General features: G+C 39.1%; 1 protein-coding gene and 1 pseudogene across 2 annotated transcripts; both read left to right on the top strand.

The window, feature by feature from the left end:
- The first annotated feature begins 15,572 nt into the window (after nucleotides 1-15,572).
- LOC149539194 (uncharacterized) lies at nucleotides 15,573-16,280 on the top strand. The gene is made up of 2 exons (XM_089802525.1): nucleotides 15,573-15,746; nucleotides 15,828-16,280. The coding sequence occupies exons 1-2, from the start codon at nucleotides 15,573-15,575 to the stop codon at nucleotides 16,278-16,280; spliced, it is 627 nt and encodes a 208-aa protein (XP_089658651.1).
- Nucleotides 16,281-22,085: 5,805 nt separating this feature from the next.
- Nucleotides 22,086-55,015, top strand: LOC149539193 (uncharacterized; annotated as a pseudogene). Its single transcript, XR_016356181.1, has 7 exons — nucleotides 22,086-22,370; nucleotides 22,479-22,592; nucleotides 52,962-53,000; nucleotides 53,097-53,691; nucleotides 53,904-54,002; nucleotides 54,103-54,531; nucleotides 54,621-55,015. The product of XR_016356181.1 is annotated as an uncharacterized LOC149539193 (transcript).
- The last annotated feature ends 17,074 nt before the right edge of the window (nucleotides 55,016-72,089 follow it).

Raw genomic sequence — 72,089 nt, 5'->3', positions numbered from 1 at the left:
GGATCCATAATACAATTACTCTTGACATTAGAAAGTGATGGAAGCTGTTAATCTTGATTTGAAGTAGCTGTAAGTCTTATTGACTGTTTTCAGGCTCTTCTTGCTTCCACTGTTTACCAAAATTAAGATAATTCAAATGGCAGGCTTGAAAGATATTTAGTCTATAGTACATTGATGACCTTTAATTTGTGAGATGGTTATGTCTCTTCCCGTGACATTTAGGAACTTTTGGTATGGACTTAAGTTCATAAAGGTTCAAAATGTATATAAAAACTTAATGTTAGTGTGGTAAGGTAACTTAGTTTAAATGCCCAATCAGTTTGAGATGCTATTTATACTAAGTTCAGAAAAATTGGTGAGCAGTTAAAGGGCCCATGTAAAGGCTGTATTTTAAAATGCGAAATTGTTTGATATTTATTTATTTTTGGTTAATTCTGTTGGTTTTGCTCTATCACTATATTAGTAAAAAATACGAGATTAATCTAATGTTCTAAACAGTTGTGACATGGAATGGCTTGTCAAATTACTAATGCACATTTTTTATGTTTTCTAGATGTAGGCATAGGTTTAGCTCCTACGGGTGAATAATATTTGTATATGTTGACATGTACTGGTATTTCATGCAACTCATCATAAAATGACATTAAATAGTATTTTATAGTTCTAATCTTTATATGGGCCTAATTATTTGGTAGCTGGATGTGCTTATTTTTCAGGTGTAACAAAATACGTTGGCATGTGGAAAATCCTGAAGGAATCATGGATGAGGCTGAGGATGAGGATGATAATAGTTGGATTCAAAGAATAAGATAATGGCATTTCCTTACCAGCACAACCCTTTGACCTCCTGTGCATGTGCTAGCTTATCAGGCTGCTTCTTTGGTTGTCTCAACTCACTTCTCGTTGTTGGAGGAGCTATACTTCAGCAATATTCAAATTTGCTCAAGGTTAGGATTTTTAAAATTTCCCTCTTTAAATTTTTCTGAGCGGATTCAAGAATATTTTATGCATCTAAATTTTCAATAAATTTAAGAGCTGGTTTTGCAATCAGATCAGAATTGTTTCTTGACAATGTTTTTGTGGGGCAATTTTGTGAGTATGTGAGTATATTGTTGATTAAAACATAATCCACTTAAATCCTCCCTAGAATTGAAGGACGGAGAAAACTTGTGAAACCCTTGAAACCCTGAAAATAAGAAAGTCCTGAACATCTAAGTGTTAAGACCTGTGTTTGAGAATAATTTACTGTGTGCGGGCTTGGACTTCTTGTCAACTTAAAAATAAGAGTTGGGGTGATGGAACCATAAAGCCAGTTAATCGACAATATTGGATCATTTTGTTGGTGCTCGATGGTAATTATTTTTTTTGTTGGGATTAAAACCCAGTACCATACTCTGGTGTATGTTTTTTCAAAAATGACAATACTAGGTCATTAATATCACATTGTCGTTGTAAGATCAATTTCAAGATTTCAGTGTAAAACCACCCTTTGATTGTTAAACTAGTGTCTCTGGATTGATGTTCACACATTGCTATTGAGGTCTAGGATACAGGGCTGGAAATGATGTTACACATTAGAAGCATTTGCAAGTGATCTTGATATGCGATATATTATTTCCTGTCTCCACTGATATCAGCTGGATTTTCTATGGTTCTGTAACCTTTTGTATGGCTTTACTATCCTATAATTTGCTTCCATGTGCAAGAGAGTGAAGAAAAAAGCTATGGTTCTGTTTGTTGGAACAAAATTGTTTGACACGTCTATTTTGATGCCATAGGATTATATCTAGCAAAATGAAAGGTCCCGTCTTTCCTTCTCCTTATTGCAATTGCAGCCTGATGTTTGTAGATTGTGTGTGTGTGCATAGATTCATGCCTGTACATATATATGTGTCTTTACCCACATGCTTGTCTTGGGCTGTGTTGTCTTTAATATTGGACAAGGGACCTTCCTTCCCCATAGTTCTTCTATTTCTTATATCTGTGGAAAGAGAAGATATTCAGTGAGTCATAGAAGGAAATTATAACTTGTTTTAAATTGAGGTAAAAACAGGTTTTGAGGGGACCTGAAACCCCTTACAGCTAGCAAAAAGATATATGAATAAAGTTCCCCAGGTTTTACAAGGACATGGAATCTAAAGTTCACAAAAGCATCAAAATATCAAGTTTTACAAGGATTTGGAACCTACAAATAAACATTCAAAGTTCAAAACTAGGTTTTACAAGGACCTGGAACCTAATAGTGAATCAGTAAAACAAAAGCTGGAAACGAAATAGAAACAAGAAAACCAGGACCGGCAACCCAACCAGAGACCAGAGCCTGCAATTAAACTAACTCTTTGATATACTTGGCTAAATCCTTACCAGCCACCACAGTACTTTGAAGGATGCCTTCCACAACAGAACCTAGAGCAAGAACCGCAATTTTCTGCATACTTTGCCTAGTTCTTTTACTAGGGCCACCCGAAAGCTTAACAACAAGGGAAATAATCTCCTTGTTACTTCTTTTACCAGTACTTGCAGTAGCAGCGCACAAGCTCAAAGTGACCCAGAAAATATAACTTGTTTTTCCTATGCTGATAAGTTCAATGATTGTCAAAATACTTAACCTCTTACAAAGATGATCACAATTAATGCAAGTGTAAATTAGTGAAAACACATAAAGCTATTGATCATACAAAAATGAGGTCTATGGTGCATAGACTGTAAAGAGGATGGCCATACAAAGGGCTCATGCCGGAAGAAACAGTTTTGTGACATTTGCCAGGTTGCGGGACATTTCCTAAAGGAGTGCCCATTTAACATGAAATCAAAAGGACACCAGCAGGTGTTACTAACGCAAGAAGTGTCCACTGGAAACAACACAAGCAACAATGCAACTTCCGGAGGATATCGCAACAATAATAGACGCGGAAGGGGTGGTAATAACAACAGTAACAATGGAGGCCGAAGTCAAATATAGTACAACGCGAGTGGACGGTCGATGATTTAGTGCCGTGCATGCAACCTCTGGGGCCACTTCGCTAGAGTTTGTACTACGAAGGAGATGCTGCAGCTACTATGCAAATGTTGTGGTCCGGGGGACTACGAAGATTCAAAATGCCCAAAGCAAGGCTTAAATCTATTAAGCATTGAAACATGTGATGAGAAGGTCCTGGCAGTCACACGGGAGCAGGCGAAGAAAGAAAAATACCTTGATGCAGAAGAAGAGAAGGAGAGGCTACAAAAAGCACGAACAGAGATAGAAAGGCAGATGAAGATAGGGAAATCACAAGTCAAAGACACTGCTGAAACTTTGAAAAGGAACTTGGTGGAACAGAACATGATGAGGCAGATAATGCAAACAGAAGTTCCTATTAAATTAAATGACCTTCTTACGATGCCACAATTGCGAACGGCTATTATGAATATGATGCCACCCCCGAGAGTGACGGAGGAAACAGGAAGGGAAAGTAATGAAACAACGGCAGCAAACCTGATGCTACTAGCACTTATGACAGGAAGGCATCCACCAGTAGTGGAGATGGGCATTTTGGGCACTGTGCTGATAGATACAATTGTAGATGAAGGATCGGGTGTGAACGTGCTACCAGAAGATATTTGGAAAAAGCTAGGACAACCCACGCCGTGGCCACCTACTTTCCAGTTACTCACGACAGATCAGCATGGGATAGAACCATTGAGAACTTTGATGGCACAACTAGTAATGATCGAGATGCAATCGTTTCTACTAGATTTTGTGGTCATTCTGTTGAAGAGAAAAGGGTACGATGCCATCCTCGGACGGGGGTGGTTGGTGCAAGCAAAGGTAAAACATGATTGGAAATGAAACACCCTATCCATGGAGTGCGGAGATAGAAGATTCATAATTGACTTGCATACACAAATGGTAGGGGAAGAGGCAGCGTCATCAGACTCAAAAGGTGAAGGCGAGAGTGATGATGAAGGAAAAAAGAGGATGGAACCAGATGAAGAAGGGGCGTTGAGATTGGAAGGAGGGTCGACTGACGACGACCTAGATTCGGTGAATGGACTGCTACACTAGCAGATGGAAGATTACAAGCTCTTTCTAAGCTACAATATGTTGGGTGTCGAGGAAGAAAAAGAAGGCAATGAGTTTCCAAAGGAGTATAGTGAATTGAAAGAGGGAGAAGCGCAGGTGGATGAAACACTAGCCCATACGTTCAGTGAAGATAAACCGATGAAGTATGAAGAGCCTACGGTGAAAACAATGAACTTGGGTGATGAGGAAAATCTGAAAAACATTCTTGTAGGAGATGATTGGAACCCAGTTTTGAAAGTGGCAGCATTCAAAATATTTATGGAGTACAAGGATGTTTTCGCTTGGACGTATAAAAGACTTAAAAGGAGTGCCATCGAAGCTATGTGTCCATCGGATACCATTGATCGAAAGTGCAGTACCCGTATGGAAACAGTTGTACCGAATGAATAAAAACTATGCAGCAAGGGTCACGAAAGAAATCGATAAGATGTTGGAGGTAGGAATCATTTTTAGAGTGTAGACGAGTGAATGGGTATCACCGATCGTGATATATTTGAAAAAGGACACAATGCAGATAAGAATATGCGTAGACTTCCGATGTCTAAACGCGATAACAATTAAAGACCCGTTCCCTATACCATTTACAGATAGCATCTGTTTACTGTATGGGTAAATAGATTAATGCATACAAACAATGAACAAGAACAACAATACTACTTTTATTATTCGCATATGCCAAGAGATTACATAATGCTTCCAATGATAATTACAATGATCCCGGAGGGTGTATATATACTTCCCTAAGAACCTTCTCGAAGGGCCGTCAGCTACATAACAAGAACCTTCCTGAAGGACCTGTTGACTACACAGTTTTTACCAACGACATACATCCCGTTGGCTACACAATATTTACCGATGACATCATCCCCTCCAAAAAGAAAAGTCGTCTCCGGACAACAATACAACAAAACTCAAAACAACCAATTACATTTATGCATAAAAACAACATAAACATCATGAACTAGAAGGCTGTCTCTGATTGTGTAGACCGGCTGCATCATAGCTGATACACCTGTTCTGTCCTGACCTTTAAATCAGCTCTGATTTGTGAGTTCTCCTCCACTACCTCCTTCAGCATCAATGTGACCTCGTGGCATTCCGCTTCTTTCTGATCATGTGCTTTCCTTGCTATTTCCTTCTCCTATAGTGCTGCTGCAAGTTGCTGATCGACCTCCTGCTTCCCTTGTTTAATTTCCTCGATTTGTGCTAATAGTGTTGTTTGCTCTATTTCCCATGCCAACTACTGGGTGGCAAGTTGGTCGGCCATCTTCTCCTGAGCCTTCTCTGTGGCCTCCCGAACTTCTTGCCCAGCCTCTGCCCGCCATCTCTTTGTGAGCACCAACTCTGCCAGGAACTTGCTTCCCTCGGCAGTGTCACTGAGGCATGAATGGATATCCTTATCCTTATCCTCTGCTACAGGTATAGGATGTTGCGTCTATACCCTCCTTTCTACTTTTTTTGGTGCCTTTGCACTCTGATCTCCTGCTTCTGATGATGTAGGGACCTCGACCACCCCGCTGTTCGACCAAATTGCCTCTAACTTAAGATCCTCTCGCATAGGAGACTGAATGGAGGGACCTCTGGCAATAGGGGCAAGTAGTTGTCGCCTCAGGGACTCACTCGTCCGACTCACTGAGCTAATCTGTTCCACTGCTGGCATCTGGGGTTTTGCTTCTGGCATGCTCAAATTAGCATCATGATCTGCTGCCTCATACAATAGGGTGTTGGCTATCGTGACTACTGCATCCATCCCAATTACCTCTAGACGGACCTACTCCCGTGCTCCTCCCTGACTGACTCCCTCCGTGGCTATTGACTTTGCTACATGAGATGGCTGTGGCAAACTTACTGCTACTGACTGAAGTGATCCCTGCTCCGGAGGTACGGGGGTCGGTTCCTGAACCGCTGGCTGAGGTTGTGTTCCCGTAGGTTGCGTACCGGTAGGTGTGTCTACTGATGATGCTGTCCTCCAGCTTACTGAAGGTTGGGCAGCCGTTGAATGTGAAACTGATCCTGCTATTGTTGCTATTGCTATCCGTGATCTGGGATTTAGAGTGACTGGGGTCATCACCACTGGATGCCGAAACTGCCTGAAACCTGGGATGTGAACATCTGCCATAGTGTGCATGTGCGGAGCTGAAAATGATGGCGTAGCTACTACTGGTGCAGCCGTCAACTGCTGCGGAAATCGAAGTGGGGTTGCTGAAATCACCCCAACTTTCTCATCTTGCTCCACCTCCATATCCTTTGAGTCGTCCTCCTCACAAGATGTATCCTAGCGGCCACTATCCATATTACCTGATTCCTCCATCTCCTTCTGGCCAATGCCTTTCTGCCCTCCAGGTGAGTCTAAATGCCTCCACTGCATTATTGGAGGCTCACCAGGTACTGTTAGACTTGGCTGTATATCCAACTTTTATTGGGGTATCGTCTTCGCAGTTGCCTCCAGGAAGAGTCCGATGGCATGGTGCAGCATGTAAAATGTTTTATGCTGCAGTGTCATGAACTCATCCATGCGTGTGGCCAATAGAGAAGCCCAGTCATAAACCCTCCCATTCATGAGTCCATTCATCATACTGACTAGCAGAAAGGAGATATCCGACACCATACTGGACCCTGTAAGTCTACTCTTTATCACATTCATGAGACGCCTCCAATGGCCTTCTCTAATGTCAGATTTCTGCAACCCTCTTCTCTTGGAGGTCTAGGTAAGGGCATCTTTCTGTTGCTGTACCTGATCCTAGCACACTAATTCCACCAGCTTCAATTTCCTCTCCTTGTCCATCTTTTGTGGCTTACTGTCGATTTTCTTGCCCCTTTGTGCCATTTCTAGTATGCGGAATACCTTGGTAAAGTCAGCTGGCCGGAATGATACCACTATGTCGTATCCCAAGTACGGAACTGTACTTTTACAAGAGTGCCTATCATATGCCTCAATCATGATATGCAAGACACCTTCAAAATCTCGGATACAAAAAATTGGCATCCGGATCGCCCACTCTACCTGCGCCTTCCGTATGCTTGCTTTGACGAGGTGGTCATCCGAATTTTCATTCCACCATTTCTTGCATTCTAGCCCATTCAGTCCTTCAAATGTTACATTTTGTGGTGTTAGTTGTACATTTGGCTAGTTTTGCACCTTAGCCCTTTGTTTCCCCTTGTCTTTTTCGGCTGGCCGTGCTCCTGAAGGTCCTGCTTGTGTATTTTGACTCATGGCTGAATCGTGATCAAGTTTCTTCCTCCAAGCCCTCTTCTTGGCTGATTGCATACCTTTGCTGATTTGTTGGATATAATACGGTTAGGGCCGTTACTCTTTTTGTACAGCTATCAACTGCAAAAATTCCCCTCCTGATTGTATGGACCCCTGACCACTTATATTTTTATTATCTTACCTTTGTTCCGTGCATGCCATACGATTGTACAGTTGCCCTTGCGTGTTTGCTAAAGAGAGCGTTGTACGGATGCCTAGCTTTGCTTGGTACGGTCTAATGTACGGCCTCACAACCCTCCTGTAGAATGAGTAAATGCCTCAGTTTTTTTTTAATGTGGCGGCAGATGGATACTTCCTTACCACGAATGCAAGTCTACTATTGGTTCCAAATCCGCCAAAAAATCCTCTATGTTCCCAATTTCAAGCAAGGTTTCAGCAACTTCCACAACCCTTGGAATTGATAAATTCTCCACCCCCTTCACTTGCCTTGCAATTGACTTGACGTTTATGGCGCTATCTTTACTGCATCCGCCTAGTATTTCCCTTTGCCTTGTTTGGCCACTTCATGGAGGCTAATTCTTCTAACATATGGCACGTGTACTTGGAGGCACTAGGTGAGCTTGTATGGAAACTATCAAACTGTGGATGCTGGAGTTGAATGTCGTACGGATGGTGCAGGAACTTATTTGAACTGACTTGTATGCACGATGGAAGCAATGTTACCGTACGGTGCCTCCAGAAAGCATGGTGCCTCCAGGAACTGTTTATGTGCCGTACCATGCATGAAGATTCCCATACATTGCCTCCAGAAAGTATGGTACCTCCAGGAACTATTTATGTGCCGTACCATGCATGAAGATTGCCGTACGGTGTGAAGAGTGTAAATGTCGTACGTTACAGGGAAGGTTAGAATGGTGTTTTGATTTGTGGAGGTCTGTCGATTAGAGGACCGTACAGTTGGTGTGCCTTCCTTTTTTTAATTTTTCGAATCACCCTTCATGTCGTACGGTGTTACACAAAGCCGTACAGTGAAGGCATATGTAATGACCACCGTACGGTACTTTTCCTTTATCAAAAATAAATAAATAAATTCTTTTTCATTTTTGTTGTTTTGTTATCTTACTATTGCTCCTTGATATTCATTGATGACGACTTAGGTTGTGCGTGATATATTTTTAACTTACAACCATTCATTGTTTCCGGAACTTCTTGTCCATCCAGTGTCCATAACGTGATTGCTCCATTATCGCCTACTTCTCGAATATGATATGGCCCGACCCACTTAACTTTAAACTTGACTGGTTTGATCTCATTTCGGCCATCGTACTTCAACACCCACTGTCTGGGTTGGAACTTGTTTAGTTTCAGGTGTTTATCGTGCCATGCTTTGCACCTGTTCTGTGTCACCTCTGTGGCCCATTGTGCCAATAGCCACTTTTCCTCAAGCTTGTTCAAATTATGCAACCTTTCTCTCAGGCTTTCCATTTCGCCCAACTTATTTTCCAACACAATCCTCAAGCTCGGTATCATGAATTCTGCTGGTACCACTGCCTCCTGTCCGAACATCAACTGGAACGGTGTGTCCCATTGTCACCTTGTATGCCATGTGGTACACCCAAAGGGCTGAGGGCAATTTTTCCTCTCAGTCTTCACCTTCAACCACACATGACTTGTAGATGATTGCTACTAGGGCCTTGTTCGTAGTCTCATCCTGTCCGTTTGCTCTTGGATAGTATGGGCTCGACAATGAATGATAGATCTTAAATTCAGTGGTGAGCAGTTGGATAACATGGTCAACAAAGTGTCCTCCCTTATCACTTGTCAACTGTAGTGGAATCCCGTACCTGGAAATTATTTGCTCATAAATAAACCTCGCTATGCTTATCGTCAAGTTATTTGGTAGTGCGCGTGCCTCCACCCACTTGGTCAGATATTTTGTTGCTACAACAATGTACTGACACCACCTAGTTTTGCTTGCCTTCAGAGGTCTGATGAAGTCCAATCCCCATCTTTCAAAAAGTTCGTGCGCATGTGAGGGGTTAAGCGGCATGAAGTCTCTCTTTAACGGTTTCACGGCCCTTTGGCAAGTGCACACCCGACAACCCATTTGCGCATGTCGTTTTACACTGTTGGCCACCATAGTCTTGCCAGGAGTATCTTTCGTGCAGTTGTGTCTGGTCCCATGTGTCCTTCCGGTCCTTCATGCGCTTCCTTTAGTACCTTTGGAATTTCCTACTCTAGGACGCATTGCCATAGGATCTGGTCAGGTCCCATTTTGTATAACAGGCCAGTGATTAATTGAAACGTTCGGCTCCTCAACACCAACTTCCTTCTCATTTGGTGGCATGTCACTCAAAAACTATCCCGTCGAAAGGTACTCTCCAATCTCATGTACCATTTTGGTAGTACTGCAATCTGAAATAACAGTGCATCAGGGAAATCGTTGTTCACTCCGTTCGCTAGTTCTCCTGTTTGAGACGCAACAGATGGTTTGCGCTGACATGTTTCTTCCCAAAGCGTACGATGATCTTGAAAGTAAACTCCTACAGCAAAAGTAACCTCCGACTGATTCTTCCTTGGATGATAGGTGTATTGACCAGATACAACAGAGCCTGATGGTCGACATAGAACACGAATGGTGTTGCCAGCAAGTAGTGTCAGAACTTTTGTATTGTGTAAACCATGACCAATGCTTCCCGTTCTATTGTACTGTAATTTTTCTCTACCTTAGATAGTAGTCGACTAGCGAAGTACACTGGGTGATCGAGTCCATGGTTGCTTGTCCGTGCCAAGGTTGCGCCTATTGCATAGTTGGATGCATCGACATGAACATGAAATTTCTTGTTCCAATCCAGATACGCCAAGATAGGTGCTATGGCCAAGCGTACCTTCAAGCCTTCAAATGATTCATCCTGTTCTTTTTTCCACTTGAACAATTCTCCTTTGCATGTTAATTTGTCCAACGGGTATGATACTTTAGCGAAGTTTTTGATGAACCTTCTATAATAGCCTATGTGTCCGAGGAAAGACTTCACCTCTGTGACATTCGTGGATGATTTCATTTCCAGTATCACCCTAACTTTGTCTGGATCTGTTTTCAATCCTTCCTTGCAAACTATATGTCTCAACAATTTTCCCTGCGGAACCATGAATTGACATTTTTTTTGGATTTAAAGCTAGTCGTGCCCTCCGACATCTCTCCATGCATTTGCCCAATGCCGTCAGATGTGTCCTTGATGCTGAATACAGACCAATCATCCAAGAATGCCTTGAAGTTGCCAATAGACATCTTGTCGAATATGTGCAGTATGATCCGCTCAAATGTAGTTGACGCATTGCACAAACCAAACGGCATTTGGTTGTACGCATACACCCCTCCTACCACAAATGTTGTTTTAAGCTTATCTTCTTCTGCTATGCAAATTTGATTGTATCCTGAGAACCCATCCATAAATGAGTAAATTTCATATCCGACTACCTCCTCCAATATGCTGTCTGTGAATGGTATCGGGAAGGGATCCTTGATTGTTACCACGTTGAGGCCTCTGAAATCGACACATATTTGCATCTGGGTGGTATCCTTCTTCAGTGAGATTACTATGGGCAACACCCATTCACTTGTCTGAACCTTGAAAATAATACTGGCCTCCAACATCCTGTTGATTTCTTCTGTAACCCGTGCCGCGTAGTTCTTGTTCATCTTGTAAGGTTGCTTCCGTACAGGGATTGCACCTTCAACCAACAGAATGCAGTGTACACACAACTCCGGCGGTACTCCTTTCAGATCCTTGTATGTCCAAGCGAATACATCTTTGTATTCCAGGAATATTTTAAATGTCGCTGCTTTTAGTACTAGATCCCAGTTATCTCCCACCAATATGTTCTTTGGTTCTGCTTCATCTCCCAAATTCATGGTTGTACCGTGGCTTTATCGTATTTTATTTGCTTCCCTTCACTGAATTCATGCGCAGGTGTTTCATCCAATGGTGCCTCTCCTTTTATTTCCGTGAACTCTTTTGGAAATCCGTCTCCACTGTGCCCTTCCTCTATCATGAGTATGTTGCAACTTTGGAATAGCTCATAATCCTCCATCTGCCAGTGAAATAATCCGTTCACCAAATCCAAATCATCATCCGTCGATCCGCCTTCCAATCGTAGGACTCTTTCCAGATTAGGGTCCATTCGCTGCTTTCCTTCATCCTCATCTTCGAAATCAGATGAGAGTGCTTCCTCGCCCACCATTTGCGTGTGTAGATCAATAATAAATTTCCTCCCTTTGCTTTCCAATGATAATGTATTTTTCTTCTAGTCATGCTTGACCTTTGCTTGCACGAGCCATCCATGGCCCAGAATAGCATCATATCCTCTCCTCTTCAGCAGGATGACAACGAAGTCGAGCAGGAATGGTTGTGTTCCAATCGTCACTGGTTGTGTCGAGAGGTTTAATGTTGTGTTGGTCCGCTGTTAGCAACTGGAATGTAGGTGGCCACAACGTCAGCTGTTCCATCCTTTTCCAAGTGTCCTCCGATAACACATTCACATCGGACCCTCCATCCACAATTATGTCTATCAGAACAATTCCCAAAATTCCCATCTCGACTATCGTCGGATGCCATTCGGATGTGAGGGCTAGTAGCATCAGGTCCTCCACACGTGCTCCACTTTCCTTCTCCCTTCCTTGTTCGCCTGATAATTTAGCAACAGGAGCAATGTTCGTGAGTGCCGATCGGAGTTGAGGCATTATGAGCAACAAATCATTTATCTTGACCGGTACTTCAATTTGTAATATTTGTCGTACGATGTTCTGTTCCGCACAGTTTCTTGCTGAGGTACCAATAGTGTCCTTCAAGTGTGCTTTCTCCGCCTGCGTCGCCTTCTCAATTTCTGCCCATGCTTCCTCTAATCTCTTCTTTTCCTTTGTCAAGTCAAGGTACAATTTTTTTTGCTTCCGTGTGATTGCCAGAACCTCCTCTTCATCTGTCTCGATGGTGATCAAATTCACTCTTGATTTCGGGCACTTGGCATCTTCATGATCTCTAGGACCGCACCATCTGCATAACAACTTTGGTGCGTTTGCTGTTGTACAGTCTCGGACAAAGTGGCCCCACAAATTGCATGCTCGACATTGTACCATCGGGTGGCCGTTCGCATCGTATTGAATTCGGCTATGACTCCCATTATTATTGTTGACATTGTTGTTGTTTTGCCCTCCTCTATTGTTTCTGTACCCTTTTGATGTGGCATCCTCATTACTGGTGTTTCCACTCCCTCTTGACGCGGAAGCCTCCTAGGTTAGGAGCACTTGTTGAGGTCCTCTTGTTTTCATATTGAAGGGGCATTCTTTTGTGGAGTGTCCCATGATCTAGCAGATCTCGCAGAACTGGTTCTTTGGACAGGATCCCTTCCTGTGACCTTCTATCTTACATTCTGTGCACCATAGCTTGTTCCCCTTCATCTCTTTCTGCATGTTCTTAAATTCCTTCATCATTCGAATCATATCCTTCTGGAGAGCTTGGACCTTCTTGCTGCCCTTTCCATTATAGCTGCTCTCTTCTTTCCAAGACGCTTTGTCATCTGACTCGGATGAGCTACTCTTTTTTTTTGTTTTCTGATCACTTTCTAAGTTCATCGCACGATTGTTTGCTTCAGTGTATGACGATGGCGGCATGATCCTCATCTTCTTTCGTAACTTTGGGCGTAATCCTTCAATGAACCATCTCTTTTGCAACCCATCTGCCGACTTACTTTTCATCTTGTTTATTAAGTTTTTTAATTTCCTGGCATATACTCGGACTGTTTCATTTTTCCCTTGCTTCGTGTTGTATATCTCTGCTACGGTCTCATTGTCATCACGTAGTAGTTGAAATTCAGTGGTAAACTCTTTTTTAACGTTGTCCCAATTGGTTAATTTTTGGGGATTTGTATCGACGAACCAATCAATTGCTACCCCCCTCAGGGTTGCCGGAAATTGTCGGACACATTCATTTGTATCTGTTATGCCATTCGCCCTCCAAATTTTTTCACATGTTTTACAGTGTCGGATTGGATCGGCCGTTCCATCGCCATCAAACTTTGGCAACTTCTCTTTTGGTCCTGCCATTATTACTTGATTTTGTGTATGGGCGTTGTTCAACACTACGACACTGGCACTATTCTGCACTCTGACCCCGACGCTTTGTATTCCGACACCAATGCTCTACTCTGCTCTCTGGTACCAATGCTTTGTATCTTGACACCAACGCTTTGTATTCCGACATCAATGCTTTGCTCTCCAGTACCAACGCTTTGTATCTCGACACCAACGCTTTGCTCTCCGGTACCAACGCTCTGCACTCCGACACTGACGCTATTTTGAGCAGACGTCTTATTCCCAATAGCTGCATTGTTTGGTGAAGAAGAGTCTTCCTTAAGTGAACTTGTTTGTTTTGGAAGTATATCGCGGAGGAAGAGTTCACTCCACGCTCGTGCTCCCTCGGCACTCCGAGCCATGCAAGTTAATTCTCTTTCGTCTAGATTCTCTTCCCTCGGTGAATATAGATTCAAAAATTCCTCCCTTGCTTCTTCCACCAATTCCACCTGCTGTCGAGTTTTCTCCAACAATTCCTCGGTGCTTCGGTGTCCATCGGTAATCTGCTGAAATCTCCGTTTGCGCTCGGCATGTTGTGCCAAAATTAAAAATTTTTGCACAGTTCGTATTCCATCTTTTCCCTTTATCTTATTTCGATCCTTGTTAAGCTGATTTGGCATTAATCTTCATTCCTCCTTCGTTCTAGGTTCATGGGGCAACGGCGCCAAATGTTTACCGTATGGGTAAATAGATTAATGCATACAAACAATGAACAAGAACAGCAGTACTCCTTTTATTATTCGCATATGCCAAGAGATTACATAATATTTCCAATGATAATTACAATGATCCCAGAGGGTGTATATATACTTCTCTAAGAACCTTACCAAAGGTCCATCGGCTACATAACAAGAACCTTCTTGAAGGGTCCGTCGGCTACATAGTTTTTACTGATGACATACATCCTGTCGGCTACACAATATTTACCAATGATAGCATCTTGGAGGAAGTAGCGGGGCATGAGATTAATTCATTCATGGACGGATTCTCGGGATACAATCAAATATCCATCTCTGAGGAAGATAAATTAAAAACAACATTCATTGTAGAAGATGGAGTATATGCATACAACAGGATGCCATTCGGATTGTGCAATGCCCGGACAACATTTCAAAGGATTATCTTACATATATTTGATAAAATGTTTGTTGGAAGTTTTAAAGCATTCCTAGATGACTGGTCAATCTTTAGTGAAGAGGATAAACACATAATGGCACTCAGAGAATGCATGGAGAGGTGCAGACGAGCAAGATTGGCATTGAACCTAAAGAAGTGCAGATTCATGGTGCCACAGGGAAAGCTACTTGGACACAGTTTGTAAAACAGGGTTGAAGACGGATCCGGATAAGGTCCGCGTAATCTTGGAGATGCGAGGGTAGATGCCACCCTCGACGGATGTATCGGAAGTGAAGTCATTTTTAGGGCACATCGGTTATTACAGAAAATTTATTAAGAACTTTGCGAAAGTTTCACACCCACTGGATAAACTCACCTACAAGGGTGAACCTTACAAATGGGAAGCTGAACAGAATGAAGCTTTCAAGGGATTAAAAACAAGATTGGCCATGACACTGATTCTAGCCTATCCGAATTGGGACAGAGAATTTCATGTTCATGTGGATGCATCGAATTATGCCATTGGAGCAACATTAGCATAGATAGGTGACCACAGATTGGACCATCCAGTGTATTTTGCAAGTAGATTGTTATTGAAGGCAAAGAAAAACTATAGTATGAAGGAGCGAGAGGCTTTAGGGATGGTGTATGCAGTGCAAAAGTTCAGACATTACTTGTTGGCGACACCATTTGTATTCTACGTAGATCATCAGGCACTACTATACTTGATGAATAAGCCGATTATTCAAGGAAGAATAAGTCGATGGTTGCTATTATTATAGGAGTTCACATTTAAGATCGTGGTGCGGCTAGGGAAAAGTCATGTAAGTGCAGATCACTTGTCGAGAATAAAGTCGAGAGAGCCACCAGAGGGAGTTAATGATGATTTTCCAGATGCACAGCATTTTCATGTTACAGTACTACCATCCTAGTACGCACGTATCGGAGAATATCTATCGACGAGACAGTTTCTGAGAGAAATGCCACCAAATGAGAGAAGGAAACTGGTGTTGAGAAGCCGAATGTTTTAGTTAATCAATGGGCTATTATACAAAATGGGACCTGATCAGATTCTAAGGCGGTGCGTCTTAGACGAGGAAATTCCAAAAGTACTAAAGGAAGTGCATGAAGGACTGACAGGAGGACACATGGGGCCAGACACAACTGAGCGGAAGATACTTCTAGTAGGATTATGGTGGCCAATCATACACAACGATGCTAGAGAGTGGGTCATTGCATGCGACACATGTTAGCGAGCCGAGAAACCATTAAAGAGAGACTTCATGCCTCTGAATCCCTCGCATGCACAGGAACTCTTTGAAAGATGGGGATTGGACTTCGTCGAACCTCTGAAGGTGAGCAAAACTAGAAGGTACCGATACATTATGGTAGCGACAGAGTACCTGACTAAGTGGGTAGAGGCATGTGCACCACCGGATAACTTGGCAGTAAGCACAGCAAGATTCATTTATGAGCAAATCATCACTAGGTACGGGATTCCACTACAGTTGACAAGTGATCGGGGAGGACACTTTGTTAACCATGTTATCCGACTGTTCACTACTGAATTTAAGATCTATCATTCATTGTCGAGCCCGTACTATCCGAGAGCCAACGGACAAGCCGAAGCAACGAACAAGATTCTAGTCGGAGTAATTTATAAATCTTGTGCAGTTGAGGGAGAAGATCGGGAAGAAAAGTTACCATTGGCCTTATGGGCGTACCGTACATATAAAGTAACTACAGGACATACTCTGTTTTAGTTGATGTACGGACAAGAGTTAGTGGTACCAACATAATTCATGGTACCGAGTTTAAGGATAGCGATCGAGAATAAGTTGGGCGATATGGAAAGCTTAAGGGAAAGATTGTATAACTTGAACAAACTCAATGAACGACGACTGCAGGCACAGTGGGCCATCGAAGTTACACAAAATAGGTGGAAGGCATGGCATGGTAAGCACTTAAAATTAAACAAGTTTCAACCGGGCTAGTTAGTGTTGAAGTATAACGAACGGAATGAAATCAGACCTGAAAGTTCAAAGTTAAATGGGTCGAACCGTACAAGATACGGGAAGTTAGCGATAATGGGGCAATTAAATTATGGACGTTGGACGGGAAAGAAATACTAGATGTAGTGAATGGGTTGAAGTTAAAAATCTATCATGAAAGAAATGTTTCCCCGCCGACAGACAATTGAGAAAGAAAAACGACTGTAAATAATGTATATATGTATAATAAGTAAATAAAATATAGAGTTGAACATGGTTTTTAAGTGCAAAGTAATAAAGTAATAAAAGATGAAGTATTAAAGGAGTACGAAGCAAATTTGGAATATGATTGTGAAATTAAACTATAGTCATTAAAAAGTAATGGAAAGTATGGCTTGCCGTACGGCCTTAAGGGTACACTGCATATCTATTAAAGCCACCATATGGCTAGAGGAAAACCAAAAAGATCAGTAAATTCTGTGGACCGTACGGTGTCGGCAGTATGGAAAAACAAAAAATTAAAGACCGTATGTACAGTGGCAAGACAACATAGGCATATTAAGGTAAGACCGTATGGTGTACGGTGAAAAGAAAGAAGGGCAAGGAAAGAGCGATATTTGTATGGTGTATGGGGACAAGGCGAGCAAGGCAAAATAGGTCGTACGGTGTACGACATAAGAAGAGTAAAGAAAACAAAAGCCGTATGGCATACAGGGACAAAGACCGTACCGTGCAGCATACTTGGGGAATATCCACAAGTTCCGTCCAGTGTACAGCAGCAAGGAGTTTATTATCGAAAGTCAATAGCAGAGACCATATGGTGTACGACAAAAGGAAATTGAAAGGGTGGGCTATACGGCGGTAGAGAGTTGAAGTAGGGCTCGTACGGAGAACAAAACAAAGAAGCTGTACGCAAGGAAAGACTAATGGAAAGGCTAACACCGTATGGTGACATTATAGGAATCAGACATTGAAAAGGTTGACCGTACAGTCGAAGAAAGGAGAACTAAAACACCAAAGGAATGTTAGTGGAACTCAATGGCCTTGGATTGCGAAAAATTGGAACATTATTGCATATTTTGTATAGCACAGAAAAGAAACACTGAGCACCATGTGGCCATACGGCAACAGACAATGAGAAGATCATTGATTGAAGACTACGATTGAAGAGAATTGCCTTGAGGGGCCGTACGGCAACATTGGAAGGAAAAGTACATACGGCCAATATAGAAAGGTCCAAACTAATATTGTAAGCCATATAGCAGAGGTTATTCATAGAAGCTTTGAAGGAGGGCCGTACGGATGCTAGAACAAGAGAGGATTTTGTGAAGCAAGTTTGTACGGAGAAACAATTGACCTAACAATTTGTGATCTATCCAGCAAAACGACAAAGAAGTGATAGTTATGCAGTCAGCTGGAAAAAGAGCTTGGAAAAAGAAACTAGACGAAGACGCAGCCATGAACAGGAATGTGAAGACACTGCCATCTGGAATCCGTGTAGCAGGAGGGACCAATGCAAGTTCAAGTAAGAAGAAAGTAAAGCAACCAAAACAACCGACAAATATTCCTACAGTACAGAGTGTTACATTCGAAGGGTTAAATGGTGCAGAATGTCGGAAGTGGTGGCAGGAGACTCCAGACAACCACCAGATGAAGGCTAGTATCCAAAAAGCACAGGTAGAATGGGTAGTGCAAATACTAGTATTTTGTATCAGAGACTACAAAGGGTTTCTACACATAATGATAGAAACGTATGATAGGTTCTCTTGAACCAATACGTTTGAATATCTTGGTTGCAATTTAGTAGTGTCATTCAAACTGACCGACTTCACACAAGTATTTGGGATACCTGGCCATGCTTAAAGTGGAAGGAAAATAGAAGTAAGCCTAAAAAGATGAGCCGGGAAGTGAAGATGCAGTTGATACAGCTCGTGTGCGGAGACCTGTCGCAGGCAAAGCAGGAGGCCCTTTCAGACACGTCAAAGGGCAAAGGGTTGAAGAAATCTAATATTCAGGAAGGCTACTGGTGGTTTGAGCCGCGCCTCGGATATTTCATTTCCACATGTAACGATGATGAACGGAATTTTGCATGGCAGGGTATATGATTGGGCAACATTGTTGGCCGAACGGATGTCGAAATTCATGACATTGCAACACAAGACCTTCTACATGCTGCATTATGCCATTGGCTTGTTCCTGGAGGCAACGATGCGGATGATCCTGAATGATGCACTGGAGGCCAAATCGGGACCACTCACGCTTAGCAAACCACTGATTATGCAGTGGAGGCATTTGGATACACTTGGCACCAAGACCATCGAACAAAAACGATTGAGGCCAGACGTTGGAAACACAAACAATGGTCGAGAGGAGACTTCTTCAGAGGAGAGTGGGACCGATGGGGAAGGGGAAGAGGATGAGGAGGTATAGGAGATCACAGCTATGCCATTGAGATTCCCATGGCTTGTACTCTCAGCTACAGTACATTTGGCTCCTATTGGCATACATGGTATTCCGGGTTTTGGATAGCTTAGGTAGCCAGTGGTGATGACACCAGTTTCAGCTACAATGCAGCCCACCGTAGAGACACAAGCTATTCCGGAGTCAGTAGCGGAGGCACATCCATTACCAACAGAGCTAATCGCTTCAGAGATAACAATGGAGCTGGCTTGTGAGTCTTTACCAGAGGTAGGAGATGAGACATTGGTACCTGATACTGAGATGGACATAGAGATAGGGGTATTGGAGGTACCGGCAGGCGAGGAGTCGAGGGCATTAGGTGTCTGATTGGATGTAGTGGGTTTTGATGCAATGGTTACGGTAGATACGACACTGATGGCATCACCTAAGCGAGACAGAGAGAGCCAAACCCAGAAGCTCAGTGCTTACTTGAGTACGCAATTCCACCGTACTTCGGCACCTCGAGTGACGTACTTGTCGACACCCATGCGGGAAGCAATTCTGGAGGAGAACCCATTGCAGACACATGATGTTGGGCAAACACAGGCTGAGGGACTACTGCATAGCATTGTGGAGCGTATGGCAGAAGCAGTGGAGAGGGCTATTGGTGTGCAACAGGAACATCTAATAGTGCAAGAGGTAGGGATGAGAGAGGCATTTCTTGCCGATGTAGTAGCTCTAGCAACTTGGGCTCGCGAGGTGTTAGCTTTTGCAGAGACAGGTGTTGGAATTCGTAGTGAAGGAGCTAGAGGGAGTGATATCCATTATGAGATTGGGATGCCCGGCTGCCTTTCCAGTCTATTTTGAGGAGCAGGGCTGGCTGGATGTGGAGACTGCAGAGATGCAACAGGACTGGGCCATGACGAGAGACCTTGGTATGGAGAGCTAAGTAGAGGCTTTGACTCATGAGGTAGTGAAGTTATAAAGGGAAGTGTATTACACCCTTCGGAGGAGGCAGGCAGATTAGGTAGCAGCTGAAAGGGCTCGGGAGGAGTCAGCTGCTAGGTTAGCCACGGAGAGGGCAACCTAGGAATTCGAGAGGGCAGCCCTGTTAGACAGACAGAGTCAGCTACAAAAGTTGGCAGCAAAAAAGGAAACATATGCATAGGGCCCGTACGGACGTACGCAATTAAGAGTATGGAAGGGAGGATATAAGGGACCATACGGCCTTGTACGAGTTAGTAGGTAATTATAGTCGATCCATCATATGGCTACAGAGGTGCACTAACACATCGTACAGAAAGGCAAATAGGAGGTTGGAGGCATCACCGTACAGACCATACAAAAAAGGAAAGCACAACATATGTGTCGTATAGACTCAAGGAATATAGGACACCGTACGGTGGTGATAGAGGACAGCAACGAGCACCGTATGGCAAAGTAGTGGCACAATATGGCATAGGCAGGAAATAGCACAAAGTAACATGTAACATATAGATCGTACGAAAGATACAAGAAGAAAATAAACTTGGCAAAGACACCGCATGGCCTAATGTATGCCAAGGGAGCGAAGTGTAGTTCCATACGGACATAGAAGAACACTACAGAAGCATTGCATCATGTAGTCGTACGTCGTATGGAGTGAAGCTGCGAAATAATAAGAGGGATTACCGTACTTGAAGGGAAGGAGATTGCAGTACACCAGTAAACATAGAAGAAGGATGATAGGAGGTTCAAAAATAAATTAAAAATTAAAAAAGACGACAAATCAAAATAGTTTAGAATGAATAAAGTATGATACTGAAGGGAAGGGAAAGACATAAAAGGTAATAAAATATAAGCGATTAGCAAAAAGAGTGTGGGAGCAGAAGAAAATGACAAAAATGGTGTGTTCCATGGATTTTTGTGTGGGTTTGAGAGTGCTAATTTGGTCTTGGCGGTGGACTCCGCCCTGTATCGCAACAGAGAGCGCGCCTGGGGCTCTGCCCTAGGACCCTGCGAGGGCGCTGCCCCTCGACCCCGTTGGGGGCAATGCCCCCTAGACCCCCAGTTAGTTCAGTTATCAGTTGTGGGAAGTGTGACCAATTGATGAGACCTGGAGCTGCTACAGGCATAGTGTCTGTGTGCTAGAGGTAGAGAGAGCACTAGAGCAACCCTTTCGAGAAGGGTGCTACACTTTGAGGCACTTGAAGTAGGTTTGGACGTTAGCCTGTCTTGGTGGATGCATTGAGAGCTCGGGAGGAGTTGATCATCCAGCTGGAGGCAGTAGAGTGACACTTGGCTTAGCATACCTAGGAGTTGAAGTAGAGAAGGCGACACAGGTGGCTATCAAGGTTAGCATGGCTAAGGTGACTGTATTGTGTTAGCGGAGGTTACAGATGCAATGTGTTTTGGAGACCAGTTTGGCGCGAGAAATGTGAATGTGATGTGACGGAAAAAGATCTATCCTTTTATAGTTAGTCACAATTAGTGCATTCTATTTTGTTAATCTGTCTCGGATATTATGAAATTGTCGTCTGAAGACGACTTTTCTTTTTGAGGGGGATGATGTTGTCAGTAAATTCTATATTGTAGCCAACAGGTAGAATTGCATCCAAACGGGCACGTGACAGTTGAGTCACCCCTTCGGGAAAGTATATGTACACCGTTCGAAATGGACTTTGGATCGTTGTAATCATTGTATTAGGATTGTAAGTAGTGAGTGCATATTGCATATATGAATAAAGTGTCTGTTCTGCATCATATCTTACTATACTACATGTGTTAATTATCCTTTTACCCTGTACGGTAAACAAGGTCGTCAAAACTTAATTTCATTTATTCATTAACACTAACAGCAAAAAGGGAGATAAAAATGACCCTTTGACAAAACTTTAGTATCACCTTATTGATTTTTTGTGGAATGTCATCTGTGAAATCTTATAAGAAATCAGGACACCAAGAAGTCCTTTATGACACAATGCTGACCTGGGTCTTGCTTGGCCCAGTATCATTCCGTGTTACGTATTCTTCTTATTTAGCTCAGTTTCACATTTACGCTTAAATACATTCTAACTAGTATAATACTATGTTCCAATTTTCAAGACATGACTAAGTGCAACTATAAAAATCTCCAGTTCATGTTTATCTTTTTTGCTTATGATATTCTGTAAAGACCAAAAACTTTTTAAGATTCATATCTATCATTGCTTATAGTAAGGAGCAAGTGAACAGTACTGGAAACTGTAGCATTAACTTAAAATTCACTAGAAAAAGACATTGGAGTGGACATAGTTCCTTGTGTTGGCGGGAGCATTTGGAGGGCCATACACATCTATGCCAGGCCAAACACAGAATGCTGGGCAGATAAATGGTCAATCAATTATTGGTGGGAATAGTGGTAGTGCAGCTGGCAATGCTTCTTTCTCTCACCTAGCTGGCATGTCGAAGAATCAGCTTTATGATGTCATGTCCCAAATGAAGGTACTATCATCTTTATTTCTATCCATGTTGCTTCATAACTTATAAGCATCTGCTTCTAGGGATGTCTTTTGCTAGGATGTCACTTCAAAATTTAATTTTGGTTTGTAGGTTCTCATTGAGCAAAATCAACAGCAAGCTCGTCAGATATTGGTCGCAAATCCAATGTTGACAAAATCTCAGATATTGGTCGCAAATCCAATGTTGACAAAATCTCTGTTTCAGGTTCTTTTCTACCACTATCATGAATTGATGTGCCAATTTCTTCATTTATCTTTTATTTATTTATTATATGATCCAATACCTGGTTTTGGAGCATAAATTTTTATATATTGCTTTTAAAGTTGAGGTATGGGTGTGGCTCGAAGGGTCTAAACAAGGTCAACGGCATGGTGTAGCAGAATTTTTAATATAATATTATAATCTAATCCGAAAACAATCTGAGAAACTACTAAAATACTATTCAAAATCTAAATAAACTGTTTGTCTTTTCATAGAGAAGGATAAAATTCGCTTTAGAACATAATCTATTTCTCTTTTTGAGAAGTTTGGAAAGGGATCAAATCTTTTATAACCAAATTTAGAAAAGTGACGTCAACAGTTTCCATGAATTCTTCATGCTACCTAATTGGATTTCTCAGAATAACCAAGTACGTACCTCCATGGGAGATCTTAATCTTAAGATATAATTGTGATTTTGAAAACAACAAACATTACAATTGTAGTGTAACAGTAAAAGCTGCCAAGTTCCAAGAAGCTAAGTTCTGACCAGATGATTACTGAGGTCATAAAGGGTATGATTAACATAACGAAAAACGAGGAAAACAAAGAGATATGAGGTATATTTCAAATAAGAAGGGCCATCTGTGAAACTCAGGTTACCATCCTCAGTCTCATTACATGTGAATGACTTTTCCCCTTTTTCTGCTACCAATAAATGACCTTGCTTCTGTGCTGAATTTGCCATGAGTATATTGGTTTCCAGATACAGATGGAAACTAGAGCGTTTCTCACATATGTGTCTAGCAGCTGTTAATGTTATGTTAGCATAGCAACAGAAAACTTGCTTGGGAATCCCTTGGAAAACCAAAAAGATAATATCAATATGTTTTTTTCCAATTTATTGGGATTGAATACTCACATTATTCTCAGTTGCACCATCTACCTGAAGCCCATTTTCTTCCCTTATTTTTGTAACTATATTCTTTCTTTTAAAATTTTGTTTTCTATATACCATTGTTTTAGTACTTCTGGACCATTTGCTTTCTTATTTCTCCTCTACACATCCAACCAATTCCTTAACTCTCACACTTTATTGTCTGTTGTCTTTTGGCAGACATACCCCTTCATCAATTCAAGTTCTTTCCCATTTTCATTCAACCATTACACTTGAACATGCTTCCCGAAATTATGTGTTGCTCTAATGCCCACCACTCAGAATTGCACACTATATCTGCCCAATGTGTGTACCCTTATATTCCTCTCATTTGTTTTCTAATGCTAATCCACCCTGTAATCTTACTGGAGCCACATTATTTTCTGTTTATATTATTTACCTCAATCATATTTTCATCCCTTACGTATTATCACTATCATATAACCTTTACAGTTTGGTTGTCTTCACAGTTGACACTTTGGTTCTATCATTCAAGATTGTGTTTAGCATTGATTTCCTTCCATCATTTTGACCTTGGAAGGGCGAGTACCTTGTCTTGGTGGTCATGATGTCGTCATCCTTTCAGAAAATTTATCCCCATAGAATAAATGATTTTGTTTTTCATGGCACTCTTCTCATTTTAGCTCTTGGAACAATACAAGATACAGGGTTGACCTGCTCTCAGCACTTAGACTCAGCTAAGACTTAGCAAATTGTAAAACCATGAAATATAGAGATTGTGTAAGGATTTATTTCTTTTATCCTTCATAATTCCCTAAATCAACTTTAAATCTAAGATGCTGGTGTTAAGGAATTATAGCTTAGTCAGATAAAATAAATTGAACACACACACACACACACACATTTCATTTATTATCTAACTATTAAATTAAATTGCATATCAATAATATTAAATCTGACTTTAAACTATTGGTATATTGACTGATTAATATAATTCCTGTTGACCGATTCAAAAGTGTGATCATTGGTGGTTATGGTCTTAAAGGGGTTGACATGAGAGTTACGACCCGATGGTCGTGACTATGCCGAGTCACTTCCATTGGGCGTGACTCTTCATCACCCTATATATAAAGGGTGAAAAGTCTGCAGTCTAAACCGTACAATGAACACAAAATATAAATGTCTTCATTGGTAATCAATTACAGATAAATTCGGTCCACTTGCTACAAATTCATTGGATATTTCCTAAGTTACTGATTCAGATGCGGATTCCGAAGCGGATACAGGATGCAAGGATTTTTTTTTTTTTTGGATGCGGATGCGGGAGGAAACGTATATATATATAGACACACACACACACACATATATATATATAAATTATAATATTAACATATGCAAAGAAATGCAAGAAATATACAAAAGCAAATCATAATATGACTATGAATCTATGATACTTAACAGTTAACTGGAACCCTTAAACAAAATTTCAAGATATTTTAAAATTCATATGATATTCATATATCAATATCAATATGTGCTTGTCCAACATTAGCATTTAGTCTTGACTCGTAAACAATAAGTTCAAATAGGTCATGTTCAAGATTCCAATAACATAAAATTAAAAAACATGGTAAATGATTGAAGTCTGAAGATTCAATCAATCAGAGTCTGACTCTGAATCATAGGGATTTGTAAAAAAATCCACATTCTCATTGTCATCTCTAACTGCTGAAAGATCATTTGAACCAAGCATGGTTCCACTTATGCTAGATGCACCACGTGCCACACTATCATCATCACCGTCTCCAACTGTAACAAGATCATGAAGTGTTGCATCCAAATCTGCACACGCAAGGGCTACATCCCAAAGCTTTGTTGCCCCTTCCTTGTAATGATCATTCTTACATGACAAAAGACGCAAGTTGGTGTGGACAAAGACCAAGTCCTCAGCTTTCTTGGAGCCTAACCGGTTGCGCTTCACCGAATGGATAAAGGAGTATGTACTCCAATTCCTTTCAGCAGCAGAAGAACTAGCAACCTATATAGTTGTCACAAAACATACAAATGAAAAGCAAATTAATTTTATAGAATGTGTGAAACACTAAATTCTACAATGCAAATGTAAACATAAAATTTTAAAACATTTTTACAAAACAAAATTTAAAACTTACTTGTGATAGGACTTTGATTGCAAGAGGTTGAAGATGCTTGAAAGGTTGACCATACATGCACCACCATGTGATAGCTCTCATTCTATTTTGGTCCTTTAGTGCAAATGGAGAATGCTTTAACCCCGAAGCAAACAACCCAAATTCTTCCCTCACTTTTTCATGCATTTCTTCCAGTGGGAAGAGTCTTGTAAGGGCTTTGTGGCACCCCTCAACAACCTCCTTATCCGCAAATGGTGCAACTCTACCCGGCATACCAGCTATCTCCTCACTATAGTACCTAGGAGATAAGGGATATGCAAGGAGGTGCAATGGGGTACTCATCTTATTCCAGCGATGTTTGATAATTGCTTGCACTTGTTTGCATAAGGCTTCACATTGTGTGGGGTCACTCTCATGTGCTTGTATAGAATGTTTTACCTGCTCAACCATGGTGTCCATGCCATCATACACATCCCTTAAGCAAGGTGTATCTGTATTAGCAAAACGGAGCATAGTCATGATGGGCTCGGTGAAATCCAATACATATGCCACACGAGCCCACCAACTCTCATTCAAGATCAAATCCCTAATCCTTTGTGCTCTTTTTGAATTTGAGATCTTCCATACACCCCATTGATGACCAATGACCATTTGCCTTAATGCATCTTTTACCTTGAGGAGTCGTCTCATAACGATTGTATGAGATGCAAAACCGGTCTTAGCAACCTAAGCAAGTTAACAATATGTCAATTGACAATATAATTATAAATTTTAATTTTAAACTAAATTACAAAACCATGAAACTTAGTAATTAAAAAAAATTAATTTACCTTCAGCAACTCAAATTTGGAGTATGTTCTAAAAATGGATTGTGACATGCAGTGGTTGGTCACAAACATTTGTATGTCCTCCCCCTCTTCATATATTTTCTTCACCCAATCTACTTCAGTGCCAATCCTCTGCATGATCAAGTTAAGGGAGTGAACAGTGCATGGAGTCCAAAAAATATGGTCATACCAACTCTCAACTAAAGCACCAGCGCCCCTGCAATTTTTGGCATTGTCAGTGACCACCTGTATCACATTCTCACTACCCACCATTTCGATGGCCTCAATGAGAATTCTAGAAATGAATTCTAAATCCTTCACTTGCCCCTCACAATCAATGGCCTTAAAAAACATTGCCCCTTTGGGGGAAATTGCAATCACATTAATCAGTGGCCAGTTTCTTGTATCCTTCTAACCATCTAACACAATAGTTAGACCCGAAGTTTTCCAAGATTTTTTGATTGGTTGAAGGTCTCTCTCTATATGTGCCCTCTCTTGTTGCAATAAAGTTGTACGCACCTTTTCATAGCCCGGGCTTGTGTAGTCAATTGGTGATTATTTGATTGCTGCCACCATTTCCTTCCAATATGGTGATCTCACCAAGTTGAAAGAAAGCCCATTCGCATAGAGGCAATTTACAATAGCTTCATCAGCGCGGTCTCTTGCCCCAATTTTAAATGTGGTGTCCAATGGGCCTCTTTTGCGGGTTGGAATTTCCACTTCTTCCTCATCCTCTCTTGGCACAGGTACCTGCAAGAATGGGTGTTGGGAGGATGCAATTGGTTCAGTGGGTGTCTGTGGCTAGCTCTTTGAGGAAGGACCTTGATAGCAGCTTTTTTTTGATTTATTGATCAATGCATCAGCAGCTTTTTGTTCTCTTATAAATGAAAGTATTTCCGCGCTAGTCATCCCAGTACCATTTTTGCCTTTGCACATTCCAAATCCTTTGTCAACAGGGCCCATAAAATGAAGTTTCACTCGGGAATGTGAGCTATTGAAAGGTTTTCCTTTGTTACTTTGACAATAATTGCACTTCCAATAGTATGAGCCACCTCCTGAAACCTGTGATATCCGTGTTGTATGTCTCCACAAAGGATAGCCTACATCAATTTTGAAATCATCAGTCCCTTCCCCTCCTTGGCCCCCCACGGAACTTTGACTAGCACTACCACTGGTATCCATTCTTGCCTAGTTTTTTGCAACCTATTTTATAAGAAAATAAATAAATTTTAATTAGTTTCTAACAACTATGAACATCAATGATCATGCATACAAGTGGAAAAAAGTGAGAAAAACTATTAAAATAGATACCCAAAGTTGCTTCTACATATCTTTCAAAAAAAAAATTTGAAAAAAAACTTTAAAAAAATCTTCAAGAACTTGAAAAAAATCATCAAAAACTCAAAAAAATTCATCTAAATACTCAAGAAAAGGATTGATCACTTAACTTGAATGGTTTAAACTTCTTTGAGAAAGCTATCTCTCCCTCTTCGGTCGATCCTCTTAGAAAATGCTGAACTTAGCTTTACAATGAAGGAGTGGCTGTAGGTGCAAACAAAATTCTAAAATGACTCTTGTGAATGCTTCCATGTTGACTTCTAGGGTCGTTTTAGGGTTCTATTGTGAAAAAACACTTTAAAAATGCTTTTCATCACATGTTGTTATGGAAGTTTAAGTTAAAATAAATGATATTTTATTGCTTTTTAGGGCTTAGCTGGCGCTGGGCCCGTGAATGCGCCCGGATGCCCTGCGGGTGCTGGCCAGAAGCCATCCGCAGGCATCCAGATGCGCGTGGAAGTTGTTCCACGCGCATCTGGATGCCTGCGGATGGCTTCTGGCCAGCACCCGCAGGGCATCCGGGCACTCCACGAATCTGTCCGCATCGGAAGCGGAAGCCAGGCCACTGAGAGACAAATCGGTATCTGAGGATATTTCTCTAAACTGTTTTCCATTAGATCCTCCTGAATTAACATGGTATCAGAGCAAGCCTTCCCAGGCCTATGAGGTTTCAGAGATATTCTATAAGTCTTTGATGGCACAAAGGTTGATAATGTTGCATTTGTCACTGTGCTACTATAGAATGCTCTAGGTTAGAGAGATGAAAATTATCATGCTGCATTACACATTTATAGAACAATCCTAATTGGAGATCAAATGAATCTCGTCAACATTATGCATTAATTGCATTTTCTCAATGAAGAGATCTGTGGATTAGAACAAAACATACATACTATTGGAATCCTGTGTGCTGGGTTTAAGCTTTCCCAATAATGGCCGTCGCATTTGGTGTTGAAGGAGATCTGTAAGATGTGCATAGTTTATGCAGGCAAGAACTGGAATATTGTTGCACTTTGGGCTGGATGTTGACTGAAGTCTCTAAGTGCTCACCTTTGGAGCAAGTTTTAGGGATCTGATGCTCTACCGTATGTATGTTGTATGATGTCAATAAGATCAAATCACTTTTAATGTCAGTTACGATGAGCCAATTTGAAAAATACAAACATGGTAGTTGGGGATTACTTGTGGGTGAGGGTCCTTTGTGAAGTCATCCTCACCCGCACTTGGGTTGTCAGCCATGAGAAACGGGCTCTGGTTTATTTCTTGAGATTCACACTTTATTAACATGCGCACTGTCATAAGCATGGAACAGAATTAGCTGCCCTTCGAAAGTCCCTATCTTCTATTGGTACTTCGTGCAAATCAAAACTTGAAGTGCCTTGACCATAAGAGCCACGTTGTTGGGTGTTTTTACCATATTTTCCAGCTTTGTAGGAAACACTGTTATTGGGCGAGATAGAGGTATGCGTACAATTTGGGAGTCCATGCCCAAATGTTTCTACGACAAGAACTTGCTTTGTGTTGTGGGAGGTCGATAAGTTGGAAGACTAAAAAAGCTATGCTCCAAAGAGTTTCTAGGACAGGGACGTTTTAGGGGACAAGGACGTGTTTCCAGTATGGGGACAGGTCAAAGCCAAAATTTAGGGGATGGGACCTTAGGGGACAACGATTAAAAACATATGGGATTTTTTATATAGAGAGACAAAATTCAAGTATGCATATCATAACATTGATAAGCCATTCACCATAGACATTTTAGAAGATCAATAAATGAAAAATTATCAAATGACAAATACTAAGTACCTCTATTATAACATATCACATACATACATAGTAAAGTCAAAATGCCTAAAGTCTCCAAGTATTATGCATGAAATCAGAATGGAATAAAGAGAAGTGTGTTGCCAAGTTTTAGTCTTACCCTTTCAAAACTTGAGGTCATTGGTTAAAGTGAGTGTCTTTCCAAGAGAGAAGTGTCTAAGTTTGTTTTAGGCGACTTCTCATCTTTCTTGAAGTACTCGGCTATCTTTGTTTTTCGGGTCTCCCTTTGCATTACCTTTACCTAGTCTTTCTAAGCGGGTTTCCTATTTTTCTCATGCGCATGGGGTTTAGGTGATTTAGGTATGGTTGGGGTGTGTTCTGGCGTTCTCCTGATGAGAAGTAAGTGTTCCGTCTTTCATTCTCACCATCTTGCCCTACTTTTCTAGATCTCACGGATTTTGAGCTTTCGAGCTGTTTTTTCCCTTGAGCAAACCACATCAAGTGCAAATTCGAAGTATAAAGCCGTGACAGTGGTTAATAGTTTGTGAACATAATTTTGTCAATGCTTAAAGACCTATGAAGATGTAGATTAAAGCTAGAGTGAGTCTCATTAAAGTTTGGGAAGATAAGATCAAGTACTACGAGGAAATACGGGTCTTGGGTATCACGACTGCATATTCATGGAGATGAAGCTCTTTTGTTCTGTTCCCGAGGCTGTGTGAACTTGAGCCAAATCTCAAGTCCAATGATCAGATAGTGCAAGCACAATGATGAAGAGAACCATTTAAAGGTTCATAACTAGTAGGGCATGCTCGAGTTTAGCATAAGAGCCATCAGATTGAAGTAAAAGGTTGCATGCTGTTTGCTATGCCTCAGTCCGGGAAATGTTATTAATAAAGGAGCTTTCCGCCCCAAGGCAATGAGAAAGGTCTTTTCTCCGGATGATTTGAGAATAGAAAGTCAAACCACTCTTGAACAGGAATATCCCTCAGAGATACTTAGAAGATACTTCCGGAGAAGTTAGTGATGGAAAGGCGAACCTGATATAAAACAAAAGCAGTATTAAAAGCCTTAGGCAGAAAGTGGAAGAGCAGAGTATGCAAGATAGCCAAAGAACTACTCCCCGTGTTGCGATTCCGAATAAAAGGAAAATGGGTTTGCGGAAAAGCTAAGCCTCTCTCTCTCTTCCGCATGTGTTAATGTTATCAAGTATCTCTGCTTTTCGGATCTCGAAGCGAATTAAGGCACTTCCCATAAAGCTAAAGTATTTGTACTATTAAGTGATTCTTAGTCATATCACTTTACTTTAAGTAAAGTGAGAGTGCTTTCGGGAACTTAGTATTTTATGTGCAAATGAATGAAAAGTTTAAATAGCCGTTACTCATGGAATTAAATGCAAATCTGGCCGTTATAATCATTGGCTGAACTTAATTTGGTTTGTGTGGGGCCAACGTTCTAATTCCTAAAGCTATTTCATCGGAATTGCATGCAATTGGTTTCTACAAGTATATTTAAACGACTATTTATTGAGAACCGCATCTTGAGCAATCATAGCAAATGGCAATCAGAGTTGCTGGTTATGATAGATTAATTAGCTTGGAGAGTAAGTTAAAAGATTTTACAGATACATCCTTCAATTTCTACGAGTTGGATGATCTTCATATGAGGCTAAATTCCCAACCCATTCACCCAATCACTAAGAAACTTAAAGAGAGCGGATTGGTAGAAGCATCCAGTTTTCCAATGGTAGTTCATGCACCTAAGTTGTTGAAGGAGTGTATAGAGAGATACAACTCGGAAACAAAACAAATTTTGTTCCCCGACCAATCCATTCTCATATCAATTAACAAGGCATTGATGCAATCTGCATTTGGAATCCCCGTAAAAGAGCAATATTGTGATATCGATTTCAGGTCCTCCGCATCCATGTTCAATGGGTAGAAGACCCTCAGACGGGAGGACATGCAGAGGACCTGGTTCCAAACTGCCTGCTCAAAGAAGAGCAAAATGCCAAAGACTTTGTTGACACAAATCTGAAGTGAGAGATTGTTGATATCCTCGCACTTCTCAGATTGAAAGGAAAAGAAGAGATTTTGGAGTTCATCGAGCACCACTTCTTACTAGTGCAAGCAATCTATATGGAAAATATGCAGATCGACTAGGCATAGATCATTTGTGAGGAGCTCGCCTCGTGGTTGCGGCCAGCCAAAGAATTCAAGCAATTCTACATGTCCTCTTATTTAATCTATGCTTTGGCAACCCACCATTTGTGGCTCGGACTCCATAGTATCCCAAATTATGATGAGCGCACCAAAGTCTATGAATTCTACCCACATCTGCAACTACAAAGGAGCTATGAGGAATATGTAGCTGTCAATGATGCTTTTACAATGAGGTTGTGCTGAGAATTGCAAGGATGCCCGGAAAGGAGATTCTCACCAAAGGCAATTTCGGCCATAAGCCAGTTTCGATGCTCATTCATCCAGTTTCCGAGTTTCTTCTATTTGCGAATAGGGGCTTATGATGGATTCCCTAAGAGGTTGCCGAGGTATCGTGAAGACAAGGCGGTCCTAGTTGAGCTGTGTCGACAGATACTTTACGTGAACACCCTGTGTTCCAATGTGAAGAAGATTGTCGGGATTCCATTCCCTATAGTGGTAGGCCCGTATTAATGTGCCTCCAGATCAGATGCTCAAAACTTGGTGAAGAGTTTTGAGAGCAAGATTAAGTTGTTAGACTATGAGGTGCTCAGGCCTCAATATGATCCAGTTAATTTTTTAAGGGATCATCTGAAGTTGGGATATGCCTACAGGCATGTCCTGGATATTGAAGATAAAAGGTCTAGGTGTCTCAACGAGTACCAAACTCGGGAGAGATTTTGGTCAAGACTCACTATTGATGAAATAAAATTATATAACGATTCTGTTGATGTTTCTGATTTTGCAGATGATGGAGCCTACATGTACCCCACTTCTTATGAGAAGATCCACACCAATTGTGTTTACCCCACCTGCGGAGCCAATCATTGACACCATGGAGGTTCTCATGCAGGGTATAATCAAAAGAACTAAAAAATGGGTGGAGTGGATCCGAGCAAGGAAGAAAAGGACCGGGAGCACTAGCTCTATGGGTGGAGTATTAGTTGGAGCCACCCAGTCAGCCGCAACTAGAACTACTACAGCCACTACATCAACATGTGCGAGGCCATTACAATCTATTGGCCAAGGCAGAGACCAACCTCTAGAAAAGAATGTGCCACTTACTCCTACTTGCGGAGCTGGCCCTCTTCCAAACATTGGGAAGACTGGAGAGAAGGAAGATGACAAGGATAAGGGGAAGGAACAAGAAAAATCAATGGCTAAGCCATCTTCCCCTGCTCAAGTCATCAATTTGGATGGCGATACTAACCCCATGGATGGCTAGGAACAGGAAGCATCTCAACAAGGGGATACTCTAGCCCTTTTGGCAACCAAGGTGGCTGCCTTCCCTATTGTCTCCCAAAGCAAGCCAACTCCATTAATCCCGAGGAAGCTGTTTGACCCCACAACACTACAATCTGTTATCAATGTGCTATCTACAAAGTCTTGGCTCGAGGAGACCATTGATAGGATGAAGAGGAGATACGAGAATGCAGCCCCATCAAAGGACTTGATCACACAAGTCACCTCCTCTCAGCCATCCAAGAAAACAAAGAAGCAGAAGACAATTGCTACACTAGCAACGGATTCAACAATTGGCCACATGCTAGTTGAGATTGTTGAGCCACAGAAAGAGGGCAGATTTCGTGAGCTCTCAATGAAGGATTTCCAAATCAGGATAGTTGATCTTGGCATCCTAGTTCACGACTCCGTGGTAAACATGTGGAAGTCAACTAATGAGAAGATCGAGGATAAGCTAGAAGAGCTTAGAGCGAAGAAGATATTGAAGGCCTCAAACAGAGAGCTAGTGGATTATATAAAGTCTGCACTCGGGAGCACTTCTTTAAGTTAATTTGACCCAAATGTAGAGGAGAATAAGAACTTACTCCCAAAGCTGCAACAAGAAAGACAATTCGGGCAACTAGGCCGAGCTTGGGTGGATCAGATAAAGGTTCAAGGTCCCCCACTGGTTGAGAATTTGGGAAGCCTAGTGTTGGATGCTCACAAGCTCAGGGAAGCGGCTTCAAATCATCGAACAACTATACAAAAGGTAGCGGACAAGCTGACAAAGAAATTGGCACTTCTACAAGAGGTGATAGACATGAAGACCAATGTGGCCATTGCTCGCGAGATTCTGAAGATTGGCAAGGAGTCACTATTCCATTGGAAGCAATCCTTGGAGTTTGTCATAGAAAGCTCTGTGAGATCTGCAAATGAACTCAAGGATTTCAGTATTTGAAGATCGTGCACACAGAGTCCTTCGTGTCTACTAATGGCAAGCTGGTGGACATCGAAAGAATGAAATCCAAGTTCTTGGCATTTGTTGACGAAGCCGATGACCCGCTCAACTTCCAAGTGTCCAAGATCTAGGAACTGTCAGCAGCGGATGCAATCATAAAGAGGGAAGCGAAAGAAATTCTAGTCAAGGGTGGCCAGAATTGATGAACCAATGGAAATGCATGACTACTGGATGGTCTAAGCCAACAATATCCTCATTCCAAGTGTCGAAGAGTTGGATAAAGTAACCGAAGCTATGAAAGCTTACAGAGCTAAATAAATTACTTCTAAGAAGACATGATGTTCTGATCCTTTTCCAGACATCTGTCATTCTTCCCCTCCTCTTTCTTTTGTCACCATTCATGGCATTTTGTCAGTCTTTGTAACGGACAATGATTCATGCTTGTCCTATTTTTAGATTATTTCGTTCAGAGATGCTCAGCAAAGGCAATCATCCAATGTAACCGGCCATTTTGAGAAGGCCTATAAATGTAATCTTTGATAAAGTTAATAAGATCGACAAAATTTACTTTGGGCAAATCCCTATAGCTAGGACTACTGTTTGTGACTCTGAGTGCATTATAAGTTTTGTTGTTCATTTAGTTTAGAATTGAGTGTATGTAATGGATGTGTTAATGTTGGAAGTTGAATGAATGTGAATGAACTTGGCTTTATTTCCTACGTTCAATAGATTGTATATCTTACTCTTTTCAACATAAGCATGCCTTTTGTTCTCTCTGCTGTTCGCCGTGGTTTGTGTGTTTAGTTTAGTTCATTGCATAAGGAAGCCGGAAACTGGTGTCTGGAGTAGCTGAGGGATAGACAATCCGGGTATTGTCAAAACATTAGCTAACTGTGTAATCCGGGAATTACTTATTTCATCATCTCTTTCTCTCTTCCTGTTGTTGTAGTTAGTTATGCATGTTTCCTTTCTTGCATCTAGATTGTAATAGATTGCATTTTGTGAGTTAATCCCCCTTCTTTGCCTAGGTTAGGTTGTTTAAAGTGTTGAGCAACTTGGTTTTTGCCTCTTCTGCTCTGTGGTTAAGAGCATACCCCCAAAACCTGAAAGACAAATTCATTGCACACCTTGCACTTATAAGGGAGTTGTACCTTTCAATTCAGGGGTCTTTGATAGATTGCTACTTTGACCCATTTCGTTGTTAACTTCTTTGTTTTCTATAGGCCATTGGGCAGTCAAAGAGTCAAGGTATAAACCAAAATATCAAGGAAGACAAACTATTAACCAACAAAGTGCAACTAAAATAGTAAGTAGTAAATAGAAATACTAAATGCAATCTTTCCTCACTGCTGCTACTGCTGTTCCTCTATGTTTTTTTTCCCTCTTAGCAAGTACATCATATCTTAAAATGAGTAGAAGCATTAGTGTTTTAGTGTTTCAATGGACAAATATGGTTTGCACATTTTTATTATGTCTTTAAGACAACTACGGACCCGCACAAAATGCAAAATTTATTGTTTTGTCTTTACCCAACTAGCTGTGAAAAAAGGAGATGGCTAGAAGTTTCGAGGGACGGTACTATTGGCTGTCCCCAAGTTTCCTGCTCAAATTTTTTTCCTATTTCGGGGACATTTCCGAATTTGACAAAAAGGAGAGCTTTGGGGACGGCAAAAATCCATCCCCGCGTCCCCATTTTGTCCTTGGGACGGGTACGAGCCTAAAAGCATAGGGAACGCGTCCCCATGGAACACTGCTATCGAATGATATAATAAAGACAAAACCAAGATTGAACAGGACTAACAAGGGTTATAGCGGTGTCAGGGATAATTCAGATATAACTAAAATAAGATCCAATGAATTAATCCATCGTGAACGAAGGAAAGCAACAATGCCATTATTGAAAACTTAGTGGCATCGAAGAATGTACAAAGAATATAAAATAGAGAAGAAAACTGATAGGTAGCGAGGAAGAGGGGCATTGGTGGAACAAAAAACCTACAAATAATAAGAGTCATCGAAGACTCCAAATGATCTTGGAAAGGGACCATAAAGCTTTTGTTGTATTGGATAAGGTAGAGGTGAGTATGTGGGCCATATAAAGGTGACGTGGTAATGCCACTACCATCATGGTAAGAATAGAGATCCAATACAGTAAGTATAAAGGTATGTGTTTATTTCATAAAATATTGATCCTGTTACGATAATAGATAAGCTTCTATTATTATTTAATGGTTATCTATTTGTAATCTATTGTAAATATTAGAATGTTTCTAATATTAGTTAGTTTGTAGTTATCTGTTAGCTTTTTTTAGCTTTCTTTTAGCTAGGATATAATGTTTCTATTCTTTACTATTATTTCCCAAGGAAACATCATTTTATTCTTTTGTATATATTGACCTCTTGATCTGTGTTAATAACAAGCAAATATTTACCAATTACTTCATAATATGGTATCAGAGCCAATTCTTTGATTTTTTCGAAACATGTTATAATTTCTTGTTCAAAATTATCAGAGCAATATTTTTCGAAATTATTCTGTGATATTTGCTTCTTACGGCCATTGTTTTGCAACTGTCGTCTATTTTTCTGCACATTTCCATGGTTGTTTTGCACCAGGGCTGTTTTTGTTTAAAACCCTAATTTTTTGTACTGGTTCAAAAAACTTTTTATAGATTCTTGGTGGATTTTTTGAGATCTCAACAGGGTTGTCTGTTTTTCTGAGTGCCTCAATTTTGGTGCCTCAATTTTCGAGCCAGCGGATCCAAAAAATGACAACATATTTTTTTTGGGTTTTCGAGCTCTCTTCTAGATACTTCAAATTTTTTGTCTTTCATTTTTTTGCCTCAAAGTACGTGCCTTCATAGATTTTCACATTTTTTATTGAAAAACATGCTATGGCATCTTTGACTAATATTCTTCTTGAGAGCAATTCAAAATTCAATGGTTAGAATTATGGCACTTGGAAGCAGCGGATAATAGCGATTTTTGAATATCAGAATACTAATTGGATTGTTCTAGGTGTTACACAGTGTCCTAATGTCCCTGGTACTGATTAGGATACATGAGATCTGAATAATCGGGAAGCGGTGATGCTTCTCAAATTATCCATAGCTAATGATCAACTCTATTAGATTCCATCCAGCAAGACAGTTGTCGAGATATGGGCACATCTTAAGAATCTTCACAAGACTCTTGACAAAATAAGAGCTTTCTTTTTTGAAGAACACTTTGTTTTCTATTATCATGAATGAGCGAACATCGCTCTAGGCTCACTAGAATAGGATTTAGGAAATCCATGATCAATTGCTTGCCATTGGTCGCAAGATGGAGGAAGAGGACATTGTGGTCATCACTCTCAAGAGTTTACTCAAGTCCTACGAGCATTTTATCAAGACTCTCAACATCACATCTTCTGGTGTTGGTTTGAAGTTCACAGATCTCTGCACATTTCTGCTTCAGCAAGATCGGTGGAAACAACAATTCGGTAGTAGTTCCAGCTCCACCTCCATAGAGAAAGCCTTTGCTGCTAAATCCTTTCAGAAGGATAAAGGCAAGTCTCAACAGTCTTCTTAGCAGAAGTCCTCTGCTCCAACTTTAGAAGGCTCCTAGAAGAAGAACATTCAATGCAACTATTGCCACAAGCTTGTTCACATGAAGGTTGAATGTTGAAAATGCTTAGCTGCCCAATCTAAGCAATCAGGTTCGCAGCCCAAAGCGAGCAGTGTAGAGCACATAGAGCAGACAAAATCTACCTTTTACGCCTTCATGGTCAAAAGACCTACAAATCATGTGAAGTCTACCTGGTACATTGATTCAGGTGCCTCTCGTCAATTCACCCACTGTAGTGACTGGTTCACTGACTACCAACCTTATTCAAATTTTGTTATTTTTGGTGGTGGAAAAGAGTACACTGTTGTCGGCAAAGGCAACATTCAAATTCAGTTCGCTGGGAGGAATCTCATTTTACTCGATGTGTACTACGTTTCCAAGGATGGAACTTAATCTACTCTCAGTTAGTCAATTGTTGCGACATTCTCCACACTTGGATGTCTCCTTCGGTTCACATCAGTGTATCATTCTTGATAGGGTGACTCAGTCTATTGTTGCAGTGGGTCTTGAGGATCATGGTCTTTTCTAGCTTACTGATTCTGGTGATTCTCGGGACTTAGCTATGGCTGCTCGGCGGTCTTTTATTAGCACACTTTGGCATCAGCGATATGGGCACTTAAATGTGCATGATCTCTCTTAGCTTGCTCGAAAAGAGCTTGTCCTTGGTTTGCCAAAGATTCAGAATCAACAACTTGGAGTTTTTGATGCATGCTAGGCTGGGAAGCAACATTGCACACTTTCACCAGTGGCAATTCATGGCGATCTTCCCTAGTTCTTCAGCTTGCTCATGCCGATATATGCAACCCTTTGGCAACTCATTTTGTTCTTGGGTCTAGGTATTTTTTGTTGCTCGTTGATGATTTCAATAGAAAAATGTGGGTATATTTTTGTCAAAAGGAATCGGATGCATTTATTGTCTTTCAAAAATTTAAACCTTTAGTTGAAAAAGAGTCTGAAAAATCTATTATTACTCTTAGGTCAGGCAATGGGTGGAATTTGGTGCTAATGAATTCTCTAGCTCCATGGATACTCATGGCATCAAACGCCAGTTAACCACACACCACAACATAATAGTGTAGTTGAATGTTGGAACAAAACAATCACCGAGATGGCTCGCTCCATGTTCAAACACAGACATGTTCTAAAGAAATTTTGGGCAGAGGTAGTTAACATTGCAATTTATCTTTTGAACCGGTCATCTCCAGTGGCAGTCAAAGGTAAGACTCCAAAAGAGGCTTGGTCAGGTCACAAGCTCAGAATCAGCCATTTGAAAGTTTTTTGCTCCCTTGCTTTTATTTGGATCCCTGATGCGACATACACCAAGTTGGATGCCAAGAGTCAGAAACTCATGCTTGTTGGGTACAGTAGTCTTCATAAAGCCTACCGGTTGATCGACACCGAGACATCTCGTCTCCTGTACAGTCGTGATGTAGTCTTTGATGAGCAGCGTGGACCATTCATGCCTGTTTCTCCTATTCCTGATCCAACAGACCAACCTATGGAGGCTCATGATTTGGGAGTTAGACTTCATGGGAGGGCTCTAGTAGCTCCTGCAGCTCCAATTATACCAGTGATCCCTGTATAGACACCTCTAGCTTCTCCTACAGGATCACCTAGATTTGTAAATGCTTTACCTGAGTTTGATCTAGATTCTTCAAATGAGTAACCTAATCATAGAGCATCTCCTGATACGAATGTTGGTCATTCTCCTCTCCGACCTAAGTGGTGGGCTAAGACACTTGCTGATCTTTGTGATGATGAGCTCATTGATGGGAGAACTACTCGAAAAATGAGCAAACCTACAGAGTCTGTTAACTTTGCTCTCAAGGCCAACCTTCACAATGTGTTTGAACCTCAAACATATTTTGAGGCTAAAGGAATTCTAGAGTAGGAATATGCCATGACATCTAAACACTAGAGTCTCTTGAAGAATAATGCCTGGGTCCTTTATGATCTTCCACGAGGGAAAAAACCCATCGACTGCAAATACGTTTAAAAAATCAAATACAAATCTGATGGTACTTTGGATAAGTACAAAGCTTGTTTAGTTGCAAAGGGCTTTTCTCAGCTTTAGGATATTGATTATAAGGAGACCTTTGCCCCTACTACAAAGATGAGCACAATCAGATTAGTTCTAGCCATGACAACATAGTTTGGTTGGAAGGTCCATCAAATGGACATCAAGAGTGCTTTCCTGAATGGTGATCTCTACAAAGAGGTCTACATGACGCAACCTCCTAGTTTCAAGGTTGCCAGTAAAGAACATCAGGTTCTCAGATTAGTGAAAGCTCTCTATGGCTTGAAGCGGGCCCCTAGGGCATGGTACATAAAAATTGCTAAGTACCTCAATGATCAAGGCTTCTAGAGGAGCTCTTTAGACTCAAAATTGTACATCAAGACTACTAATAGTGACATCATCCTTCTTGTTATTTATGTGGATGATTTGATCAACACTGACAATTCGACATCTTTGATTCAGGGAATCAAACATTATTTATGCTGATCTTTTGATATGACTGACCTTGGGCTCATGCATTATTGCCTAGGTGTTGAGGTTTGGCAACAGTCTTCTGATATATTCATCTCTCAATCCAAATATGTTAGGGCTCTATTAGATAAATTTTGTATGTAGAATTGCAAGCTTGCATCTACACCCATGGAGAAAGGTCTCAAGTTAGCAACCAAGTTTGATACTCCTCCCATTGATGACACTACATACATGCAACTAGTAGGCAACCTCATCTACCTCTCTGCTACTAGCCTTGATATCAGCTTCGTAGTCAACTACATCTCATATTTTATGACAGCACCTAAGGCTGGTCATTGGATGGCAGCAAAGCGTGTGCTTCATTATGTGAAGGGCACTACGGATTTTGGACTTATTTACTCTTGAAGTGTTAATCCTAGACTCAATGGGTTCATAGATTTAGATTGGGTAGGCTCTGTTGACGATAAAAAGTTAACTTCTAGATATGTGTTTAGTTTGGGATCCGGTGTTGTCACATGGACTAGTAAAAAGCAGCTTGCACTTTCTTTCTGCTCTATAGAGGGATAGTCAACGCTGGTTGTGAAGTTGTTTGGCTTCGTCAGATGCTTGGGGATATGTAGATGTGTAACAAACAGTTTTTCATAACAAAAACAAAGACAATTTATAAAGAGATTCATTGAATAGATAACTGAATTCCTTTTCATATGACATTAACTATTTTAACTATCAACAAGTGACTGAAATAACCATGTTTAACTGAGATAACCATATCAATGATCAACTGAAATAACTAGATTAAAGATTAACTGAAAATAACTATATCTATGATCAATTGAAAATAACTAGATTAATGATTAATCGAAAATAACTGTATCTATGTTCAACTGAAAATAACTAGATTAACGATTAACTATCATTTTTACATACAAGTAAGTTAATGCTTATCATAGAAAGAAGAAAAAAAACATACAAGTATCATCCAATGGGTCTTTAGCTAGATGTGCAAGCTTCGGCTTTTGGTAAGAGGAGAAGCATTGACTTAGGCTTAACCTCCCAACTTCGAAACATACTTATCCCCACACAATCGATTGAATTAGAAAGGCCCTCCTTACCCCAGGATCGGGCTTGGGATATTCTTAGTCTAGCCATTTGAGCATCCTGGTGTTTAAAATGTCCACACAGTTATGGATGGACATGTTTGCATAATTGGCACCACTGACATCAAGTGATCAATAGATAGCAAATATGCTTTCAAACTACCTTGGCCAAGGTTTTTTGATGGGTTCAACAACCCGATCACCACCGCTTGATTTGACAACAGGAAACATTATTAGGGACGAGCATGAGCTATTAAGTAAGATTTAATTAATTAAATTTAATTTATCAAGTCTGATTTCACCTTCTTTATCCTTGCAGATTTCATCTCACCTCTTCACCTTTTCCATGGCTAAACAGTCGATGAGTCCTAGGTGTTCGGAATTTCAGAGCAGTCGGCTCTTAATGATTCATGAAGATTATATACTTCCAGCATTTCACAATCTGTGATTACATGATTATGTTCTTTAAAAAAAATAATTGCAGAAATAACTATCATCTGATTCCAAGGTCTACTGCAAAGATAACTTATGATTCCATGTTATAGACACTTCACTATGCTTATTGGTAAGCAACTCCCTAAAGTTATCTAGTTATGAATGAGGATAATCTACAGTTGTAGCTATGGAAAATCTATTTGTAAAAGCATTGGAATAACATTCATTTGGAAATGATTATCACACGACCTAATATAAATTCGGTACTGTCTGAAGTCTTGCAAATCGATTGGTAATCAGGTCTTCTTCGGTTGCTTGTAGACGTAACCACAATGTGTAAATAGTTACTTAATCTTCAGTAAGGAGAGAGAGCTATATGACAGACTGTATCAGAATGGCACTGAAATGGAAAAAGGTTTTCAATGGTCTTGTAGATATTCAATGGATTATAGCAGTGTCAATTGTGAAGGAAGCCACATCAAGCAAGGAAGAATGCGATATTAAAAGGAAAACGGGAATGGGTGCTCTTGCGCCTTTGTCTCTCCCGACTCATGATATAAAAAGGTTTTAAAAAGACTCTTTGGCTTCTGTAACTTAAAGAATGTTTGTCAATAAAAACCACCAAGTGTTCAATCGGTTTCAAACAAGGAAAAGAATAAAAGATGGAAAAAGAGTTGGAAGGTTATAATTTAAAAATTATTATGATTTATATTTATATACGTACATGTAAATATATTGGTGAGTTGGCATCATTTTATTATAAGAAAATAATATGATGGTGTCACTTCATTTTTATATCTATGTGTACGTACGTAGATATATATTATAATAATAAGGTGAAAGATCATTTAAAATTCTTTGAGGTACGTATTATGCTTTAATTAAATTATTTTATGTTTCTTGAATTATTTATTTAATAACCGATGCGGGTCCGATAGATTATATCCTAAGTTCAAGTCGTTAGGTCCTTACCAAAGAAGTTTAAGGTCATACTTGTCAATCCTGTTGACTGGACTAAGCAAGTATCCCATTCCGTTGATTTCATTTAACAATGTTTCCCCCCTTCATCTTCTCCTGCAATCACCCGTGAAATACTTCCACCATAATAACAATTCCATAATAATTTTCATATAAACATTTAAAAGACTTTAAATTATTAACCATAATTCCAAAATCAAGCAACTGCTAAATATCATATAACAAATAATGGTTAACGACCATCTTCATTAACAGTTAATACAACGGATATAAATAATTACCTACTTCACATGATCATGGAAGAAAAATCCGTTAAATCCAATGGCTATGAGAAATTTTAAAACCAAGTCAAAATTTGAGATGTAACAAGATGTCACCCATAGGACCAACCACTTTGTTTGTTGCTACCGAAGGCGTTATCAAATTAGCATGGAATCCAATCTTCCATGAACGAACCAAGCGTGTGGATGTTCATTGTCACTACATATGACGGGAGAAGACTAAGCAATAGATTTGCAGTATGTTCCTACCATGGATCAGATTGCAAACATTCTCACCAAGCCTCTTAGTCCTAATAAGTTTGTTAAATTTCAGAGGACAGCTTAGTGTTGTGGATAGATTAACCATTAAGGGAGGGTATTACAATAATAGATAAGCTTCTATTATTAGTTAATGGCTATCTATTTACAATCTATTGTAAATATTAGAATGTTTCTAATATTAGTTAGTCTATAGTTATCGGTTAGCTTTCTTTAGCTTTCTTTTAGCTAGAATAGAATGTTTTTATTTTTTACAATTGTTTCCTAATGAAACATCCTTCTATTCCTTTGTATATATTGACCTCTTGGTCTCTGTTAATAACAAGCAAATATTACTAATTACTTTGTAATAGATCGTATGTTGAATGTTTTATTAGATATTATAATTGAATATATATATATATATATATATATAATTTGAAATATTTGTCAATACAAAGGGATAATACTTAATAAATATTCAAACTTGACAAAATGATTAGACATTTATTTTATCGATATTGGAATGATCTTATTATTATCCTTGAGTATTATGTTAGTCTCCCTCTTATTCTATTATTTCAATACGTACTATAAGAGCTATTTGTCTTGATTTTTTTGTTCGAGTATGTTCTTGCAAGAAACGTTAGATCGATATCAGATTCAGAGGGAGTTTGACACTTCTTCAAAGGCAACTTTGGAGGAGGAGCTCAGATGATTTATATTTAGAGGAAATTTGAAAGTTCGTATGTATGACTATGATTTTAATTTTTAACAAGCCTACCCCCTGTGTACATCATGAGGAATTGACAACTTCCAAATGATTATCACTCGTATTTGCAGAAGTTATTGGATGGTGATGATCTTACTATAACTTAAATCATGATATACATTTTATATAAATGTTGGAACAAATCATGATAAATTATATCTTGTAAACCAACAACTAAGTGTTAGATGTCACTCAATTGACGGTCTATGAGTTGTTTGTGTAGATATATGATAGGTATTTGGTGAATATCATGTGTTGATATTCTGCAAGCCATTACCTTATTGAGTACTTGGTGAATATCATATGTTGATATTTTGCAGACCGATACTCAGAGTATTTGGTGAATATAATATGTTGATGTTCCAGAGGCCAATGCTTGTGATATCAAAATGGTGGATATCTTTTGATCAAAGATATCCTTAAAATTTGCCATTCCTAATATTACCAATGGTGTAATATCAATGTGTTTATCCTTTTTGACTAAGAGGGAGTGTTAAGGAGTTATAGTTGAGTCAGATTATATATATATATATGCTTTTCATTTATTATCTAACTATTAAATTAAATCATATCAATAATAATAAATCCAACTTTATACTATTCGTATATTGACTGATTAATATAATTCCTGTTGATCGATTGAAAAGTGTGATCATCGGTGGTTATGGTTTTTAAAGGGTTGACATGAGAGTTACGATCCAATGGTTGTGACTCTATGCTGAGTCACTTCCATCAAGTGTGACTCTTCATCACCCTATATATAAAGGGTGAGAAGTCTGCAGTTTAAAGTTTTAAACCGTACAATGAACACACAAACGTCTTCCTCAGTAATCAATTGCAGATAAATTTGGTCCACTTGCTACAGATTCATTGGATATTTCTCTAAACTGTTTTCTGTTAGATCCTCCTAAATTAACAGCTGGTTTGGATTCTGGTACACGTGGGTTTGAGATCGGGTTCAAAATTCGTCCAATTTTTCTTTTTTGGGCTGGGTTCAGGTTTGTTTTGGGTTCATCCGTACTATATATATATATGCTTTAGCAAATAAGTTCATGCACCTTCTCCCCCCAGCATTGGTTGAACGATTTCTACATATTTCCACAGTTGGGAGCATCTATCTATTTTAAAGTGTGTGTGTGTATATATAGATTTATATTTATATGCTTATCTTTAGCAAATAAGTTCATACACCTCCACCCAGTATTGGTTGAGCGATTTCTACATATTTCCATAGTGGGGAGCATCTATCTATTTTGAAGTGGGAGTTTCCGGTGCTAGAAGCAGTTGTAGGCATTCTTAGAATCTACAAGCAACAAACAAAGAAAAAAAACAAAAATGAATCATGAAGCAGGAAAAACAAAACTAAGAACTTAGGAAATCATTTCTACTACTAAGAATTGTAGTGCCACATACACAATCAATTATCTCATACTGCAATAATTGAGTTGTTCAAAAACTTGTTCAGTGCCAGAAACAAATATTAAAAAACTGCGGTGTAAAGTCAACATAAGTCAGAAATCCCAAATTCGCTCAAATTTGTCTGACATTCACTCAAACCCATTCAAATTTTCACCGGGCTCACGCACTCAATTCAAAATTTGCTCCAAATGCAACTAAATTCATGCAGGGTCCATTTTGCCAAATTTGCAGTGAATTACTCCCAAGAAAAATGAATTTGGAACGATTTCAAACTGTTTACAACTTTCCTGCAAATGAACTCTCGACTTTTTCTGTATGTGAGCAAATATGGTAACTTAGCTTTAAAGGCATACTAAACACTATGTTTGATTAAAGAAAGGCCATTTTACTTTATTTTACTTTTAGGAAATTGATTATTTGCTCTTACAGTTATGTGTACACATGTTTCAACAATAAATGTGTCTTATGGAACATTCGGTCAGATTTGGGATTTGAACGGGATCATAGACATGTTGATATTACAGGTCACAATTTGTCTCTAATAGAATTTCCTATATGTCCAATATCTGCTCAGCTATTGCCAAGTCCCAAGATGATTCCACTTTGGATTTGTGCACCATTATGAAATCCACGTGTGTGAGGCTATGATTATCATCAAATCTTATCTAGTTTATTTGTAAGCTTCTAATAAAGAACTTGTGTATATCAATCACATAATGCTCTTGCTTTGAAGACACAATGTATTGTATTAGTATGGTTCTAGAAGAAACCAAAAATGCATTTTTGGTAACTACTAACAAATCAGATTTTTGCATGACCAGTAAAGACCATGTGTATTGCCATCACATAATGCCCTTGCTTGAAGACAACTTATTTTATTATTATGGTTTTAGAAGAAACTAAAATCCATTTTTGATAATTGCTAACAAATTAGACTTTTGCATGACTTTGACCACCATGGCTTCCTCTTTGTATAGGAACTCCCTCTGCATCTTTGTGTCAGATCGTAGGGCCCAAGTGTTTTGATTCAGATTGGTAACTGCATATTTGAGTGCAACTGGTAGTTCTGACATCGGACCTGTCTTTCTAGATAGCCATTCTCATTTGGATGAGAAGGTTTTTGAAATACTCACTGGTAATTCTCATAAGAAAGTTCGAAACTCTCAAACATAACCAAATCATATCAGAGTTATAAGGAATTTGCATTTCATGAATATGTAGTGAGATTTTTCTATCAGCAATGAATCCAATTTCGTTCAATAACTAAGAAAGTTTGGACAGACTTAGTACTTGACATTAAACGCAGCAATTGGAAGTTTTGGCAAATACAACATACCAATTCAATCCACCATTAACTTCAAACATTGACTTCATGGATTGGCTGGAAATACCAGATTGGCTACATGCATATGCTGATTATTGCAGATGGAAGAATGATGCTCATGCGGCAATTTAAATACAAGGAGCCATGATTCTTATGCTGGATTGGTTGATATTCAGAATAATTGCAGATTGCCTATCAGCCTTTGAACTGCTTCAGTTGTATCTCTATACCATCATCTGCATATAATTTCACTTCCAGACAAGCTTTGCATTTATGTAATTTGCAGGCCTTGCTCACTGAAATAAACTAAAGGAATCTTCTGGGGTTCCATCCCGAGTAGATCGCTTGAGTAAGCTTTACAGAGAAATTTTTATCATAAGTGAATGCATACGAGATTGAGACTTAAAACCCCAATCAAACCTTTTATAAAAATTCCCAACCAAAAAACTATTGATTTCCTTCTAACTATTTAAGTTGACCCCTTTTCCATAATTGCCAATGAATAATTAAATTCATATTGGCAATAAATATAGCTTTTTCCTTTGTTTTTAAATTAAAACTTAATCCTTTTGTTAACTTAATGCTTCAACCTATGGGGATAATAGATATAGGCTAGCATTAGTATTTATTTATTTATTTATTGATGCGCTAGGCAAAAAGGGGACATTATGGTCTTCCATTCCCGGAGATTGTTTGCCTTTGGGATGCTAAAACCAAATGCTTGGATCTCATATCAACTTCAAGAACATTGCTCCACCAATCCGCTGTGCTACCCTGATAATAGCAACACTATGCCTAGAGTTGTGAAGCAACTTGTTACACATGCTTTGAATCATCTTTACATCTTCCATGCAACAATGCACAAAGTCTGCCCTCTTACTAGTTGCATCATCAACCCATGTCTCATGACTATTTGCCCAAACTTGAATGTCAACATTAGATGACCCTACAATGTTGTCTTCTCTATAATTATGGGCTGCAAACTCATGAGAAAGTAGACTAATTCTGTCCTAAATCAGAATTTTTCCCTCCTTATCAAATACCACTAAATTTTGATTGGACTCATTTTCTTCCCATTTCCCAACTAATTAAATGTGGTAGTGTCTCAAATAAATCATCTTCCTGTACCAAGGGCTTGTGTTCCAAGTTTCTCAATTGTCCCTGAATGCCACACTCTGATTTTTCCTTGAGTACCAACAAACACACTAGAAGATGCATTGGGATCACCCAAAGAATCCTTCCCATTATCTATACTAATCTCATGGTCAAACAAGTTGTCAACAGCATCCCTGTGGGTTAGTTTTATCACCTCATGCTTTTCTTTACTTGCTGTTATGAAACTAGATTATGGACGGTCAGCATCTCTAGCTTGTGTCACATGTTTAGTAGTCCATACCCGGCTATCCTCAATGGATTGTTAACACTCTGATAGAGGGCTTCTGATTGCATTCAGGAAATCAGATTTCTGCCCCTCTCATTCCGCCTTATCGCATCCTCAACAAAAGCTATTCTATGATGCTGAGGGTTGCATGTTGCTTATGCATTTTGGGACTCTAAAATGCTTCCTCCTACAATTAGACCATCACCTGCATGATTTTTGTTTGTGTTAATCACAAGAACATCAACAAAGAATTTGAGCAATTCTCACCTAAAACTATTTGTCCTTTATTCTCTTTCTTGCTCTTTCTGGGATATCTTGTAACTCACGAATTAAGTTTCTCTTCATTTGTTGGCTTGTTTTCAAGTGCTGGATCAATATTTGTTTTTCAGTCACCTGCTTCAATGACATCTTCAACATGCTTTTCATTTTTCCCAATGCTTACTTTTCTATTCTTTATATCTTTTCTGTTGATATGAACTTGTAGATACCAATCATCATCATTGTCATCTGGTACACCCATAAATCGTCCGAAGGAAAGGAGGTTATGTATCTCCTTAGGAGGAGTACGATACTTATTGTGGCTGCTCATAATTGCATCACTGGTTGCCTTGGCATGAGACCTCTTACTTGTACTTGTTGATGGAGATGAAACCTTGGAGTGCCCAATTTTCCTTAAATGTACATTGTCTATGACTGCAATTCCCAATTGTTCTGTTGTTGTATCTCTCTTAATTTGGCAAGGTCCATCTTTTTCTTCTCCCAGCTAGGTATCTTTTCCTTGAAGCAGGAAGGAAAGTAGGCATCTTCCATCCTTAATTTTGGCCATTGATGTGAAAAATCCGACATGCAACTGAAACCAAGCTAGATGGATCTGTGGCTCTGATGCCACTAAACTATTCTAACTAGTGATTCTCATAAGAAAGTTCAAAATTCCATGGATTCATCTCAAATTTAACCAAATGATAACAATGAATTTGTATTTCAAGCATGTGTACAGAGGTTTGAAATATGCACATGCTGATTATTGCAAATGGAATAATAATTATCATGCTGCAATTTGAATACAAGGAGGTTGTGCTGGATCAGTTGATATTCAAAATAATTGCAGATCGCCTATCAGCCTTTAAACTACTTCAGTTATATCTCTATACCGTCAACTGCATGTTATTTCACTTCCAGACAGGCTGTGCGTTTATGTAATTTGTAGGCCATGATTGCTGAAATAAACTAAAAGGAATCTTCTAGAGTTTGTCCAGAAGAAAAGCTACACATGGTTTGCATCCTAAGCAGATCACTCGAAGAAACCTTTGCAGGGAAATTTCTATCATAGTAGAATGCAGTGTGTATGATAGAACGAGACTCAAAACCCCAATTGAACTTTTTATAAAAATCCCCTACCAAAAAGCTATTAATTTCCTCCTATTTTTTTTATTTACCAACATAGGCAAATAGTAATATTTGCTTCACATTTAATAACTCACCCCCATGGCCTGGGAAAGACTCAAGTCATAACTTCAGTTGGCCCCTTTTTAATAATTGTCAATGAATAATTAAATTCATGCTAGCAATAACTATAAGTTCTTTCTTCTTTCATTTAATTAAACACTTAACCCTCTTTATTAACTTAACGCTTTAGCCAATGGGAAGAATATATAATAGGCTAACATTGGCATTTATTTATTTATTGACGTGCTAGGCAAAATGGGGACATCACAGTTTTGTCTACTATTGATGGCTTAGTTTTCTTTTTTCTTATCTCACACACCATAATATATGGGTGGCTTTGATAACAACGTGAGTTTCATCTGAAGGGTTGGCTGCTGCCTTGACCAAATCAGGCCGAGTCTATCCGACGAGACTTTCTGAGTTTGGTGAGTCTGACTATACTGACCAGATATTTAGTTCCCAAGTCTAGTAGCCCCATTTTTACTGGTATGCCTTGGGAACAATGTTCCATGGGGATGTGCCTCCACCTCTAGATCTCGAACTTTTTTAGATGAAGACATTCTGGGGACATTCCAGGGACAGGGGGACTTCTCAAAAATTTCTCTCCACCACCCCCCAATATCGAAGACACTTCCATGTGTCTCCTAGACATCTCTTCTAAAAAGGTTCAAAATATTTATGAGAACTTTTAAAAAAAATTGAACCTAAGTTTTAACCGAGTCTAGGTAATTTGTATTGTATTATAAAGATTATAAATAATAAAATAATAATAAAAGTTATAACCTAAAACAAGTATATTTCACTTGTAAAGTGAATACTAGGAATCTGATCATTAGTTACATAATGGAAGACGTCTGGACTGGATGAATCTGATGGTTTCACTATGCACAGATGTTTGGGAAGCTTAGAATCTATTCAAGGTGTCCGAGGTTACCCTAAGTGAGCACTAGGTTCAAACCATTGCTGGCCATGGCATTACATTCCAGATGCAGGGAAAAGGAGTTGACTGCAGTTCCAGACATGCGTACCCTGTCTATGATTTGCTGTTCATTTCCAAAGCTTAAAATCAACATACAGTGTTGTTCTTGTAATGTTTAATAGATCGTGTTTGGTGTAGACTTATCAAAGTATTTGATATGTATTCTGATGTATATAAATGACTGGTATCTTCCTGTGATAAACTTCATATAATTACTGTAAACTGTGATAACCTTATGTCAGATCAGTATTGCCAAATTGTTATTGATATGATCTGCAAAATGAAAATAATATTAATATATATATATGTGTTGAAACATGACATAATAGAGTCATGACTCTATACGTTCATGTCTCAACATACATACTGATTCATTAACACAACACTGAATGGTGTTATGGACAACTCACGGGTTAACCCAATACCAAAGAGCGCATAACTGAAGACACCCGATAACAATGATTGTATAGCAATTAAGCCACCCAATAACAAATCGGTGAAGGCGCTTCAATGTGACTAGTGGTGAGCCGATATAAATAATCGGTAGTGTCAATAACAGATTCTTGTATAAACTAACCATACGACTGTTATTGTATAAACAGATAAAACAGATAAGAGATACTGCATTATATATATATATATATATATATAGTTTTATGGCAGATGTTTGAGTACTCAACCGCTAACTTTCTTAACAGTTCTCTCACCTCTAATGGGTGCATTACAATGACATCAAACTAATCTGATTTTATTCTTAGAACAAAGTATATTACTACATTCTGAAATAGATAGCATCATAGCAACATTATTGGAGAAATAAAATCTGTAGCAGATCTGGAATTAAAGAAAGTACTGTTATTTCTGTTCATGAATGTTATTTATTTATTTAATAATTTGAGCAATCATGCAAAGAACTTCACCGATACATGCCAAACAAATACCACTCCCATGTAAAAATCAGAAACTATACGGCCAGAGTAAAGGGAACTGTTTGCTATAACATCTGATACATAAATTTGAAAATAAGATTAAAATTTTGGAGCAGATTTTGACATTTGCCATTTGAATATTTGAACAACGTATACTATTACTAGACTCTAGTTATTATGTTATACATCTTTATCTTTTTAAAACTTATAGTAATATTTCAAGTGCTAATAGTAATATTATATGTATTATCATTATGAATTTATGTCAGCAATACTCTTTTCTCGTCTTCTCAAGGAAATGTCCCTAAAACTTGTGGAATGCTGCTTGGGACTCAAGAAATGGAGTAAGTTTTGGGCACATATTGATCTCTTATTGTCCCTTCTATCAAAACAAGAAAAATACCACCCTAAGACGAGCAAAACTCAGAACCCTTCCCACAAGTATTGTTGGAAGAGCAGTGCAAGCAGTTGGGAAAATCTAGGAAAAGGGATAGTTACAAAGCACAACAGGCAAAAAGAGACATGAAGAAAAGAATTAAATATTCTGCTTGATTGTGCCCAGTTTCCTTTGGTTATCCATAAAAACCAGTAAATGGTAAGAGTAGTTTCATGGATAAATTTTATAGGCTCCTAATGCCTAACCTAGGGATACTTTCCCCTTCCTATCTTTTCTCTTCAACTTCAGGTCACATATGCGCCCTAAGTTGCTTTTGGGTAGTAATAGAACAAAAAGAGGAATGAATACAGACAAATAAAATCAAAGAACATACCATAATTGAGATCTGCAGTGTGAGGTTCACATGTTTGGAGGCCCTATTCTTCTAACATAATTAAAAGAAAATTTCTTGGAGCATTTGTAATTTTATTGACATAAATGCACACAATTAGATGCCCATACATATTTGAAACAAACTTTTGTTTGGATGGTAGCGAGGTACCCATACTGAATTGATGGTGGGGTTGCATCCCTGCATGGTTGGGAGAAATATCCAAAACTTTATTGTGACTATTGTTACAAATAACAAGGAATGAAGCTAAAATATTTATATTTTCCATTTGTTGATCTCATATAAACAATTTATTATATTTTTGTTATAATTAAAACAGTATCCATGGATGCTATTTAGTGTAATTCTAGTAATATTACTGAAGCTACGTGATTCTGGTTCACTGCATGATTTAGTGAAAGCAAGCCCGAAGTTTTCTTTTTTTCTGTTGTATCTGTCTTTGCATCTGGACAACACGTGTGGAATAAAGCAAACATTTTCAAAATTTTGAGAACAGCTGTTACTTTTCCTTCCCTTTAGTATTGCCATTAGTATGGAATTTATGTTGCAATATTGCTTGCTTTTGCATTTGAATATCTCTCCATTTGTACCACCAATTCTGATTAATAAATAAGTGCCATTATTATCTACACAAGTAATATTGAATATAACTTTCCAGAACAGCTAATTTGTATTAGGTTCTGACCATTGAGAGTATTAGGAGTAGAAAGACTCTTCATTATTTAGTGCATTGCTATTCTCAATTCTTAACTTTAAGCAGTTAACTGGTCATGGTATCGCAAGCTATCTGATATATATTTCCTCTTAAGAGTTTTACACATCTTTGCATCAGCTGTGAAGAAATGTTCTCTTGTATTTCAGGCACAGATAATGCTTGGTATGGTGCGGCCTCCACAATTGGTATGCATTTAGTTCTATTTCAGTACATTTCTCATTTGGTCTTTTGCAAAAATTTGAATATTATTCGACATTGTGCGATTTCTCTGTTGATTTCAGATGCCTAACATTCAGCAGTCCCTTACTCAACCTCCTCAACCACAAATGCAGACCGGCCAACAGGGATGTTCAACCCAGGCAGCAGGGCCAGACAAATCCAGTACAGATTCAGTCACAACCATGGCAGCAGTCACAGATGCATGTGGGGCAGCATGGTCAGGTGCCAGTGACAACACAGTCACAACCCCAAAGTGCAATGCAGCAACCACCTCAACGGTCTCAACACATTCCTCTGCATCCTCTAATGCAAGCAGACCAACAGTCTCTGCCTCACATGCCACGTCAACCAACATCGCAACCTGTGCAGCAAATACCTCAGGGTCGGAATTTGCCAATGCATCCACCCATTCATTCTGCTCCACAAAATTTGCCAATACAGCCTCAACTTCCTACAGTTCTCTCAGGTCAACCTCAAAATTCTTTAGGCCAATCAAGTGGTGGAATTCATCAAACAATGCAGCAGCCACCATTGGCACAACAGGCAAGGCCTCCTCTTCAGCCACCAATGCATCAACTGCAGAATCAGCACGCTCATAGTATTGGTTTTCAGCCATCAGTTGTTCCACAGCAACCAGAGTCTCAAACAAAGTTTCAGGTATAGTGACTGTCATTTAGTTAGTGTACTGGATTCTGCAAATTTGGAAGAATTTACCAAAACATATCTGTGTTATCGATCTGCCTTGGGTATAATCTTTGGTTCAACAAGGCTATAAACGAAAGCAATGTTTTATCTTTTCCATTCTTGGAAACACAATCTTGTCACAAGCATTACACATTGACAAGTCATCTGGGTATTTCAATTTACAGCGCTCAGGAAGCAATGCACAGTCTAGCATGGGAGGTCCTTTCCAGCCACATGCTCAGCCTCCACTGCCAAGCCATCCACCTTCACAGCAATTGTATCAGGCAAGAAGATTATACCATTTTCATTTCGTTCAGAACTTCCATTTGAATACTTAATACAAATGATGACCCTGACTAATTTTTTTAATCTAAATAATCACAGATGAATTTGGGGAGTGTGGTTGGGCTTGTTTCACATGCTAGACCAGACATCAGTGGTCATGGAATGGGGCATGGCAACCTGCCATTGGTGGGCCACGGGATACAAACTGGAAGAGGACCTAACATGGGTCAAGGCTTGAGTGGTATGGGCCCCACTCCATCATGGCCGCCAGTTCCTCCTGAAGGTGTTAGCAATAGTGTTAGTGGAGCTCAGCCTTCAACCATTCAAACAGGGGTGGGAGGGCCAACACGTTCAGGTGGGGGTATGATAGGAGGCACGAATGAATCTGTTGGGCCATCTACTGGAAATATTGGAAGTGGAATATATACTGGACCTCCAGACATTGCAGATTCTAATCTTGTTCGTTCTCGTGGAATTGGTGAAATGCAAACTCAAACAGTGCCACAGCAGCAGCAACAAATTTCTCACGTGAGCCTCTGTAAATTTCTTTGGTTCTGCAACATGTCCAAGGAATTGTGTTCTTTTCTACTACTAACATGGTCATTATTTTAAAACAGATGCAGTTATCACCTGATCAGGAGAAAACCTTATTGCAACAAGTAATGAGCCCGACACCTGAGCAGATAAATTCGTTGCCTGTGGAACAAAGACAACAAATACTCCAGTTGCAGCAAATGTTTCGTGGAGCAACTGACAGGACATAAAGAAATTCTGATTGCGGCATTTACCAGTGTGGTAATGCTAAAGCACAAACCCACTCAGAATTGAACCAGCAACTTGGATGACAAATTCAATGGCCGCGAACACAAGGATTTGATTCTTGGCTCCCCAAAATTTATGATTGAATGTGCTGCAATATTTTATCATGTAGTAATACAGGAATTAGATCTGGCTCTGCAATGTGTGACAAATTTCATAATTTTATATAAATGCTCAAAAGGCATTTTTTTTATGTCTTCTCAGATAACTTTCTTGTTGCCTCATTCATTTTAATATTTTATAGCTCTGCAGAAGTGGAATAAACTATATGAAGCATTTAAAATACAAAATGAAGATTTATTGGGAAAGCTTAAACATGTTTAATTTTTAGAATTTAAATTTTTAACTTGTATTTGGTATAAATTAAATGTAGCCCTTGAATTTAAGACACAAGTGCTCTTTTTTTTGTTTCTGTACCTCCTACTTCTATATTATAATTTTTATTAGGTTAAATGTGTCAATTATTAGGACATATCACTTTCACACCGTTTTGCATAACATGGCTGCTTTCCTGCCAGCTATTGGCCCAGAAAACAGTTTATCCAATCATATTTAATCATCTTCGAAATTGATGCATTTTTGATTAATTGCAGAGATTACTTTAGTAGCGAATCTTCAACATTTGGCGATCCTGTCTCATGGGTTGATCGTCATTTGGCAAATTGTAGTGCCTCTCCCATTTGACTTTTGTAAGTCATCCTGATGGATGCAACCTTGTTGATCTTTTGTTGTGATGGACCATGATTGTGACCATGAGTGGTCTACACCATAGAGGTGATTTGATTTATGTTTCTGCATCAGTAGCTTTGATTATGCTTATGACTGATTTATGAGATTACGATGTGATTTATAGTTCATTGAGGTTTGTGCTAGTGGTTACTAAGATTGATGTGGTATCATGATGTTATTCCGTGATTACCCTAAGAGGTGTGCAGGGATTGCACTGTGTACTATTACCATGCTACACTAGACTAAGTTCCTATAGTAGTGGTTAGTCATGTTTATGACTGTGTTCGCTTATGTGTTTTAAGTGCCTTTTTAATGTTGTGTAAACAACCATTATTAAATGCTTAAATAGTTAGAAATGGATTGTCCATGTTGGATTCATTGGTTATGTGTTGCGGATATCTACTTATGTTATGTTTTACATTTGAGATGACCCAAGGGTCAAATGTTATACCTTGATTTCAGTATCATAAATGTTAAACTACTATGTTGTTCAGTTGATCATATTGCATGATGATGCTGTTTTGAGATGACAATGTGTTTTATGATGATATCTGGTTATTCGGCATTTGGACATGTCTCTGAATATGTTATGTGATGGATTTAATGCTATAGTTATTTACTTCATTCTTGCATTGTTATGCTTTATGCAAATGTGAGTGATATAAATAGATTATTTTGATATAACTAAATAAATGGTTAAATTAAGTGATTTAATGCAATTATTGCTTTGGTTATGTTATTATATGCAATTGCACTTGATCGTGTTGTTTAGTGTATAGGATTTATATTCTTGGCAATGGCACATGGAGTTAGTGATTCAATCATTCATATTTTACCAATATCGTCCCTGTATAGTCGACGTATCTTTATTTTAATTGTTTAATTAATATTTTCGGTGATTATTAAATCCGAATTCATTTGCATTATGTGATTAGACCAGTGAGTGTCTCTATGCATTTAGAGGTTTGCATTGTTGTGGGATATTCAGGCTTTTTAATTGATTTATTTTCATTTTTGGCAGCTTTGCCATAGATGAATTGCTATTTCTAGGAATAGTCTGTTTTTGTTTGGGTCGATTCGAGGTTTAACTAGGTTGGCTAGTTATTTGCCCTGATCGATTATTCACTCGAAAAGTGAATAAGTATCCAAAAAAGAATTTAATTCCTCACTTCTCACTTTCGAATTAGAAAATTGGAGAGTAAAAATGAGGATTTAATATTTTGTTCGTTGTGGGAGCTACAACCATGAGATCGTCGCGAGGTTGAATTCGGGGAGATCGTGGATTGTCGCAATTTTTTGCCACTTTTGTGAGCTTTTTATTTTTTTGTTCAAATTCTCGTTTTTGCCCTTTTGGCTGCGAGGTAGGGCTCTCCCATTTTATTATTTCTGCTTCTATTTTTGGTAGCTGTTTGGCTGGAGGTTGAAAACTAGTGTTCCCCTCCATTTCTGTTTGTTGGTTCTGCCCAATTGGTCAAGTATGAGCATTTCCTTGTTTTTTGGGATGAGAGTTTGGAGTTTTGCACTGTTATGTTGGCCATTTTTGCATACGATGTCCGAACTTAGTTATTTTTTGATTTTTGGAGTTTTCGTACCCAAAAGCTAAATGGGTTTTAATTTAAGAATTTTTTCAAAATTTGGAATTTTTACCTCGTTTTGTATGTTGCCCTGTTTTCTTGGCACGAGTTGGGTCGTGGACTTAGATTATTCATTTGGATATCAGTCAGACTTTTGTAACACTCTTGTGTTTGCATTGGGATGCGTGTTGCATCTGTAGTCTCGACATGTTCAGTTGAGTGGTTTTATACTTGGTGTTATTGTTTCTTTTAGACCTTTGTCATTGTTTTGTGGACACTAAGATTCGTGTAGAATCCATCCTCTTGGATTGTGGCCGGTTGAGTGAGTTCATGATGTTTGGTCTTGTTGCATAATTGGGATTTGTGTAGACTCCATACTCCTGGATTGAGGCCGGTTGAGTGATTTCATGATGTATGGTTTTATTGGCTTTTGGATTTGTGTAGAATCTGTCCTCCTGAGTTGTAATGTCCCCATTTTAGCAGTTGACCAAGTGTGTGTGCGTTAGCCTTGTTCTACATGGTCCCGAGGGCTAACGAAGGGTTTAATGGGATCCTGAAGTGTTTTGGCCTAGTCATTTCCAGTTTGGGCCAAAACGAAGTTGATTTACTCAATTTCAGGCATACTTACTCTTTTTAGTAAGTTGGCAGGACACAGTGCAGGTCAATTTTGGTGATTGGATTTGATACTCCTCCATGAGAGTTTTCCGATGAGCTATCACTTGCATTATTCGGAGTCCGATTGCTAATACATTTTAATACCTGAAATTTTATTAAAGTAACGTCTAATTTAATTGTAAAATATTAAAGTGTTACTTTAATATTTATTTTATAGGGATGTGTACCCAAGGGAGACATAAGGGGTGTTTTAATATATGTTTTATATACTACACATCTTTTATCCCACATTGCCCATATGAGTTGAGCGAACCTTTGAAAATAGAATAAAAGGAAGCATTTGTGGCTTTATTAGACAAGTTGAATATGAGAAAAAATTGGTGTGTGAGTTGCAGCTCCGTTCTTGGCATTTGAGGACGTCTATCCTCTCTTGTAACATTCTAGACGTCATTCCCTTGGGGTTTGGCCTTTGGAATTCTTTGTTATTGGCTTCATTATCAGGCAATTTAGTTGCATTTCAGGCTACAAGTAGATTTGGTATTTTGCTCATATCTTCTTCACTACTTTTCCGACGCTTATGCCGCTTTGAGGAAATGATATTACGAAGGTAGTGGACTGATTGAAGGATAAAGCACTATAGCAGCAAGTTCGAAAGCATGGCTGGAGTATTATGTCAATACTGTTGAAGTAATTAGTGAGTTGATAAATCTGCCATGTATTTGGTTTTATGAATTCTGAAAATAACATTTTATTAGCAGCAGTTCATTTCCACTTTGCATATTATTGTAGTTTCTTTCTTGTTTATGTTTTACGATACCAATTTCATGCACAAAACACAACAAAAAAATAAACGTTTGATTTTCGGAGTTATAAGGGGTTTAAAACATTAAACGGAGAAATAAGAGGTTGAATGCAAACTGTTTGACAAAATTTCTTTCAGCAAATTGGTTTAGTTTTTTGGGACATCCAGGGGTGCCCATTACAGTGGTATTAGAGCTATAAGTCCTGCCATCCTGTGGAGGTCTTATAGAAAATTTGGAACAGTCGGATAGAGGGAAAAGTGTTTGACGAAATGTCAAAACACTAAAATCAGAAATTAAAAAAAACACAGGCTAAGCATTTATGTTTGAGCATGCGACAGGGGCTTTATAATTTTCGCGATACCAGAGCAAGACAAAATAGGATTTCAGACTTGCAAAGCAAACAGTCTAGTATATCCGTGCAGGTGAACATTGAATCCAGCCATACAAACACAGAGGAGATATTCTTTGATTAGGACAACAATATGGGTGATCGAGATGACAGGAATATAGGATTAGGCGGAGGCAGGAATGCCGGTCCAGATCAGGAGGAGGTAATGTTCAGACAGTTACTAGATACATTAGAGCAGGGGTAGCGTATGCAGCAGGAGCAGAATAGGCGAATGGACATGATGTTGCAGCTCATGGCTAGACAGATGGGTGTCAATATTAATCCAGGTGATGCCAACAACAGAAACAATAACAATGAGGGAAACAATAACAATGGGGGAAACAATAACCATGGAGGCCAAGGCAACAACAATGGTCCTGAGAATAACATTAATGGTAATAATGGACACGGCAATAATGGGAATGAGGCTGATAACTTTAGACACATTGCACGCCCAGTGCGAACTGCGAGCTTGAGACCTCTTCTACCCACTTTCCCACCCAGAGATCCGGTTCAACTAGTAAACGAACCGCAGATTACCGAGTTACAGGATCAGTTCAGGAGGGACTGGGAGGCTAGTGGATCGGAGTTTTAGACGGATATTTCCCTCAGAGATTATATGGACTTGAAGATGAGACACATGCCTAGAGCATGAGGGAGGAATCAAAACTTTGAGCTGAGGAAGAAAGTTGGAAAACTTTCTTTACTTTATTATGATGCTTCAGGGAAGATGACTGCACAAGCTTGGGTGCAGAAGGTAGATACATACTTGTAGCTAAATCCTATGTTTGAGGAGGAGGCTATCAAGTATGCAGCTATGCACTTGGATGGCGTTGCACATGAATGGTGGCATCATGGCATGGTGACTTTGGGGCATAATCAAATTACATCCTATGAGGAATTCACCGAAACATTGATTGAGAGATTTGACACTAGGGATCCCGAGTTACATTTCAAGGAACTAGCACAATTAAAACAGTCAGGTTCTGTGAATGCTTACATTGCCGAGTTTTAGCGCTTGTCTGTACTTGTTACTGATATCTCTCCTAGGAGATTGGTGGTGTTATTTTGTGATGGTCTTGTTGATCCATTACGAGGTTGGGTGAAGGGACATGACCCATGCACCTTAGCTGAAGCAACTAAAAAGGCACGAAATTTAGCCCCTTCGGTATACAAAGGAAAAAACTATTCAACAGATTCTTCCTACCGCAAGGACAAAGACAAAAAACCGTTTCAGAAAGAGTATAACAAACCCAAAGAAGGATCAAAAGGACTAGACAATGAAACCTTGAATGAACTTCGAAAGAAGAAGTTGTGCTTCCATTGTAGAGAGCCTTGGGACTTATCTCATAAATGTTCTCTCAAAGCTAAGGCAAATCAAATGCAGTATTTTTCAGCAGAAGAGTCAGAGTCAGAGGGGGAGGATCAACACTCCAATTCAGATGAGGGCAACATTATAGAGGAGAGCAGCATTCCTAAGGATGATAGATCGTTGGCACGCTTGACAGGGGCCCAAAAGGCAATCACATTTCTTATTGACACTGGGGCTACACATAACTTCATAGATGCACAGTTGGTAGCCAGGAGAGGGTTACAAACAGAGGAGCATGATGGGTTTAGAGTCATGGTGGCTAACGGTGATAAATTATTATGCACTCGGAAGATATCAAATCTTCGCATCAGGTTTGAAGATGGCTACGAGTTGGAGGATGAGTTCTATGTTGTGGACATGGGAGATTATGATGTCATCCTCGGCATGACATGGATGGCTTCACTAGTTGAGTTCACACGTAACCTAGCGAAATTGGAGATGAGATTCCAACATGAGGGCAAAATTGTGGTACTTAGAGGACTTTCAGATGGAGGTTGCAGAGTAGTGTCCTTGAGGAGAATGCAGAAACTTTTTCGTCATGATGACATAGAGTGGGCGACAGAGTGCTACATTATGCCAACTTCACCAGAGGCACAAGAAAAGAGTCAACCACCAGATATCCAGAAGATACTTGATAGACACGCTAAAGTATTTAGCGATATTCCTCATGGGGTTCCTCCTGACATAGGGATGGAACATGTTATTGAGCTCGAGGAGGGAGCCAAACCAGTTATGATTACTCCCTATCGTCATCCTAAGAAACACAAGGATGAGATAGAGAAAGCGATTAAGGATTTGTTGGAGATGGGGCATATCAGGCCCAGTAAGAGCCCCTTTGCTTTAGCAGTAGTATTGGTAAAGAAGAAGGATGGGACGATGCGCATGTGCATCGATTACAGGGCACTGAATAAGAAAATAATTTAAAACAGGTATCTCATTCTTAGGATTGATGAGCTGATTGATGAGTTGCATGGGACATACTTCTTCACCAAAATTGATTTGTGATCCAGATACCATCAGATCAGGATGAGAGCAAAGGATATTGAGAAAACAACCTTTCGATGTCACTATGGCCACTTTGAGTTCATGGTTATGCCATTTGGTCTAACCAATGCACCCGCCACATTTCAGAGTTGTATGAACCAGGTATTCAGGAAGCAACTAAGGAGATTTGTCTTGATCTTCTTTGATGACATCTTGGTCTTCAGTTAGACCTGGGAGGAGCACTTACATCATCTGGAGGAGGTGTTATCTATTCTGGAGAGAGAGTCATTGTATGCCAAAGAATCTAAATGTGAGTTTGGCATGACTGAGCTCCTTTATCTTGGGCATATCATTAGTGCAGATGGCGTTTGGGTTGATCCCGAAAAGATTAGAGCTATTGTAGAGTGGCCTACTCCCACAAACCTTACACAGCTTAAAGGATTCTTTGGTTTATGTGGTTTTTATAGGAGGTTTGTTAAGGGATTCTCACAGATTGCTACACCCTTGACAGATCTTACCAAGAAAGGAGCCTTCGTGCGGACAAGGGCAGTACAGAGATGTTTTGAGCATTTCAAGCAGGTAATGTCTTTATGTCCAGTTTTAGCTCTACCGGATTTCATGAAGCCTTTTGAGCTTCATTGTGATGCATCGGGTGATGGGATTGGAGCAGTATTGACGCAGGAGAAGCATCCCATTGCATTCAAGAGTAGGAAGCTCCGGGGAGTTGAGAAGAGTTATTCTATCTATGACTGAGAGATGTTGGCCATAATGCATGCATTGGCCAAATTTTGATCATATTTGGTAGGTGGACGTTTTGTGATCAAGACTGATCACAACAGTATTAAATACTTCATGAGCCAGCGTGATCTTAATGTCCGGCAACAAAAATGGGTGACTAAATTGCAGGCTTATGAATTTGGCATAGAGTTTGTCAAAGGTAAGAAAAATGTGGTGGTTGATGCCTTATCTCGGAGACCTCACTTATGTGCTCTGGCAGAGATTTCAGGAGATTGGAGAGATCAAATTATAGCAGAGTATGTCAGAGATGCTTGGGCTTCTGAATTGATTTCAGGTACCATACAGGATGATCGCTATTAGGTGATAGATGGATTGATCAGAGTTCAGGACAAGGTTTATTTGATTCCGTCATCACATTTGAGAGCGGTGATACTGAAGGCATTTCATGATGCACCCACAGCTGGACATCCGGGGGTCTTCAAGACCTACAAGCAGATCCAAGAGCGATTTTTATGGAAAGGGCTCAAGGATGATGTTCAGAGGTATGTCAGGGAGTGTGTGGTTTGTCAACAGAATAAGGGAGAGCACACATTTTCTGCAGGTTTATTACAGCCCTTGCCCATTCATGATAGGAAATGGGAAAGTATTTCGATGGACTTCATCATTGGTTTACCACGAGTGTAGGGAAGAGATTGCATCGATGTGGTGGTGGACCGCTTGACGAAGTTTTCTCACTTCTTTGTCATTCCGTCCACTTACACAACAGCACAGGTGGCAGATCTTTTCTTTAGAGAGATATTCAGGTTACATGGGCTGCCCAGATTCATTGTCAGCGACCGGGATAGTAAGTTTATGAGTGTTTTTTGGCAAGAGTTGTTTAGGTTGTGTGGTACAGATCTTACACCTCGCACTAGTTATCATCCACAAATAGATGGGCAAACAGAGATTGTGAATAAATGGGTGGAAGGATATTTGAGGAACTATGTAACTACACAACAAAAGGCTTGGATCAGATGGTTGCATATGAGAGAGTATTTTTATAACACCACTTATCATATGTCCATCAAGATGACTCCTTTCATGGCACTCTATGGTTATGAAACACCTAGCTTCATGGATTTAGTTTTGGGGGACAGTAGAGTGCCCAAAGCCAAAAACTTATTGTAGGATAGTCAAGACATCCTGAAAGTGCTCAAAGAGAATATACAACAGGCCCAGAATCAACAGAAGTTGTATGCTGATCAGCACCGAATAGAGCGTAGCTTTGAGGTAAGGGATATGGTTTACTTGAGGCTACAACCATATAGACAGTCATCGCTCAAGAAGAGCGGAGTTGAAAAGTTGAAACCTAGATTTTATGGTCCCTACAGGGTGATTCGCAAAGTGGGAAAAGTCGCCTATGAGCTTGAGCTTCCAGAGGGCAATCGAGTGCACAATGTGTTTCATGTGTCTAGGCATAAGAAAGCCATTGGTCAAAATGTAGTGCCTTCTGCAGATTTACCCCCTTTGGATGAGGAGGGGAAGCTTGTGTCAGTACCCGAGGCTATTCTGGACACCAGAGAGAGGAAGCTTAGAAATAGGATAGTGAAGGAGTTTTGGTCAGATGGAGAGACCTGCCAGAGGAAGATTCTGCATGGGAGAGTGAGCAGGTTATTCAGTAGGCTGGACTGAGATTGCTTAAGGACAAGCAATTTCAAGGGAGGCAGACTGTAATGTTCCCATTTTAGTAGTTGACCAAGTGTGTGTGCATTAGCCTTTTTCTACATGGTCCCGAGGACTAACGAAGGGTTTAATGGGATCCTGGAGTGTTTTGGCATAATCATTTGATACTCCTCGATGAGAGCTTTCCGATGAGCTATCACTCGCATTCTTCGGAGTCCAATTGCTAATACATTTTAATGCTTGAAGTTTTATTAAAGTAACGTCTAATTTAATTGTAAAATATTAAAGTGTTACTTTAATATTTATTTTATGGGGATGTGTACCCAAAGGAGACATAAGGGGTATTTTAATATATGTTTTATATACTACACATCTTTTATCCCACATTGCCCATATGAGTTGAGCGGACCCTTGGAAATAGAATAAAAAGAAGCATTTGTGGCTTCATTAGACAAGTTGAATATGAGAAGAAATTGGTGTGTGAGTTGCAGCTCTGTTCTTGGCATTTGAGGATGTCTATCCTCTCTTGTAACATTCTAGACGTCATTCCCTTGGGGTTTGGCCTTTGGAATTCTTTGTTATTGGCTTCATTATCAGGCAATTTAGTTGCATTTCCGGCTACAGGCAGATTTGGTATTTTGCTCATATCTTCTTCACTACTTTTCCAACGCTTATGCCACTTTGAGGGAATGATATTACGAAAGTAGTGGACTGATTGAAGAACAAAGCATTGTAGCAGCAAGTTCGAAAGCATGGGTCGGAGTATTATGTCAATACTGCTGAAGTAATTAATGAGTTGATAAATCTGCCATGTATTTGGTTTTATGAATTCTGAAAATAACATTTTATTAGCAGCAGTTCATTTCCACTTTGCATATTATTGTAGTTTCTTTCTTGTTTATGTTGTATGATACCAATTCCATGCACAAAACACAACAAACAAATAAATGTTTGATTTTCGAAGTTATAAGGGGTTTAAAACATTAAACAGAGAAATAAGAGGTTGAATGCAAATTGTTTGACAAAATTCCTTTCAGCAAATTGGTTTAATTTTTTGGGACATCCAGGGGTGCCCATTACAGGAGTTGTTTTCGGTTGGGTGATAATTTTTGCATTGCGTTCTCATTTAGTTCTTGTGTTATGATCTTCGTGATGGTGGTGCGCCATACACGAGTACGTGCAGGTACATTTGTTGGAGGACTTGTCGGTTTCGACCTCTCGTGGTACTTTCGAAAGTTATGATAATTGAGGTTGGGTTGAGAATTTGCATGCCTAAGGGCACTCATCGTTGGATGAGCATGGGTAGGGTAAGGTAGCATATAAAGGGTGCTTCTATCTCGCAACTCGACGATCATGGCGCCATGGGTTGGCAGAGGAAGTTTTATATAAGTAATAACTAAATAAAATGTGTGAATGGTAATAAAACTTAAGATAATAAAATGTGTGAGCATTCGATTAAGTTTGAGGACACAATGTGTGAGCACCTGTCTAAGTTTGAGGACACACGATCCGAGCTTGGGTTTTTCGATGCCAAACAACTCTCCATGATGTCAGCCCCTACTTTGTAGCCTTTGAGTGTCTGACGAGGACCTATACTACTTGCATTGTCTTAGGTTCTTGGTTACAACCATCATACTATTTGCGTGAGTTTTAGCCATGGATGTTTGTTTTGTATGTGTTTGTGGTTGGATCATTATCTCTATCAGCACGACAAGTGTGGACTTACGGATGCCACGTGGTGGGAGGCATAACTACCTTCACCACTGCTAGGGACTGGTGTGCAGAGATGGTCTTTTATCATAGTGCATTGCTAGATGTTTTTTAGTTGGTACTTTGGGTTCTGGAGTATGCTTCTTTGTGATTTATGCTTTCATTGGAATGTTTGTATATCATATTTAGATGATATTTATTGATGCATTTCCTTATTATGATGATTAGCATGTGATAGGTGATGTTATCTACTTTTAGGATTATCTTATGCTTTACTACTAGCATGTTAGATTTCCTTATGCTTATATTGTAGCATGTTTTAGTAGTGACATCTCTGTTACGATAGTACCGACGATTAGATCAATGGCTTGGGATGTTACACGTGGGGGATGACTAGGATCCATGATGGTCTTATGATGCTATTGACAGTTGGGAGGAACCGCGTACTTAGTTTGGTTGTTCAGTTATTGTGATGTTATTTCTGTACATTGCAATGTTTCTTTCAGTATGTTCTATACTGCTATGATTTAGATGGATAGATGTTCTTTCTTGTTTATGCATTCGAGTGTTCGTTCCTCAATTTACATGGATCTGATACTTCTTGGTGTGGAGCAAATTCATTTCCTAAGTTGTTTTCCTTAAGTGTTTTGGCTTGCTGATGTGTTTTCTCATGTGAAATTGTACTTGTCTACGCATGAATGTGAAAGTTTTTCTGGTTCATGGTAGTTCCTCGCGCAAGGAAGCAAAAGTTTGCACGGCTTGGTGCAAATCCTCGCGTGGTTCGGTGTGAATCCTCGCTCAGAGAAATGCACTTTCTCGCGCGCAGTGATGCAAAATCTACTATGAAACTCAAAACTAGTGCACTTTCTCGCACGAAAAACAAGGAGCTAATAGGCTTGGCTGAGGAAGTTTTGAAAGTTGGTTTTGGACACCTTATTAAATTTCACACCTTTCCAGTTCAAAATAGTTTTTCTAAGGGGTTTAAAATATATCGTTTGAATAATTCCTTATACGCAAGATATATTTTAATAGATGTGACGAATCTTTTGAGATAGGTTTCAGACCTCTCCACGATAAGATAAAGATTCTAGGAAATTTCAAGGCTTTGGAATTTCAAAATTAGCCAAATTTCAAGATTCTGCATTTATACACTAGTTTGGTGTTTTGTTGATGAGTGATCATTTTTTGAGCCCTCATCATGTATATGGTCATTGTTGGCCTTTGTTTGAGCGTATTAGTTTGTTAGTGGCATTCGGAGATGCGTTGGTTGTTGGGATTGTGGTGAAGTCTTTTGTTGCGATCTTTGTGATTCTTATATGATGTTGTCATGTGCATTCATACTTGTAAGAAAAAAAAAATCTTGGCTTGAATTGAATCCTTTTTTCAAAGATCTCCGGGCGGAGCATTGCATGAATAACACATGCAACGTAGGTCAATTGCGCTGTCGGATATTTATCAGATTTGGGTTCAACACCCGTGGTAGTCGTCCATTAGTTATCACATGATTGGTCAAAAATATCAGTTCAATCACTAGTGCAGTATACATTTTGAATACATTTATTTTAAACATTTCACTATCCTTTGCATGTTGTCTCTAGATGAAGTTACAGCAATTGATAATACTTCCTGGGTGTGCATGCATGTTTATATTGTAAACGATCTTTGTCATCAACTCTTTCTACTATCTATTGTTGAATTGAATTGTAGTGCGACAGTTGAAAATCTATATGAATTATTAAAGACTACTCTAATTGAATGTGAAGGTTTGGATAACATAGAGATTGCCAAAAAGTTAGTGTATATTGGAGTGAATGGAGCTTCGGATATGCAAGGACAAAAAGGCAGTCTTTGCAAAAAGATCAAGAATGATTTGGCACCCTATGCTATTCACATTCATTGCATGGCCCATCGAATGAATCTGGCTTTTAGAATTGTCAGCGATTTTGGTTGTGTTAGTAAAGTGGAATCTCTAATCAAAGAGATTTACCAATACTTTTGTCGAAGTCCAAATCAAATTTGAGAATTTCAACACTTTGCTCAAGGACTTACTGATGGGAGGAAGCTTCTTACAGACAATGATACTAGATGGATCTCTTTGGATGGACCAGCACATTGAGTAATCTCTGAATATTCGTCATTGCTTGGACTAATCCACTCTGTGCGAGACATTCCCTCGGCTATAATCGAGTTTAACTAATGTTAAGATACTCTTAACTTTAGTAGTTATTCTCCCTATGCTACAAGACATTAGAAATATTATAAAAAAGGTTCAACAAAGAGCTATGTATATTGTAGAATATAATAAGCTGTGTAAAATGACATCTAATAGCCTCGATACTCTATATCGATTACTACCATTAGATGAATCAAAGTTTGCAAAGTGGATATAAATCATAGATTTGAACAATCTTGAGAACTTTTTACATATTGGTGCAAACAATGAGGTTTATGTTAGGGTACGTGGAGTTGACATACCAATGCAGTACTAGGCCCAAGTCAACCCTGACTCCAACCTCGACAAAACAGGAAGCGAAGCTGAATCAGAACCAAAAAAGGCACTTTCACGTGTTATAAGTGAAGACTTCAAGAAGATCAAAGACTCTCTATGCTTGACTCTGTCAAGCGAGTTTGCTACAATATTTCGTTAGAAATTAGATTCAGATTCCCTCCAGAGGAACTGCTCGAAGTAATGTCAATTGTTTTTCCACAATATTGATCTCTAAACTGTCCGAATGATTTTCGAAAAAGGATGATGGCTTTGATTCAACATTTTTGCAAACCTAAAGTAATCAATGAAGTAAATATAAATAAAATTTTAGATGAATCTCGACTGAGAGATCAATTATATTATTTTGCAAACATAATGAGGGAACAATATGATCTTATGGAGAACCCAAATGAAGAGGGAGCAGTAACAAAGTTTTGGAAAAACCTTAGTGAGCAATTAGTTAAGAGAGTCAATACTAGAATATTTCAAGCCTACCGATTTATGTTTGACAATAATATTGGGTTCAATGGAGGATGAGAGAGTTTTTAGTACTTTGGGCTTCCTGAAGTCAAAGGTTAGAAATAAATTAGACAAAAAATTAGATAAATGTTTGAGGCTCTATAATTCTAGGTATGAGGTAGATAGTTTCCCTTATGACAGGGCTCTTAGCATTTGGAGAAACCAATGTCAAAAAAGAGGGATTGCCAACATTTTAAACACAAGTGGTAGTGGCAGTGACAGTGGCGATGGCAGTGGTTCATGTCCTGATATTGGAAGCAATGAAGATGATGTTGACTTTGGCATGCATACTGACACTGACAGTGAATCTGAAAAAAACACAATGAAAAATGAAATGTTATATGCAACAAATGAGGAGGATTCTGATGATAATGATGCTGAGCCGGTCCAGGCAGAGTGGCAACTATAACAGCTTCTCAACTTCAAATTCTAACTTCTGCATGAGTCAAGTAGTAGGCTAGTGGCTCTGATCTAAAACTCTATCTTCTAATTAATTATGTTTGTAGAAATTAATTTATAGCCTTCATTCACTATCCTTTTATAGATGCTTAATTATTTTTTGAACATGTTGATGTTACAAACTTACATGTTGAGATATTTATTGAAACTAATTATTACTTTTAGAGTCTACACATGTTGAGATTTTCATTGATTATAGTTTTAATACAATAGTACATGTTGAACTTGAGATTTTCATTCATTATAGTTTTTAGATATTTTTATTTTTAGATTTTCATTGATTCTAGTTTCTTTAAGAAATTGTAATATAATGCATTTAACAAAATAAGCTCTATTTTAAAAAATTGTACTATAATTTATAATTATAAATCACCTATAACATTATATATTTAACAATTACAAACAACTACAACTCTTTGCAAATGACTCAATGTCAAATTGAAATGACCCTGAATTCCCTTTTGCAGATACAAGAGAGCAACAATAGTTGTAGGTTAGTTTGTAATTGTATATATAATCAGATTATTACTACATAATACATTATGTGTGTAGAATTACATTGCCAATTGTACAATTTTTTCAAGTAGGAGTAGGAAATTTTTTTCCATCATCTCTGTGTAGTAATAGTATGTCAATGCCTAGTTGTCCAACTATCCTAATATGTTAGCTCTTGATTCTTATAACAAATAACATTAAACAAAGTTGAAATTAAATCCAAATTTTAAAATTAAAGAGCAACAAGTAACAAAACGATTATAATACTATCACTTACTAAGTTGTTACTTCTTAGTGTTATTAGCTATGACTGCCACTAACAGCAATAGTAACAGTTTGAGAAGATGACCCAGCTCCAATGAAGTTCTTTAGGGTCCTCCATTCTGCATCATTTGGAAGCTCCATTTCTTTGAGGTTGTAGCTAAATAGTTGTAACCTCATCAAAAATGAATACTTCAGAGAGTGTTTTACATGAATCAAGAAATTTATCTATAACTGCATTCATTGTTGATAGTGGTTTGATGCAACTTGCAATTCCTTCTAGAGTGGTTTCCTCAAGCAAGTTGCCTAAATCAGAAATCATGGTGTTCTGCAACTTTTTCATGTAATCTTCTTTTCCAATGAATCTGCCCTCTGAGTTAGCTGGATTTGGTAATCCAACATTTAGTAAGTTCAGTATGTTGTGATTCATCTTCACCAAGTCTTTGAAAGCAGATTTGAGAGCTTTATCTATTTCCATTACTTGTTCACAACTGTGACAAACAAAAAAGGTCATTATAGAGGCATCCAAGTGATTGTTTATTCCATGGTTTGTCAAATCCCTGTCAGTGGATCTCTGTACTTTACTCAAAATTTGATTAGCATGATTTTTTAAGAAATTGTTAAAGATTCTTCTTTTAGGCTGAACATCATTTTTTACATTTTCAAAGAGAAGTTTGAGATTGCTATTTAAATCAAGCCATTCAAACAAACTATCATTGTTCTTCATTATTTTGTCCCAATTTTCTTGTTTGATAAGCTAACCATGTTTATTATAGTATCCTTCGCATGATGGTCTTTGAAAAATGTCGTTCTATTTTGTGCAATTACATTCTCCATTTTTTTCTTCATTTCACACATCTCTTTTTCACTCTTTTTTTATATTTCCTCTAATTGCTCTTGCCAATTAGTTGCTCTTTTCCTCTCATCCTCCAATTTCTTCTTCAAATCTTGGATTGTATTTGCAGTAGTCACCTCTTTTTTATTGTCATCCTCGAGTTCCCTTTTCAAATCATGGATTATCTTTGTAGTAGACTCCTCATTTTTTTTTCACATTGTCCAATTCTTTCTTCAAATCATGGAGTGTTTAAGTAGACTCCTCTTTCTTTGTGTTCACCAATTCCTTCTTCAAATCCACGATTGTCTTTGCAGCTGACTCCTTTTTTTTCTTCGCATTCTCCAATTCCCTCCTCATATGGTGGATTGTGTTACTACTTGCAGTAGCGGTAGACTCCATTTTTTTCGCATTCTCCAATTCTTTCTTCAAATCAAGAATTGTTTTTATAGTTGACTCCTCTCTTTTTTCATATTCTCCAATTGCTTGTTCAAATTGTGGATTGTGTTTGCACTAGACTCCTCTTTTTTCTTCCCATTCCCCACTTCCTTCTGCAAATTATAAATTATCCTTGTCTTAGACTCCTCTTTTTCTTTTCATTCTCCAATTCAATCTTCAAATTATTATTTTTTGTAATGTCCCTTCACTGATTTTTTATGATATTTCCAGCCTCAAATCAGAACTTTAAAATCAAACAACCAATATTACAAAGATCTGCCAATTCTCCAATAAAACCCAAATCAGGTATGTCCAAATTAGTGCCAAAAACTTCACAACTTCACAAATTATTAATAAATCTGAAAATGGACATTTTTACAGAAATTTCAGCAGCATAACAGCCTAAAAAATGACATTTCTAGATTTGTATAGCCCTTACACAACAGATCACAAATGTAGAGCAAAACTATGCTCAATCGGGCTCCCGAAATTAACACAAAAATGCCCGAAAACACCACAAAACACTCATAAATTATCTCAGAAGTTTAATCACGACCCAATACATATATTCAGCTCTATTTTAACATCATAAAGTCTGAAATACAACAGCAAACCAAACTGATATGAAACACTCAACTGAAAACCCAAATTCAAACCAAAAACAACCCCGAAAACACCCAAATCGGCACTATTCAGCACAAGGGCAAACTCTGTATGAGCATGCACATGGAATGGCTTCAAACTCCCGTCCTTAGCCTTCCTGGAAACCTGCAAACTCCCGTTCTTGGGTCTCCTTCTCCACAGGTTTGGCAGCCTCTGAAGAACAACAAGAAAATTAGCAAGAATCAAGATGTAGAATGAGCCCAAAATTCCTCCAAACCCCTTTTAAAGAGGGCATAACCCTAACTCACGTCCAAGAGGGGTTAATAAAATATAATTTAATAATAATTTTTATTTATTAGTCCATTGGTTTCCAAAGATTAACCCCTTTTTCCGAAATTTCACCTTTTTGGAGCCTGCCTGCCTTAACAAACTTTATTTTTTTTTAATTATTTGAATAGGGGACATGACATTTTTCTTGACAACAGAGTTCAGGGCAGTTTTCAATTTATTATCGACCCGTGCACTACTCTCTATAGACTTAAACAACTGTGCAGTAGAGGCTTTTTCATGCTGAATTCTTTTTTGGCACTCATCCAA

Source organism: Cupressus sempervirens, chromosome 9 (assembly GCF_028749045.1).
Source record: "Cupressus sempervirens isolate cs-2001-9-10 chromosome 9, ASM2874904v1, whole genome shotgun sequence".
NCBI classification, from domain to species: Eukaryota; Viridiplantae; Streptophyta; class Pinopsida; order Cupressales; family Cupressaceae; genus Cupressus; species Cupressus sempervirens.
This window is presented reverse-complemented; position numbering and strand designations above follow the sequence as displayed.

Coding starts and splice junctions, on each gene's coding strand:
- LOC149539194 (XM_089802525.1), top strand. CDS start 15,573: ATGGGACCTGATCAGATTCTAAGGCGGTGCGTCTTAGACGAGGAAATT. Junction 15,747..15,827: donor ACAACGATGCTAGAGAGTGG/GTCATTGCATGC, acceptor TCGCATGCACAG/GAACTCTTTGAAAGATGGGG.